This window comes from Rattus norvegicus, chromosome 2 (assembly GCF_021556685.1).
Source record: "Rattus norvegicus strain SHRSP/BbbUtx chromosome 2, alternate assembly SHRSP_T2T, whole genome shotgun sequence".
Lineage (NCBI taxonomy): Eukaryota > Metazoa > Chordata > Mammalia > Rodentia > Muridae > Rattus > Rattus norvegicus.
Window position 1 is genome coordinate 144,226,682 of NC_141535.1, and position 55,819 is coordinate 144,282,500.

General features: G+C 44.4%; 1 protein-coding gene across 1 annotated transcript; it reads right to left on the reverse strand.

The window, feature by feature from the left end:
* Positions 1 to 2,023: 2,023 nt before the first annotated feature.
* Positions 2,024 to 19,847, reverse strand: Siah2 (siah E3 ubiquitin protein ligase 2). Its single transcript, NM_134457.2, has 2 exons — positions 19,190 to 19,847; positions 2,024 to 3,474 (listed from the first exon to the last, which is right to left on the reverse strand). Exons 1-2 carry the CDS (start codon positions 19,607 to 19,609, stop codon positions 2,917 to 2,919), a joined length of 978 nt encoding a protein of 325 aa, NP_604452.1. The 5' UTR covers positions 19,610 to 19,847; the 3' UTR covers positions 2,024 to 2,916.
* Positions 19,848 to 55,819: the final 35,972 nt, after the last annotated feature.

Below are 55,819 nucleotides of genomic sequence, written 5' to 3' on the forward strand. Positions count from 1 at the left end.
CAAGTGATTTTCTGGGCATGCTACTGTAAGGGAGTCATGTGATGGTCACAGAACCCTGGCTCTAAGTCTGGACATCCTGCTTGGGCCTGAGGTGGTGTGAGAATCTAAGATAGCTGCTGCCTCAACAGCTTCTCTGACATTCTCTGTTAGTCCTACTGGGCATCTAGCTTCTAAGTCCTAAAGCCATGTTTTAGAGACACAAACCAAATCTTCCCCGATGATGATGACGACGACGACATTGGCGGGGAGCTCTGATCTCAGATTTGGTTTCTTTAAAAAAAAAAAAAAGACTATTTTCTTCTAGTGTCCTTTTGAGAAACTTTGTATAAATGGATGGGAGTGCCACAGGACACAGGCTGAATCCACCATTGTCCAATCATGTTTTAATCAATGGCAAAGGTCAAAGGAAATCTTACATTAAAAAAAATGGCAAATAGATCACATGCTGACGTCTTGACAATTACTCGTTACACCGTTTGAAACGGCACTGGCTTGTTGGGATTTGGTAAGAGTCAGTTCTGACTTGCGTCTTTCTCACTTCCTCTTGTGCTTCTATTATGATCTGGGGATTCTCAGCTTTCTTTTTCTGTTAGAAAATATAATTTCAGGAATTATAAAGGTCACGGCTGGTGATCTCCTCAGGTTGTGAGGCCTTCTAACTGGAAGAGCTCCGTTTCACTTTCCACAGCAAACTACTGACCTTTGTTAAGTCCTATTCTGAGGGGGCATGGGGAATTAGAGCACCTGGACTCCAGGGTCCCATGTCACTAGCTGCTGTGGTGGCGACCCCTCCTCAGCCCTTTTGTGTTGAAAATGCTGTTTCTACCATCTCCTCCTTTCAGGTCTTGTTTGTAGTTTTCTCTTTCCTGCTCATTGGCCTGATTTCAGCAGTAGCAAGAAGGGTTAGATAGAAGGCAAATGCTGACAGGCTCAGCTCACTCACAATCACACCGCCTGGGTATCGTAGGACCAAATGGGAGCAGATAGGTCCCTACCTGCTCGATGCTGGCTCACCTCCACCAACGTGAGGCGTGATGGAGTTAGCAACAGTGGCTATTCTTCCAAAATGCTTTGCTGTGTACTTCTGTACAGACCTTTTGACTCTTCATTTGAGGAATAGCCTATAATTTGCCTTAGCAATGGTTTTACTTACGGTTTCTATGACTTTGATAAAACACCATATATAAAAGCACCTCGAGGAGTAAAGGGCTCATCTTTCTTCTGTCCAGATCAGAGTCTGTAACTGATGGATTTCAGGGCAGAAATCCAAGCCTGGCAGAAACCTGAAGACATGGTGGGGCTGACAAAGAGGCCATGGAGGAATGCTGCTTATTGGTTTGCTCAGCCTCCTTAGGACACCAGGACCAGCAGCCCAGGGTGGGACTGCCCAGAGTGAGCTGGACCTCCCTACACCAATCATTCATAAAGAAAAGTGTCCACAGGCTAATCTGGTGGCTGCATTTTCTCAATTGAGGTTTCCCTCTTTCAAAATGGCTCCAGCTTGTGTCAAGCTGGCATAAAACGAGCCAGCGCAGCACTCCCTTACCTGTCAGAACGGTTACAAGCTTAACACGTGTCTCTCAGAGGACGACGGCAGCCCTTGAGCCATCACTTCCAACTGCTGCTGTTCGCTTCATCACCCCACCGAGGAGACACAGAATTCTGTAACAAACTTCAGGGATAATGTGAATTCTTTTGTGACTTGGGGCTTGCACCATGGCCACAAGAATTTCTGGCCCCAACACTAACCAGGCCTCTTCTTTGTAATTTTGGAAAATGGGAGGCGTGTTTTCTCACGTGACAGCTGGCAGTCAGACAGCAAATAGTCCTGGAGAGGAGCCGTGCATCACTAGTGACAACCCATACTCTGACTGGGTTTAGACACGAGGGCTGCCCCTAGCCTTGGACAAGGGACTTTGCTCCCAGGGCTATGCTGACTGTACCAGCTCCAGAGGTACCGGTAGAGACTTCTGCATCTGTCCACAGCAGATGCACAGTAGATACATAGGACTCAAGCATGACATTCAGTTTTTGAAAAAATTTTATTAAAAAATTAAAATGTATGTGTGTGTGTATGTGTATGTGTGTGTAAAGATAAAAACAAAAACAACAAAAACTAAAGCCACAAATCTGACACATGCCTTTAAAGTGGCAAGCATGTGATACTGGATATCAAGTTCTCCCAAGCACTGATCTAGTCTTTCACATCAGTTATAGTCAAGGGGGCTTCCAAGGGAAGCCATATGTAAACAGGCCATCAGTATTATGGTGAGCAACAACTATGTGAGAACTCTGAGAACCCAAGAGCAGGCAAGCCCCAGGAGTTGTGTCCCCGTGGACTTTTAGTTCTGCTCTCAGTGTGGTGTGTGGACTGTAGAGACCAACGGTGTCAGCAGAGGATGGCCTTAAAGCACCTTTAGATCCTGGACCCTTTCCACAATTCAAGCCAGTGATCCTCAAACTCTGAGAAGAGGAGGTTGTTCAACTTTGTTGATTCTCTGGCTGTGTTGGAGATGAGTACTACGGTCAGGTGATGGGGTATTAAAGCAATTGCTACCTCCTAGAAATAAAGGGGATCTCATGAATGTCACTGTGCTTTTGTTGGCTCAGGATGAGGCAGGGGGAGGCAGCCCTGAGGAATCTGTCAAGAGCTGTTCAGAAAGTAAACAGAATAGTTTTGATTTGAGGTCACAGAACCACCTCCGAATTACTAACAGGCCAACCCCACTTATCACAGTTCAGTAAACTTTGTTTCATCAGTGCCAGACAGGAAGCTGTTGTTTAAATAAAACACAGGACAGTTGTGGGTCCTGACTTGGGAAGACGTACTAAATAAAACATCTATTAAAAAACTTTATTAAACATAGAGCGCTATGCCCAAATAACTTCCCAGGGTTCGGAAAGCCTCCTGGAGCCTCACTGACAGCATGTAGATATTGTGACATTGATTCCAAGGTTCCCATTATCTGCAAAGAGATGTGCTATGGCTGTGTCAAAAACAAGGCAGTCACTGTTCATGATGGCTGCAGCCACACCATCATGAATGGACCGGGGTGTGGCCTCCCAGGTCAGTCTCCTCCGGTTCCCATTCAACTCCAGTCTGTAGGCAAAGTTCTCTGCTTGCTTGCGGGTGCCAATGAGGAGGACGATGGCAAAGAACTGCTGGTGACCTTCGTACTTCTCTTGCTTCTCGAGTACCAGCATGAAGTGGTGGCCAAAACAGGACTGCATCATCACCCAGTCCACAGCCCCTGGCAGGTTAATGTCTGTAGCTAGAAAGACTATGTCCTCTCCCTGAAGGGTAGTGATGCTCTTGTGGGCATGCATGAGATGGGACATCACAGCTTCTAGGGATCCTTGCCACTTGCAGGAGGCACCAGGACAGGGACAGGAATAAGGACGGTATTCACAGATGTCTTCATGCTCTGGTTTCTCTGTATGGTGTAGAGTCAGGGAACAGCCCGTGGTGGCATACTGCAGAGACAGAAAGCATTATGGGTCATGGCATCCTCCCAAAACTTCCTCGGTGCCAGCATCTATGCATACCTACCCACACAGGTTTCCTGGGCTCAATTTCTATCTTTATCTAAACTACTTTTGTTCAAGGAGAGTCGAGTCTCAGTTTCTTCTCATTGTCAATAGCATCATGCATAAAGTCAAGGACACTGGTTTCTAGAACCCCGTCCCAACAATGGTAAACGATGAGGATTAAGTGTTCTTCTACCAGACAAGCAAGACTACTGAGATAACATGGCCCCTTTCCTCACTTTTGATAAGCCCTGATTCCTTTAAAGAATTCAAGTACTTGGAAATGGGGTAGGCAAGGGAATACTGGATCATCTCTAGACTTCTGCTGAAAAATAGATGACTTTGAAGACAGCACAGTTTCTCTCCACTTCTTCCTAAGACTAATGGTAGGTCATCTAGTCAGTAGGCAAAGCTCCCTTGTGGTTCTGTGTTCTTGACTGCCAGCATGGCTAAGCCTGGGTGGAGGAGGGCCAGATCCTCTTTTGTTGTCTTGCTGTCACCTTTGTACTCACTGCCCTGAAAGGTGCTGTGCCTACAGGTTTTTGTTTTGCTTTTAAAGAATCACATTCAAACAAGGACACATGCTCCACTATGTGCATAGCAGCCTTATTTATAATAGCCAGAAGCTGGAAAGAACCCAGATGTCCCTCAACAGAGGAATGGATACAGAAAATGTGGTACATCTACACAATGGAATATTACTCAGCTATCAAGAACAATGACTTTATGAAATTCATAGGCAAATGGATGGAACTGGAAAATATCATCCTGAGTGAGGTAACCCAATAACAAAAGAACACACATGGTATGCACTCATTGATAAGTGGATATTAGCCAAAAAGCTCAGATTACCCAAGATACAATCCACAGACCACATGAAGCTCAAGGAAGAGGACAACCAAAGAAGGGGGAACAAAAAATACTCACAGGAGGAAATACGGAGACAAAGTATGGAGCAGAGACGGAAGGAATGGCCATTCAGAGCCTGCCCCGCCCAGGGATCCTACCCATATGCATACAGCTACCAAACCCAGACAATATTGCTGATGCCAAGAAGTGCATCTGACACAGCTGCTTCCTGAGGGACTCTGCCAGAGCCTGACAAATACACAGGCAAATGCTAGCAGCCAACCACTGAACTGAGAATGGGGTCCCACTGGAGAAGTTAGAGAAAGGACTGAAGGAGCTGAAGGGATTTGCAACCCCATAAGAACAATAATACCAACAAACCAGAGCTCCCAGGGACTAAACCACCATCCAAAGAGTACACATGGCTCCAGCTGCAAATGTAGCAGAGGATGGCCTTGTTGGGCACCTGAGGAAAGAGAAGTCTCTGGTCCTGCCAAGGCTGGATCCCCCTAGTACAGGGGAATGTCAGGGCAGGGAGGCGGGAAGGGGTGTGTGGGTGGGGGAACACCCTCACAGAAGAAGGGGGATGGGGATGGGATAGGGTTTATGGACAGGAAACCGGGAAAAGGGATAACATTTGAAATGTAAATAAAAAATTCAATAAAACAAAAGAATCATATCCAGGACTGGCACCTTAGCAGATGCTTTAAAGCCCACTAAGTTTTCTGAAAATGGCTTCCTCATGCTGATGAGGCCCTCGTTCCAGTCTGGGAAAGTGGGGGCTGGGTGAGAGTCTAAACAGTCTGCCCTTCACATGCTGCCTTACTAGGGTAGGAACAAAACCACTCTTCCTCCCCACTCTCAGGACACTTCAGTGGAAACACCTTGTCTGTCATGGCACAAGGCCACACGTAAAGAACAGAGGTTCTTCTGCTCTCAACCTTCACACGAATGACGATGATGGGAATTCTAATTACCAGAGGGAGGATCGATAGACCCACAAGCACATACTTACCCAGTGCTCTGCACTGTGGTCACAGAAAAAAATTAAGGTAAGAGGAGGAGTTAGCCTCCTCTCTCTGAAGCACAGCGTGACAGACAGACAGACAGACATTCAGACAGTCTAGCTTCCTGCACTTACTCTCCAGTCCTCCAAGCCTGCAGGCACCAAAGAAGGGACAGCACCAGGCCACCTTTCTAAGAGCTTAGGATAAAAAGCAGCTACCAAGCTCACAGCTGCCTTTGCTTTCCCCTACCCTGACTTACAACCCCCTTATAACACAGGTCAGGTTCCGATCCTTACAGAAGGTCTTTCTAGCCACCAGGAGGGCCTGAGTATCCTCCCTACACAGGACACCAAGCTGATGTCTCTGAGAGGGCAGAGAGGCCAAGACAACAACAGCTGCTCCCCACGGGGAACTCAAAGACACTACAGGAAACACAGATCGTGGCAGGGTCGGGGTGAAATGGAAGGTAGGGATAGGGATGGCAGGGGTGGCTAAGCGGGTGCCTGTCTGTTTGCCATTGTTCTGGAGGCTAAGATAGAAGGGCTGTGTGCTTCAGGCTCCTCCTGAATTATACAGAGCTCCTTTTCAAAAAACAAAGGAACAAGCAAACAAAAACCAGGCGAGCAAAGTGGCTCATGCCCCCGTCACGCTGGCTGAGGTATTTCTGTTACCTGACAGAACTGCTCGCTCGTGTTTCAGAACTGTACACTCATTTTTAAAGTTCAGGTAAAAAAAAAAGTCTTGGGCAGAAGGAGAAATAGATTTATCCATTTCTATTTACATTCTGTGTTCTCAACTTTTCAAAGCCTCACAAAGAAGTCCCTATGAACTGTTTTAAACCTGGGGTGTGGGCAGGACACAGAGCCTCCTGTGGACGGTGGGTGAGGCATTTCAGTCTGGAGTTTTTAAAGCACACATAAACACAACAAAAATAGCAAGAACATCTCAGAGTCTGGCTCAGTGTCTGGATCTGAAGATGGCTTAGAACGGGCAGTTGACCTTCGCTGCCAGGAAGCCCAAGAATGAGGCAGAGTGTGGCACAGCCAGTCCAGGATAGAACCCTCTGAGCCTCTCCCTGTAGCCCCAGACCACTCCCCCTCCCAGAGCCAACACCCACAGCAAGTGTTTATATCACCGGCATAGCTTGGCTTTCAGGAAGGATCATGCTACAGGCCCTACTAACTTAAACATATTTTAAAGCCTTGGGTATTTTTACTGATTCTTTTAAACCAGCTGAATTTCAACTCCACTCTATTGCGGTAATTCAGGACCATTGAGGCCATTTCTATGGTAACTGGATTAAAGGTGATCTCTGAAAGGAAAACATTCCAACTTTGTTTGTTTTTTTGGTGCCTGTGTAAGTCAACTCACCCATTTGTCTAGTTTATCCATGTTAAATATGCTATCCACTTGACACAGTCATGGCTCAATGATCTAGGGCCATTTGAAGCAAAGGATTCTCTTCCTGACATCTGGGCTGAGAGGGCTTTCCATTTACAGGCCTGGTTCTTTGCTGTACCCAAGTGTGGCTGAGGGGAGCCCCTGGGCTCCTTTGCAGAGAGGCGTATGTGTCCTGGGACACAGCCACAGCTATAAATGAGATTTCTCCTTTGGGAAAGATGTGCTCATTTTCCCCAAAGGGTGGAGGTTATTTCTAAGCCAACATCTCTAAAGAAGTAAGGAAAAAAGAAGAAAGGAAAGGGGGGGGGGCATAGGAGGACTAGCTCAAGGCTAAACAACGTGGGAAGGAGCAGAAGGAGAAAGAAATGTAGAATGTCACTGTAGGACGTCTTTTCAGCAGCCTGTCAGGTGCTGCCACACACACTGGTCCTGTGCAAACACGTCCTCGCTCTCCCTCGGAAAGGCTATGTGTAACCTGCAGCCTTTTGCTTAAGTCTTTGTGGAAAGCAGTAAATAGTTCCCATTCTTTCCCTGGCAGGAGGTTGAAAGGTTGTATTTAAGGTGGAATTTAGCAGGGTTTCCCTCTTTGGGTCACAGAAACCCTTTCATACACAAATACAAAACTTTCATACACAAATGTGTATAATGAGACATCACGGCATCTTGAACATTAGTCATTTATTTACCTAATAAACAGTAACGCTGTTTGTCTATAAAATGAGGCCATAAGCTAAATACTCTTCCCTCTGCAGATTGCTAGTGTATGTTATAGAAGGTTCAGACCAAGTCATGTAATCTGTTCCATTAAACTTGATTCTGTGTAATTCCAGAATGACACACTGAACACCAACAGTCAATCACCCTCTACAATGGAGGTTCCAGGAGCTCCATGGCAGACGATGTTCCTTTGGGGCATTATGAAGTAAACGCCCTGCCTCCATCTGCTTACCTCCAAGGAAATAGCTCAAACTCATTATTAGCAGGAGAGCTGCCAGAGTCTCAAAGGAGAATCTTTCCAAATAAAATAAAATAAAACCGATATTTTCTTGTTGGACGTGAATCAATTCCAAGAAATGACCTTTTCCAGAGTAAGCACAAGCAAACAGCACTTTGCTCCGACCTAAGTAAGCTGTAACGATCATAAAAGTCACAGTGATGGCTAACTACAACTCTGGCTCTGGCCGGGAAGCCTCCGCTCTGCAAAGGGCATTTCTAGGACAACCACCGAGTTCTCCATGTGCACCGAAGAGCAGAGCACAGTGTCTGTGCTGTGTCTTGCTTCCTGATTAGACGTCCTGGTTTTTAAGAGACACACAAAGAGAGATTTAGGGGTCAGGCAGAGTGCCTGCAGCTTACATCCAAATGCTTAACAATATAGGTCTGAGGTATAAAAGCAAAAGGAAAACACACAGGGAAGACACTGGCGAATCTGGACGAAAGCCATTTGGGATTTTTCTCTTGGACACTAATATTGCAACTGTTATTTATGCTTCAATCACATCAACACTAAAAATGTACAAAGGAACCCAGGGGAAATGGTGGCACATTTACATTTTAAAGGATAAAAGTTTCTTATAAAGAGTTGGTTGAATGAAATGAGCTGTCTCCTAGTGTTTTCCTTGCATAGGACATCTACATGGAAAGAAAGCAAAGCTATTCATTTCTCTTTTTCTCAAGGTACTGTGGGACTCATTTTAGTGAAGCAACACAGTTTTGCCATGAAGACATAACTGTTAGAAAAGCCAATGCTTCTGTGGTCCTCACAATAGTCAGTTTCTACAATGGTGTCACTATTGCCTACTGATCCTTCCAAGGTTGGAAGTCACTGCTGCTGTGTGGCCTGCTTTGCCATTTCTGACCACGTCAGTTGCACTGTCCACTGAGTAATAGGTTCACTGCATTCCAAGACACCATCTAAAAGGTGAGTTCCAGAAGGGAAATTAGCTCTACCCACCATTTTCTTAAATGGGTGCCAGAAATGGAGTGAAGTGTGAGGGTTCAGAAGGAGGGATGTGTGATGCATCACGGTCAGCAGATACCCAGTGAGCTACCTAGCTGCTGCCTCTCTTCTCTTCAGACGTGTTCGAATGGGAATTCAGGTGAACCTATGATAAACTCAGTAGGGCAAGACTTAGGTTTATCAAAATTAACCATTAACCAGTACTGAGGACTGGCCCTGTGACCTTGTGCATACAAGGCAAACCACACACTCTTGAACTACATGTCCAGCCTCGAAATAGCCTTAAAAAAACAACAGACTTCTAGGGCAGGAAGGATAATTCAGTGGTTAAGAGCATTGGTTACTCTTCCCAAAGACCCAGGTTCAATTTCCATCACCTATAGGGCATCTCACAACTGCCTGTAACTCCAGTGTTAGGGGATCTGGCACCACCACACAGACATATATGCAGGCGAAACACCAATATAAACAAAAAATACATAAAATAATATAATAAAGACAGCCTTCTAGCAGTTCAAACTAGCTTTTGTGTGTATGTGGTTAAAATGTTTATCTTTCCCCAGATACTGGCAAGTGATCATAGATTACTGCCCATTTTTATAGTCCTAATAATTTTGTTTAAGCTCTGAGTTACTGGTTCTATTACCTGCCCCTTGCCTACCTGGTACTTATGGACAAATGAATAAACATTAGGTTTATTTGCAGATGACAGTCTCACACCATGCTAATTTTACTTTAACTGGAAATCTTACTGAAGGTTTTAGGATCAAAGAGGGACTCAGTAGTTTCAGATCATGTAAGGAAAATGTTAATACTTTTAAATATTATAGGTTTCTTCTATCATTTTTTGGTAAGAATGATATTTCACATATTTCATTTATATAAACGACTAGAGCGGGGTGTTTACAACTTCTGAAATGTCCCACAGATTCGGCTGTCCTTTTGATGGCTGTATACATCCCTTGAAATAGATCTGCAACCATTTGTGAAATGTCTGTGTTTACGATGTCAGTCCTTGAGACCATCTGACCTTAAGCCACTAATACTATTAATAATGAAAGTGTGTGTACTTTTCAAGTTAACTTGAACAGCAGGATAAAGTCGCTCAGTCTGTATCTGGTTAAATCTTCCTCTAAACATTCCACTATATTTTCTTTTAACTCCGTTGTTAAATTCCTCACCTCCGCTCCCAAGGCAGAGGGGTGAAGACCTGATTATCAACCAGTAGGGCAAGACACTATTTATTATCCAGTCCCAGAACTGCCACACATAGTCATCAAACATTGCTGAGACTAATATGCTGTTAACATGACAGTTTGTTTAGAGAAGGCTGTTCTAATTAAAATCTTCGGTTCACAAATCCATCTTTTGTTCCTAAGACAAAGCAGATCACATACTACAGATAGTTTTCTTACTAAATGGAGTGTTGACGGAAAGCTTTGGGTGAGATCTGAGAACATTCTGTAATGGAGAGAGGGGACACGTGGCCTTGTAAACTCTTTGGGCTAGCAATAGTTTGTTTTCTAATCTTAGAGCAAAAGTTGATTTCTGACGATGTGTTTCTCATCTGTGCACAGGCAGTTAGCAAGCAGGTACACACTGTCACTGGTAACAAATTACCACAGAGTCAGGCTTCCTGCCACACTGCTAGCAACAGGCCTACCCCCTTTCAATATGTGCTTGCTTTAGTGCCCAGGTTCCCACCTGCACAAACACATTGACAACGCTGACCAGCCTTAAATAGCGATTCTCCCTTACTGGTCCTTTCGATTATATTCATCAAAAGAATTGGTAGGGTTGTCAGATAAACAAATAATATACAAGGCACCCAGTATATTTTCCAGATAGTTTTGAAATTATACTTATAGCTTCTTCCACAATTAATCTGTCGTCAAACTGAAGTTTGAATTTAACTAGGAACTGTGAGGCAACCTTAGCAGAGGATGCCTCTGATTTCACAGCCATTCCGCCCAGAGACAGTGCTTGAGTACCCAGCCTCTCGGCCCAGCAGAGAGAATGGAAGGAAAGAGATGGCTGTGAGAAGAAAGCCACTGCTTCAGACTGAAGCCTGTGTTGTCCGAACTGACAAACCAAGAGTGAGTATCTCTAATGAGGTACGCTAATGGAAAATTATCGCTTTCGCAAAGGGCTTAGGAGGATAATGGGAGGCATCACACCTGTCCGGCACCTAAAAGGAAGGAAGCAGCTTTCTCTGGCTGGCTTCCCTGGGGTCCACGTGATGACCTTCCACCCCTTCTTTCTTCAGGGGCAAAGTGCAGGCCCTTTGCTGTGACTCCCGTGCTCCTGTTTCAGGAAGGCATTGCTGTTCTGCTGGCCTATCTGGCTCTGCCATTGGAGTCGAGGAAGGGGAATAGGGACAAAGGCAGGTGAGGCAGAGAGGTGGGTAACTCAGAGGGAAGGGCCTGGGGCCATAGGAGAATGCCAGGCAGGACTGAGGTAGTTAAGTAGGTCACAGCAGCAATCAGCCCAGGCCTGAGTTTACAGCAGGGAGCACGGAATCATCAGTAACATGAAGGCTATAACATAAAGGCCAACACCCAGTGATGGGGACGCGGAGTAGAAATGGAACTGCAAAGAAGTCTCAAGGACTGGCTTTACCAACTAAGACCTGTCCCTCATTGTACTACAGAAACCCCAGAAACAGCATCCTGAGGAAATGGTCATCAGGATTCAGACTAGTAGTAAACAAAAGAAAATTACTGCAAGAAAGCAAAATTAAAAATGACTACTAAAAGGAACCAGACGGACTCGTTCTGGTGTTGTGGGGGAGCTTCAGTCCGGTCCAGCCAGTTAATGTGACCTCAAAGGATATTTATTAGTATAGAAAAGCAGCCACTATGTGCAAGATCTGAAAAACCAGGAAAACAGCATGAAAATTTGTATTTCTCATTTTTCTTGCTTTTTCGTGGTGGGAGAGGTGTGAGTTAACAAAACCATTATATTTCAGGTGTGTTTGCAAGGAAATTGACAAAAGGGTTTATGGGCATTTTGATTTTATATCATTTTTGGTTTATTTAAAAGGAATGAGCGGGGCTGGAGAGGTGGCTCAGTGGTTAAGAGCACTGACTGCTCTTCCAGAGGTCCTGAGTTCAATTCCCAGCAACCACATGGTGGCTCACAACCATCTGTAATGGGATCGGATGCCCTCTTCTGGTGTGTTTGAGTACAGTGTACTCATATACATGAAATAAAAAAAAAAAAGGAATGAGCATCGTGTTTCCCCTGAATAAAAATGTAAGTAAAGGTTATAACATAAAATGTATAGAATAAGATATGTAAAATAAAATATATATACTTAGATCCTCTGAACAGGGGCACATACCACCTCGGGAGACTGAGGCAAGAGGATCATGGGTTTGAGACAGCCTGGGCTACATAACAAGGCCTTATTTTGCTCAATTAAAAGAGGAAGGGAAGGGAAGAGGAAGTAAGGAAGGAAAGGAGGAGAGAAAAATAGATTACAAAAATGGAAAGAATGAAAAAAAAAGCCTTATCCCTGAAATACCAATGAACTAATGTCAGGGATGTATCCTCTGGCTCTAGAAAACTCAGGCATTCGGGAGAGAAACCCCTGAGAGAATTTTTGGAAGTGAGAACAATTCTCTTTTTCTTTCTCACCTTGATGCCTGCCTGCAGTGACAACACCCTTATCATTTGCTTCCTGTGAGTTTCTAACTAATTGTGCATTTATTTAGTGCCAGGACAGTGCTAGGCATTTTGCATGAATTCTTACTACCAAACCCAACATCACCCTGTTTTACAAACTGGGGCTTAGAGGAGCCAGCCACAGTGGGAACAGAGTGATCATGTAAACCAGAAGGTTTGACCAGGGCCTGCTCTTAAAACCATCACAGCCAGGGAGCCTACCAGTGAGAAGGACCAAAGACAGTGCCTTTGTCCACGCCCACATGTTTACCACAGGAATCCTGTCTGTTCTATCTCTATGGTAACTTCTGATCCCATAAATGCTACATAGTCTGCAGGGCCATTCCATAAAATCTTTACCAGAGTGGAAGTGAACGGTGAAATGATAGTTGGGTAACTGCCAAGGAACTAAAGGAAAAGGGCAGGGGATTGATGCGAAGGTAACAGAGCATGCCAGGTAGATTTCAGGAGCTCCAATAAGACTTGAAGGATGAAGACACATTTAACCAGGAAAACACCTTTTCTGGATGTGCAAACTGGAAACTCATTCTAATATTCGAGGTTTAATCATGCATCTCTAGCAGTACTGGGAAGGCATTCAGGTGATCAGATATATACCCAATCTTGTGCCTCTCTTGAGTGAAGCCTAACATGTTTGAGTAAGAAGTGCTACTTAGCCTGGCCTTCATACAATCACACCAAGACGATACACTGTATGGGGCTTACAAGAAAGCTGTAAGGAACAAAGGGACGCCAATTGAATCTCAGACTGGTACTTTCTAGGCCAGATTTGCCATACTTTTTAGCTGGCCTCCGGACTGGCTGTAGGAAGGATCAATTTGAGTGGCAGTTGAATCCAGTTCCAGATCGTGGTGACCAGGGGAAATCCTCTGATCAATTACATTAGAATCAACGTTCAACTTTAGCACTGCTTTGCAATTTTCTAGCCTTCAATTCCACTTGACATTCAAATGCTGTGCTGTCAATCTTGTTCTTTAAAGTACTGAATCTTGGAGTAATGGATGTGAGCTCTGATTCTTCGTGTACTATTCTAAGTCTCTGGGCCAATACGGTCAATTTCAGACATTTGTGAAGACCCCAGAGACAGCTTCCAAAGAAAATGACCCATGGGAGAGTTCCTGAGAGTAAGAAGAAATCTTTAAGAGTATTTTTGCTAGTGGGCTTCCCCGTCCCAGCACAGTACCACCAGCTGGCCTCCATTTGTACTGGTGAGGGAGGGCCTTCTATGGCTTTTAAATCTGATCTCAAGATATCCACCATGTAGGAAGTCTCTATTCATTATAATAGGTGAGCTAATTGGCTCAGGGAAGTTCATGCCTGGATCACAGCTAGGCCTTCTGAGAGCCTGGCTCTTCTGCTTTCTCTCTAGTGGCTTTGTTCCCATGACCACTTAGCAGATTCTAGAATGTTAGGGCAAGAAAACTCTCTGGTGTAATCATTTAGCTCTAGCCCTGCTTCCAAAGACCCCAAGTGCTAAAAATGAATCACTTTGTAAGAAGTCAACTATCTACTCGGATAATGGTTACATTCTATCACTGAGCAGTATGAGTGCCCCTAATATAAAGATCTAAAGAAAGTAAGTTACAAAATCACCTCCAGGGCTGTCTGTGGAGTTAGGTCCATTCTTTCTCCCAGCCCCATGCTCCCAGAAATAAGACTCAGATTTACAAATACCTTGGTCATATAGCAAGGCTCTACTCTGACTAGATCATAACTTACACAACCCAATTACTTTAAGCCTCACTCTGCCATGTGGCTGGTTACCTGTGCCCAGACACTATGTGTCCATCTCCTCACATCTTCTCAGGCAGATCTTCCACCTCACTCTGTTCCAAAACTCTCTTTCTGCCCGGATGGCCCACCTTCTATTTTCTGCCTCAGCTATAGGCCATATGCTTTTTAATTGACACGTGATGTGTCCATACACTCACTACACAAGATAATCTTTCTACAGCTGTCAGACTTCCAAACCAGGTATGCAGAGAATCTAGCTCAGTAAACACTGCCTAAAACAGAACCAACCAAAGGCTGTCCCAAAGCAGTAGGCATTTGGCATGTAGATATGGAAAGTTTGGCCTATTAGTGATGGCTTTATGTTTGAATTTTGCCAAAGGTGAGTGTATCAGGGAGGGATTAGGGGTTGAGATTTGACATCGAAGTCCAGTTTCTTGCCTTTCTCTCTCTCTCTCTTTTTTTTTCCTCCTATGAATGCCTGGCATGGCTGTCTCCAACTCCCAGCTCTTACACATGAGTAAAAGGTTGCCCTTTAGTTTGTTTTTGTGATAAGGAATCTGACTATACTGCCCTACATACTGTAGGAAATACTAAACCTCTCTAGTCTTCTTATATTAGTCTATGACATGTTTCCCATTTTTTATTTACCTGAAAGTTCCTGAAATGTGACTGCATAAGGTCACTCAATTTGAAAGCCTCAGCTAAATCTTTTCGGAGGTTAGATTGTAACAATGTTGCTTTGTTAAAAAAAAAAAAAAAAGACAACCTAGCTGACACTTTAAAGGAGTGGCCCTATATAATACAGTTGAGACAAACTATCTAAATACTCCCAGGGACTAGTGCGAGGAAGAAAGGTAACTGACACATATAGCCTCAGGCTGGGGACATCTCTTGTTTTTCTCAACCTTCCTAAAGCTGTGACCCTTTAATGACCCTTCAATTCTTTACTGTAGTGAACTCCCCCCAATAAAATTATTTAGTTGCTACTTTATAACTGTAATTTTGCTACTGTTATGAATTGTAATGTAAATACTGGTATTTTCCCTTGGTCTTAGGTGATGCTTGTGAAAAGGTCATTTGACCCTGGGTTGAGAATCACTATTCTGGAAGTAGAGAGACTGAGGAGCTCACGTCCCTACAGAGAGCTGCTCTAAACTGAGCTGGATCACCTGTGCAAGTACACAGCCCTGCCTTGTTTTCAACCCAACTCAGCCCGTAGTCCTTAACGTTCCTCATCTCCAATGAAGAGGTTTGGTTGCTGCAGTTAAGTTCACATCTAAATCTGGCTTTTTTTTTTTTAAATCAAATGGCTGAGCTGCCCTGCTTAAACAGTTTGGAATCCTGCTTAATCAAATGTAAGGGACACACACTCCAGTTTTATAAACATCATAAATATGCACACACAAAAGTAACCCTAAGACCTATTATAAGCTTGGTTCCTGGTCTACATGATGGCTTGGCCCAACTGCACTCTTATGGGCGTAGACTGAGAAAAGTACTCATACATGTACTCTTTATTTGAAGAGGATATGATTGTATATGTTAAGTAACCCAAAAAATTCCACAGGGAACTCCTACAGCTAATAAAGTTTCAGCAAAGTAGTTGGATACAAAATTAACTCACAGAAATCTATATATGAACGACAGACTGAGAAAGAAATCAGGGAAATGATATCTTTCACAATAGCATCAAATAATATAAAAATATCTTGGGGTAACTCTAACCAAGTAAGTGAAAGAGTTGTATGATAAGAACTTTAAGGTACCAAAGGAAGAAATTGAACAAAGGTATCAGAAGATGGAAAGATCTCCCATGCACGTGGATTGGTAGAATATCGTAAAAATGGCCATCTTATCAAAAAGCAATCTACAGATTTAAGCAATTTCCATCAACATTCCAATTCTTCACAGACCTTAAAAGGACAATTCTCAGCTTCATATGGAAGCGTGTGCGCGCACGCGCACGCACACACACACACACACACACACACACACACACACACACAGAGTAGCTAAAAAAATCCTAAACAATAAAAGAACTGCTGGAGGTCTCCTCATTCCCAATTCCAAGTTGTAGTACTGAGCTATCTGATAAAAACCACATGGCACTGGCATAAGAACAGAGACTGATTAATGGATGAAACTGAAAACCCAGATGTAAACACAGACCTATGGGCATTTAATCTTTGATAAAGAAATCAGAAGTCCACACTGGGAAAAAAAAGACAGCATCTTCAACAAATGGTGCTGTCCAACTGGATATGTGTGTATAAAAGACTCCAAATAGATCAACACTTATCACCCCACACAAAACTCAACTCTAGCTGTATCAAAAGACCTCAACACGAAACCAGACACACTGCATCTGATAGAAGAGAAAGTGGGGAATAACCTTGAATTCACTAGCACAGGAAAAGAATTTCTGAACAGAACACTGTTAGCATAGGCATCAACCCATGATACTGAAAAGCTTCTGTAAGGCAAAAAACACCCACAGTCATTCGGACAAAACAGCAGCCTACAGAATGGGAAAAGATTTCCACCAATTCCATACCCGACAGAGGGCTAATACCCCAAATCTATAAAGAACTCAAATAAACTAGGTGTCAACAAATCACATAATCCAATTTTTAAAAATTGGATACAGATCTAAACTGAAAATTCTCAACAGGGTAATCTTAAATGGCCGAGAAACACCTGAAGAAATGTTTGGCATCCTTAGTCATCAGGAAAATATAAGTCAAAATGACTTTGAGATTCTATTTAATGCCTGTCAGAATGGTTGAGTTCAGTAACACAAGTGACAGCCTCATGCTGGTGACGCCCAACCACTGCTGGGAGGAGTGCAAAGTTCTACAGCCACTGTGGAAATCAGTGTGGTGGTTCCTCAGGAAGATGGGAAATGATCTACCTCAAGACTCAGCTCTACCACTCTTGGTCATACAGCCAAAGGGTGCTTCATCCTCCCACAGAGACACCTGTTCAAACACACTCATTGTTTCTCTATTTATAATTACCATAAGTCAGAAACAGCCTAGATGGCTCTCTAAAGAATGGATAGAGAACACGTGGAACTTTTACTCGTTGGAGTATTACTCAGCCATTAAGAAGAATGCAGATGAACAGAACTAGAAAGAGTTCATCCTGAGTGACCCACAGTGATGGAGAACAGACCCTGACACACAGCCTGCACAGGGCCTGAAGGACCTCTGCAAGGGTCCTCTGGGTATAAATTATGACTTCCAGAATGTGAGAACAAGTGGGTCTCTGACTCCTTGTGCCTTTTCCTGGTCTTTATCTTATTTTTATCATCCCTTAGATGCTTGTTCTTTTTTAATGAGAGACAGAGAGGGAGTGGATCTGGATGGGAGGGGAGGTGGGAAGGAACTGGGAGGAGCAAGGGGGGCAGACCGACTGTAACCAGGTTGTATTATAGGAGGGGAAAAAATCTACTTTCAATAAAAGGAGGAGGCATGAAAATATTTAATTCAAATTGCACAGATGCTGCACTGAGTGAATTAATAAGCAGTACCGGGTGTGAGGCTAAAGGCAAGCAATTTAATAAGGTGACCCTATAGCCTAAACCCTCATTCAAACCCTTATTCAAATAAGCTACTTTAACTGTGCTTGTAGTTGGGCAGAAGACCAAAGTAACTCACTCATTTTACTGATTTGACTCGGAAGTCTAAAATGAAAATCTCCAGTGAGCTATTTTTAGTTTAAAACAGATCTTGCCCTAAAAACTAATCACCACTGAGGAGATAATGCAAGACAACTTAAACTGTCTCAGGTAGAACAATTACTTTCATTAAAAAAAATCTCAGAAATATTAACATTATTCCCACCTACAGCTTTAGAAAATGAACTCGTTGGTAGAGGTCTAGATTAGAGAGAGGCATATAAATGAGGTTGTAAGGCTTTTTTTTTTAAGGGCTTCAGTACTGGCAACAGTATAACCACACAAATGTAACCTATCATTTAAAATACAGAAGATCAAGTCAAGTTTCAGACATGAAACAGGTGAGGATATTAATTTGTAAAGCTGGTTGTAAAAGGGAAAAAACATTATCTCTGTGGGTACTTATAAAAAAGCTTTCAGAGGCAGACATTAACGATTCTATTAATTTAGCTGTGCGGGTGTAAATGTAGGCTCTAAACGAACAGGTGGAACAAGGGAATGAGAGCTTGCACTTTGGCTTGTGGTTTGCTTCTCCTCCCTACTCCCCAGGAGCACAGGTAACTCTTTAAATAAAATGCTGGCACTGAAGAGAACTAACAAAGCTCTTGAGTGTCCTCGATGAGTCCTCGTGGTCGCGCTTAGTTAATAAACAACAACCAGACCAAACCAAACCAAACCCCAAACAGCAGCCACAATTTCAGAGTTCTCCCCAAGTCTGGGAGGCTGCGAGAAGGCGTGGCTTGCAGGATTTTTTCCGCACTCGAGTGAAGCAGGCAGTATCCGCTTCCCCTGTGTAAGCGCACTCTCAAGAGAGCTCCCAGATCTTGGGCACTGGGTCCATTCCTAACCATGCTTGTTGCTGGAAACCGTCCGTGTCCTTCCTCCACAATCTACACGGCCAGCTTCCCAGTTTTAGTTAAGCTGTCCAGCCTTACAGAGCACACCCCTGCAGGGGACGCGGCGGCACTCGGTTGAAAGAGCTGGGATGCTTCTAACCCGCAGCAAGTGCCAACTTAATCTACAGTCAGTGCTCTGGCAAACATCAACCCTAGTTGCTAGTTCCCAAAATGGACAGGTGGGCGGTTAACAATAGGCACACACACACACACACACACACACACACACACACACACAGAGAGAGAGAGAGAGAGAGAGAGAGAGAGAGAGAGAGAGAGAGAGAGAGAGAGAGAGAGTGAGTGTTAGAGAGACAGACACATGGAGAAGGAGACAGAAAGAAGGAAAGCAGTGATATGCCATTCGCTTCTCAGGGCCTTCAAGTGCGCTGGAGGGCACTGGAACTCTGGAAGGTTCCTTGGCAGATTTGCGGATGGTGGTTGGACTTACCTTACAGGGAAACAGAACTGCCGAGGCGACCTTCTCCATAGCCAGGTTCCTGATGCTGGGCGTTAGGGCGCCCCTGCACGTCGGGCAGCAGCTCAACTTCTGGCGGCATTGGTTACACACCAGGTGCCCGGCCTGGCACTGCAGAATGGGGGGCAGGACATAGTCAAAACAGACCGGGCACTCGAAGAGCGAGGTCAGCTCGTGGTGCTGCGGGGACACTGGGCCGGCCCCGCCGCCGGCGCCGGGGCCTGAGATCACCGCTGCCGCGGCGGGCACCGCGGACGAGCCGGGGCCCGCAGCCGAGATGGTGGCGGCAGCCGGGGGCGCAGCCGGGGACGGGGCGTGCGGGGTCTGAGGCGGCGGCGGCTGCTTGCTGCAGGGTTTGTTAGCGCTGGGGCCGGTGGAGGACGGGCGGCTCATCGCGCTCCGAGCCCACCATGGACCTGCGGGCTTCTGCCTGCCGCGGGGCCGCCCGGGTTAAGGCGGTGCGCGCCCCGCGGGTGGCGGGCTCCGGGGTAACGCCACGGCGCCCAGTCCGGGGACCGGGCGCGGACCCGACCAGCACCGGGAGGGCGGGGACGCGACCGCGCCGATCCTCTCGGCGGCGCCCGGAGTGGTCGACGCTCTCGGGGATCGCGGCCGTGCGGTGCCCTCCTCCGGAGGCGTTCTGGTGCGCAAAGCCCTGGCCCACCCGCTTCAGGAGCGGCAGCTGACGCAAGCCCCGGGGGCGCGCGCGGACGTGACGCTAAGACACGTGTGCGGCCGACCCGGCACTCTGGGACTGGCAGAGCCACCCTGCGGCCCGCGCAGCTCCGCCCGGCCCAGCTGGCAGCGCCGGAGCGGTTTCCCGCTGGGAACACTTGACTCGGTCGGTCGCCGCCGCGCGGGGTCGCTTCTCGGCGGTGGCGGAAGCCAGCCGGCAGCGCAGGGAGAGGACGCAGCCCAAGTCTTCCGACTCTTCCCAGGGGACCTACACCGACGCGCACAGGACTCCAGCCAGAAGGGCAACTGCTGGCCCGGCGTGGGCGTGGACGGCGCGCGAGTGCGCCAGGGGTGGGGCGGGGCAGGGGCGGGGCTCGGAATCCCCACGTTTCTTTTAGGGTTGAGTCATTGACGCGCCGGAGAAGCTTGCGATCTTGCTGCTCAGCCCGTAGCTTGACACGCGGGGGCGGGACCCGGAGTCGGGCGGGAGCCGCGCGAAGGCCTCGGGTGTGGCCGGGCAGTTAGGTATGAGGGTAGACTCTCCAGTGGTCCTGCCCTTAAGGCTAGGAGGTAAACCCGCGGTTTTCCTTCAAAAGCCCACTGGCGAAAGCTTCTTGGAATTATTTGGCCGCCTCCGGTCCAAGAGAACCCGGACCTCTTGGAGATCTCTGGCTCGGTGGAGAATTAAAATCTCCAAGGAATACCATACACGTGGGTTGGGTTTGTGAGGCCCAAAATGACAGGAGACCCTCTACTATCTGAGTCCTTAATATCTAGTCCTGGTCCAAGCCTTAGGCTTTGAAGCTTACCTGGGGCTTTAAGAGGAAGGTAAAGGATTGTGAGTTCAACGTACCTGTTACCAACCCTCCTCAGCTTGACAGGATTGGTGCTGGATTCCTCCTGAGTCTTCTTTATACACCCCGACATGTGGACTGTCTCAGAGGTGTAAAGTAAGATGTAGACTTAGAGGTGTAGAATAAAGGGCACCTACAGGGGCTGGAGAGATGCCTCAACGTACTATTCTTAGAGGACCAAACTTTGGTTTCCAGAACCTACAATCGCCCGTAACCTCAGCTCCAGGGGATCTGATGCCGTTTGGCACCAGTACACATCGTATACACACATGCCCATAAATAAAAATTAAACCTTAAGGGGGTGTTGGGGTGGGGCAAGGGGCATCTACACCCCACCTTCCGATCAAGCAACAAGAGAATTCTACAAGGGTTCCCCTAGTCTCCAGGCAGTCACCATTCAGAACCCATCGAGGTCAGAGAGGAGCCAGAGAGCTTGGAGCGAGCCGTATTTTGATATAATGGATATATCCTGCTTGGACAAAAGTTTTGTGCTTGAACTGATGACACTGAAATTGGTAAAGCTTTACTCTTTGTAGGTAAAACAGATTAGTCAGGACAGGGTGAAACAGTGCCCTGTGACTTTCAGCAAAATTCTTTTAATCTTCTGATTTAGTTTGTAGGACTGTCTGTTTACACAGGTGGAGGTCAGAGGACAGGTTTGTGGGAGTCTGCTTTCTCAAGTTGGCTGGCTTGATGGCAGGCACCCCTACCCTCTAAGCCATCTTCTTGGCTCCAATCTCCTATCCTGTAAAAGTGAATTTAAACAATTCCATCGGGTTTCCTATATGCTATTCTTGTAGAACATTATCCACCATAACCACCTTGTAAATGATAGCCGTAGATTAAAAAAATACAGTGAATATTCATTATTAGTGAGAGTCAGTGACTAGAATCTGTCCATGATACATGCCACTCAAAAGAAAAAGTTAAATTTTTATAAAGAATCTAGAAAGACTTCATGAGTGAATGGGTTATCTAAAGCTGCAGAGACCTTACCAGGTATAAGTGCTATTTAGTAGCCTGCAAAAATTCCCTAGCATTTGCATATGCCAGCCACTGCTCAAGCTCTGAGAATGATACTCGGTTTACATTTTAGGAAGGAAACAGAAGTGATAAACCATTTAGGGAAAAGGGCTTCAGAGGTTTGGGAAGTACCCAGGCTGCAGGACTATAAACCCAGCATCTTGGGGTTGGAAGAATGCCAAATTCAAGGGCTACCTGAGTTACCGAGTGGCTTCAAGGCCAGCATAAACGACTTAGCAATACTGTCCCCAGTTGAAAGGCTAGGAGTGTAGCTTAGTGGTATGGTGCCTGTCTGCCTTATGCAAGGTCTTAGGTTCAATTCCCAGGAATGCCAAAAGGAAAAGAAGACAGTGGGTTCGTGGGTGGAAAGATGATGTGAAAGGTGAGGGTATTACAGATGGACTGGGGCTGGGTGTGTGTAGCAGGAGTGTTACACTAGCTGTGTATGTAACTAGCAGATGAACAGCCACTAAATGAAGAGAATAAGGCATCTGCCTCCGGATTCAGGAGTCACTGAGGAATTGTTTTCAGCCCTGTGACATACTGAACTTGAACCCGTTAGATTGGTGCTAGGGAGACTAAATAATTACTGAGTGCCCACACAGTAAATGGGTTTTTAGACTTTCAGGCACCTCATAGGGTGGATAACTGAGGTTCTAGTCAAGGAAACATGGACGTAGGGAGTTTAGTTTGCTCAGAGTCGTAGAGCTGAGAAGGCTGGAACCTGCTCCAGAGCCCTTATCTGACTCCTACTTTGCTAAGATGAGGTGATCAACCCACTCACTAGAGTCCGAAAGCAGCTCCAGGGACCGTAATGAAGTGCTGGCAGTCATCGTTGATTCTTAGCTGGTCTGAAAAGGAAAGGTGGTATTCTGTTTATTTCATGGTCACCTCTGTTGGGCACAAGAAAATGGTAGGATATAAAAGCACCCACAGTCTCATCTTTATTGAAATATATATATATATATATATGTATATATATATATATATATATTCCAATCAAGTTACAACCCTAGCAGTTGGAATTTATGACAGACTGCATTCCCTTGAGTCTGACCTCTGACCTCTGTCAGAGACTCCCCATTTTCAGAATGTGATAATGTTTGCTCCAGAAGTGGGGTCTTTGCCTTGGCTCTATTAACAAGTTCTGTCAGGCCCTGTTATTTCAAAATGAAGTATGGCTTCAGAGGCTGTTGAAAAAAGAAAGCCTTAAAACCAAAACCAAAACAAACAAACAAACAAAAAAACCCAGGAAAAACAATTCTTCGATAAGAGAACTTGGTTACTAAAACTACAACTCTTACCCTGGTAGATGAATCACCTGGTATAGAGAATCGTTTTCTTCTAAAGCACTCACTCCTGATTAAATCGACCAGGGTAGTTAAAAACAAGAGCAGATGAGAAGTACCTGGGCAGTTGCTGACAGTAAAGAGGACAGGCCTGGTGGCATATCAGTAACCTCCCATGCTGCTAGACTGGGCTTTCCAGCCTCACGGCTCCTCCCTAAGGGGCTTGGACAAGAGAGGTGGCCTTTCCACTTTGTGAGCCTGAACTACTCTCTTACTCAGAGAACATTTAGCTCAAAGCCTCTACTTAGTGAGTGTTCAGATGTACACTGTGTGAAGAATTGACTTCTTTTGAGATTTATTCGCCCTGGGGAATGTTGGTGTTCCTGGGCTCAGGCTTAATGGGTGACTTTTGGGCTTCAGGGAGATGGGGTGAGCCCTTTTGTAATCTCTTGATTCATGACTCATTTTCCACATCTGGATGAGAGGTTAACCTCCTCCCGCCCACCTACTGAATTTTAGATGGCCCGTCAAGCAGATGGCTCTCTTTACACACCCCCTGCTCTGTGCTTTTATTTACGATTAAAAGGAAACACACTTTTTTTATTTGCGTAGGTGTTTTTTGCTTGTATATATGTCCGTGTGTAGCTGATACCAGAAGAGGAGAGTATAGATGGCCTGGAACTGGGGTTACCGAGGCTTGAGAGTAGCCACGTGGCTGCTGGAAGCAAAACCCAGGTCCCCTGGAAGAGCAGCCAGTGCTCTGGATCACTCAGCCAACTGTGCAGTCCTCACGACTCCCTTTTAAAGTTGGGGATGTACTGAATGATCCTTGCCTTGAATTCTCAGAGCAAGTCTGTAACTGGCCTGGTAGGAATAGGGGTATTTGAGTTTGTGTCTCTCCTGTTGGCTTTCAAGACCATAGCCTCCAAGAAGTTAGAATTTTCCTGCGACTCCCACACTGTATAAAGAGAGCTGGAGCCTGGTGCCAGCCAAAGAAACCGGAAACTTTCACACAATTGGGACACCTTGTCAGATCACCCTTCAGGAGAGGCTGAAGCTGAGACAGTCATGGGCCAGCGACAGGCAGAGTCACACCTGGACAGCAACTACTTAGTTAAGCATTCCTCTGATCCTTTACTTAAACCTAAACCTCCTGTCAGGACCCCAAGATGGGCTTGGAGGTGGTGGGGTTCCTGGATCTCTTTGATATTCTTCTGTAATGTGGAGACTAAGTAAAACTCTTCCCCCTACCCCGCTTGCTTCCCACTGTTTTATCTTTTTAATTGGCTTATTGAAGGTAAGTGATCACGTGTCTGGTTAGGAATGCTAGGCTTGGACACTAGTAACCCTAGCAACAAATCTTATTTGGAAATAGCAACAACAACAACAACAGAAACAAAAACAACTTTCCTGAGTGAGCTCCTCCCTAAGCTTCCTTACCTGTCTGCTGAGCACAGTGAGAAATGTCACAGCAGGCAGACAAATGGGCCCTTATTTCTGTGACTTAAAAAAACCACCAGGTGTGGGTTTTGCAAATTGGGGGCCTTCTTCAGGCACATAATTTGCATTTGCAGAACAGAACTTGGGAGGTCTTTCCTGCTCAGGTCTAGAAATGACTCTGGTTTGTTTTAGAGCTTGACATTTTCTGATGAGGGGAAAGTTTAAGGGAAATTTGATGGTGACTAGGAGGCCTCCTGGTCACAATGTTGGCTTCATAAAGTGTTTCTCTTTCTGTGGGTAATTTCTACATGCACAGAATACTTCCAACTTCTTCTGAATGACCAAGGGTCATCTGGAATGTATCGTGAACAATCCATGTGGACTTACTTGTTTGAACTGGACAGTAATTTTTTGGTCTGCTTGCTTGCTTAGTTTGCCTCGGCCTAGGTAGGTAGCTCTGGAATTGGCAGTCTTCCTCACTGAGCCTCAAGGATTGGGATTACAGGTGTGAGCACTGTACTCCGTCACAGCTCTGAGGGTAAGGTTTCCCCAAGGGAAGCATTGCAGCTCTGAGGTGAAGGGTATCCTGAAGTAAGGAGCACAAAGTCACACCACCCAACAAACCTCACACAGCTTTATTGGGAAAGACACAAGAGAGTGGTTACCTCTGAGTGAAAGGAGCAAAGAATCGAGCTGGAGGCAGGCTTGATTTAGGGTTTCTTGGTGGTGAAGTTTTCGAGATTTTAAGTTCTGAGCTTAGGGAGAGCCCAGGGATTATTGGGGTTTCAAGCCTGAAAGTGAGCCAGGACCATCGACTCTCCAGGCACAAGTCTGGCTCTATGTCCATTGTTCCACCCCAATACTTATCTTCTGTTTCTTTAGCGCCCTTCCAAGGACTGCATACTTTAATTCTGTGATTCCTCACGCCAGTCTTCTATGAATTAGACATTCATAATGAGGCACACAGTTTACTTACAGGGAGTAGCCTTGGAGATGATCCCCGTTGATTCCCAATAGCCACTCCTCCTGGGAAAGTCTCTGTGTAATATTTTCCCTTTAGTTAAGACCAGCTTTGCCATAATGACTAGAGCAGCAATAAAATGTCACTTCTGAGACGATGTCACAAAAATGACCCAGTCCCTCAAAGGCAGCTTCACTGCTGTATTTCAAAATACTATAAATGAGGTGACATAAAAGAAAAAGCATTGATTTCTCACAGTTGTGCAGGACTGGGAAGGCCAAGATCAAGGCCCGAAGGTTAGGGTTCCAATGAAGTCTGGCAGTTCTCTCTCCTGTGTTTATGCTGAAAGATAGGAAGCGTGTTCTCTTGGCATTTTTCATTCATTAATCTCTGCTATGACCTCATCTAATACTGACATGCCATCATTTAGTGGGTAAAGTTTCAGAATGCTTTGGGGAGTATGCAAAAATTAGGTCCCCTCTATCCTCTGAGCCTTCTTTGTAGGTGTAACCAGCTATAGCCATCTTGTACATAGACTACCCAAAGATCCTCAAGGCCAGGAGCCAATGTGTGTGATCACCAGCCATTGAGTATCCCAGTGAACAGTGAGGAGTTTGTAGTGGATTCACAAGCTGAGGCTTGTGGTTACTGTAACTCTGACAGTTGATTACGTGTTTGAGACCAGGAGCCAAGAGCACAGCTGAGCTGAACTTGAGAAACAGACGAAAAGCCTATTTACCATTTCCAACCACTGTTCTCAGATAAACCGTGACACAGAAGTGAGTAATACACCTGCTTAAATTCACAGAATGTGTATGTAAAAATAATGATTTTTATTAGGTATGTAATTATGTAAGGGTTAATCTTTGATTATAATTTGAGGAACATTGTAATACAGTTATAAACACAGAAACTGACTACCAACAACACTAGAATTCTTTAAAAAAAAAAGATTTATTTTACTTACATGAGTACACTGTCACTGTTTTCAGACACACCAGAAGAGGGCATCAGATCCCGTTACAGATGCTTGTGAGCCACCATGTGGTTGCTGGGATTTGAACTCAGGACCTCTGGAAGAGCAGTCAGTTCTTTTAACCTCTGAGCCATCTCTCCAGCCCTCACACTAGAATCCTTTTATAGGAATAATTTTTAGAGTTTTATTTTTCTTTTAGGTGTATGAATGATTTAAATTATGTGTGTTACTTGTGTGCCTTGAATAGGATATCAGATTTTTCTGGAACTGGAGTTAGGGTCTTGTTAGTCACCATACGGGTGCTAGGAACTGAACCCAGGTCCTCTGTAAGAGCAGCAAGTGTTCATAATCACTGAGCCATCTCTCTAGTAATTACGTGGTAATTAAATGTGCTAAAAGTTGTGAATCGTTTAGATTGGAGACAGTTTCTATGTCTATGAATAGAAAACTGAACTAAAGAAAGGAAGAGAAAGCCATCCTATAAAATCTTGTGCTGTTTGTGAAAGGTTTCTAAAACTAACGGTTACATGAAGATAAATCCCCAGATGTTCCCAATTACGAAAAAGGAACCACGCAAAGGAACCATGCAAAGTGAAACTGCTATCTCATCAGGAAAGCATGGAACAGTCTGGAAGACGGTGAAGGACGGCGCAGAGGGGTGAATGAACAGTGGGCTTTCTACTTTGTCTCTGTGCTTCTGGGTTTTCTTTTTGTGCAATATAAATTTATGCACTTGTGTTTTTTATGTTCCTACAAAAAGATGATCCTGCTTTTCTAGAATCATGTAGCATAGGATTTGTTTAGCTATGGTTTATATTTATTTAGTTTTTATGGATTTATTTACCTACCATTATGGGCACCAAAATAGCAACACAAATAAGGTCAGCCGGTGAGAAGAGGGAGAACTTGCACTGCCATAGTCTTTGGCTGTAGAGGGGACTTGCTGAAATCTCTTGATTTAGTGTGTGCTATTTGGAGTGTGTGTGTTGTGCACAGACACTCATAGAGGTCAGGAGAGAATATCAGATCCCCTAGAACTAGAGTTCCATTTGACTGTGTACTGTCTAATATAGGTGCTGGGAAGTGAATTAGGGTCCTCTGGAAGAGCAGCAAGTGTTTTTAAATGCTCAGCCATCTCTCTAGTAACTAAAATTGGTGTGTTAACAAGAGTAATTCAAATTCAGGACAGGCTCAGTAGGTAAAACAGTTGTTAAACAAGTGTGAAAACCAGGGCTCAGTACCTAGAACCCTCTTAAAGGTGGAAGGAGAGAAATCAACCCATTAAATTCTCTGATCCTGAAGTTAAAGTTGAAAGAGAATGACAGAAGAACCTGGGACATTACACACACACACACACACACACACACACACACACACACACAGAGAGAGAGAGAGAGAGAGAGAGAGAGAGAGAGAGAGAGAGAGAACAAATTCCCTAAGCTCTAAGATGGAGGGCTTGGGGTCCAAGAAAGGCTTCCTGGGTCAAGCAGAAATTCAGCCCCAGGCAGAGGTGAGAGCAGAGCTATGAGTCAATTTGTGGCCATTGGTCAGATGAAAACCTGCAAAGATTATTCAGTTCGTGTCAAAGCTTGAGTTCTTAGGGAGATAATTGCTTAGGGAGGCAATATTAAAGATGGCTAACTTACACAGTTCACTCACCAGTGCACATTTAACCCCACTGAGAATGGTGTGTGCTATCATTTCGTTTTATGGTTAAATGAAGCAAGGATTTATGTTTAGTACTTCATAGCAGGTTACATAGCTGGAAAAGGGCAGAGTCCTGATCTGGATGGGGACTGTTCTAGTGCCAGTCTATACTTTAAGTATCTAGCTCTCTTGCTAGGAATGCTTTGGAAAATCTGATACAGTCTAGCAAATGCTTTCGTGAGAGTTGGGGAAGAGAGGAGGCAGAAACAGCACTTCCTGGACAAGCATGAGGAATAGAGCAGGGTTAGGAATAGGATGAGCAAGGATGGAATTAGAGGTACAGTACCTGGAGCTTGGGGGACTGTGCTCCCCCAAGCCATCTTCTTTGTGTGTGCACTCCGTGGGAGCACATGCCATATGTGCACATGTATAGACCATAGGAGGACACATATCTTCTTCCATTGCTCTCGGCCTTTCTCCCTTGAGGCAATCTCCAACTGTTTTGGCTAGCTAAGTGGTCAGTGAGCTCCTGAGATCTGCCTGTCTTCACATCCACCACTGTGGTAGTTGGAAGAGGTATCCCCCCCGCCCCCAATAGACTCATGGTTTGAATGCTTGGCCCTTGAGGAGTGGCACTATTAGGAGGCGTGACCTTGGAGAAAATATGTTCCCAAGAGTGTGGGTTTTGAGGTCTCCTGTGGTCAAGTTCTGCCCAATCTCCTCCTGGCTGCCTGTGGAACATAGTCTCACCTTAGATGCTTTCGCATCAAGATCTAGAACTCTTGGCTGCCCCGCACCATGCCTGCCTGAACACTGCCATCCTTCCTGCCCTGATGATAATGGAACTGTAAGCTAGCCACATTTAAATGCTGTCCTTTATAAGAGTTGCCTTAGTCATGGAGTCTCTTTTCAGCAGTGGAAATCCTAAAACTCCCACCCAATGGTGGAGTTACACAGACTCAGCCATACCTGGCTTTTTACATAGGTGCTGGGGTTCAAACATTGGTCCTTGTCCCTGTGCAGCAAATGTTCTTTTCTACTAAGCCAACTGCCTCCAAACTCTTGGAAGTGAGTTGCATGTCAGGCTAGATCTCCATCCTTAGGTAGCTTTGAAAAGGAAAGGAAGGCAGAGAGAAAGAGTACTATGCTATGTTTGATGTACGGTTCCCCAGTGGGCCCATTCATGTTGATGTGACTCACCAAGAATCAGCGAAAGCTGACATGATCTTGAGTTCTCCAGTAATACATGTTTCCTTTGGTACCAGTTTAAACACCTTACAAACCCAATTACAGGCTGGCTTAGTTAGAGTTTTAGTGCTGTGAGCAGACACCATGACCAAGGCAACTCTTAAAAGGACACCATTTAATCGGGGCTGGCTTACAGGGTCAGAGGTTCAGTTCATTGTCCAAATAGTGACACTTCCTGGGCTAAACATATACAAACCACCACACAGGCTGTCACCGAGTCATAAGGAAAGATGGCACTAATGGCACTAAAAGGGAGCCTTTAACTCCATACCAGATAGAAGGTTACTTTTACAGGTGGCTCCTCTGGGTATCCTTATTGGAGAAATTCATGACAGGTAGAGAAACTTGTGCGTGTATTTTTCTTTCAGAGTTTCCAGGTCCCCACAAACATACTGTCTTCTCCATAGTCTCAGATTTAGTGGATGGCCCAGTTATTGCCTCTATATTCCCCTGGGATTCTGGAATTGTCCCTTCTCCCTCCAGCCCAGTCTAGCCCTGCCTCCGTATCATGCTGAACATGTGGCACTGCTCACCATCCCTCTTGACTGGGCCTGCCTTTACCAGGCCCTTCCCACACAAGTAACTTGGATCTGCTTCCCACCACCTTCACTAGCCCTTTGCTGATTCCAGAACATACACACACACACACACACACACACACACACACACACACACACACACACACACACAACATGTGCATGTGTGAGAGCTGGGATACAGTTTGTCCCATCTAACACTCTGGTTGAAGATTGATTGTCACTACAGCAGTGTTAGTGGGGGTGGGGCTTTGTGGGGTGGTTGAGTCATTAAAAGGGATTGATAGTTTTCTCAGAGGGCTAAAGGCAGTTTCTGTAAAGTCTGCCCCCTGTGTATTTCCTCTTCACCAGAGTCTGCTGCCTTTCTCCTTTTCTGTGCATGAAGTCTTCTGCTGACGCTGAACAAATTCTCATACCAGGCTCTTCGATCCCCCAGTTTCCATACCTGTGAACCAAAATAAACCCTCATTCTTTATAGCCCACCTAGTCTGGGGAGCAATCTTCCTTTGGCATCTCTAGAAAATCGGTTTCAGGATACCCTAACCCCCAACCCCATACACAAATCTATGCTCAAGTCTCACGTATACTTGAGCAGAGTTTTCATATCACCCACATACCTCCGTGATATCAAGTCTGCGAATTACTTAAAATGCCTAATAGAGTGCAAGTGCTATGGTGTTCTGACAGTGTGGCTGTTATACTGTATTGCACAGGGAATGATGGCTACCAGTGAAAAAGTCTATGAGTATTTAGTATACATGCCTTTCTGCTCACAGTTGAATCCACAGATCAAGAATCTGTGAGTGCAGAAGGATGACTGTATTCTGTGTTAGTAATGTGTAACGAACTCTGCAACACAGCAGTGAGGGAGACACAAACATTTGCCAGATTGGAGCATTCGCCATGTGTAAAAGTTTTCTTGGTGCTGCTCTCGGGTAAGGTCTGCTGTATCTTCTTTTGTTTGCTCAATGTGAAACTTGTATCAGACAGATTTGAGATGTCTTGCTTGGAACACCAGGGAAGGTTAGGTATCAGCAGGCCTGTGAACCTAGACGCAGGTGCACGGAAGCTTCAGTAAGCAGGCAGCTAATGCTTTCCAATTCTTTCTCATGAATAATTTACTGGATCCTTTCTCTTTCTGCAAACCAGTTCTTGCTGCTTCCCAGAACACAGGGTCAAAAGCCAGCAGCAGCTTACAGATTTCACCTTACAGCTTCCTACAGCTCTCGACGGACAAGGCATCTTAGATCTTAGATTCCAGTTCAAGTCTCAGGAGAGACCATTGTTTTGGCCAGTCCAGGCCAAATGACTATTCCCAGTACAGTCAGCCAAGGCTGGGCAGAGAGGCTCTCTGGGCAAATACAACTACTGGTTCCATGTTGGTTAAAAAAAAATTCTAGTGAATGTAAGTCAGGGCTGGTCTGATGCTCCAAAGGTTTTCCTAAGTATTTTAAGAAAAGACGTTTTAAGAAAAGTTCCTTGTTCCTGTGGAAATTAAGTGGTGAGTCATGCTCATCATAGATAAATATGAAATATTAGGGGTTTTTTTTGTGGAAGTAATTTTGTAATTTAACATGGAAATATTCACCCTGACTTTAAAGAAACATTCAGTTTTGAGTTTTTGTCTTATCAACAGAATGAACGAGAGCAACGGGAAGTCACATGTACTTCAAATGAGAATAGAGAGGTTTTTAAAAAGGAGTGAAGGCAGTCAGGACTACTTGGGGTGTACATATCATTCTGCACGATGGGAACTGAGATTAGGTAGTTATATTGGTTACTTGCCATGCTGCTGTGACAAATGTCTGTCAAAAGACACTGAAGGAAGAAGAGGCTTATTCTGGCTCAGGGTTCTAAGAGAGCCCATCGAGGTGGGGATAGTATGGCACCAGGAGCAGGGGATGGGCGGGCCACCTCGTATCCTCAGTCAGGAAGTACCCTGTAGCCAGTTAGTGAACTTGGCTCTTTTTTATTGTCCTGGACCCCATAAAAGACTACTGCTCACATTTAGAGTAGACCTTCTTACCTCATGGATCCAAATCTAGGTATTTCTTCACAGATTTTCCTGGAGAGTTATTTCCGAGGTGATTCAAAATCGAATCTAGTTGACAATCAAGAGTAACCATCATGCTATTAAGGACGGACTTTCAATGGAAGGAAAGTAAACACAAAAGTAAACAAGTTTAGATTTGATCCACTAAAGGCAGGAAATTAAAATAGAAACTGGATGTGTTCTAGGGTCATATAGCTTTGGATCTTGTGGCTTATGACTGTCATTTGGAAATTGACAGCAAAAGAACTGGACTGTTTGCGCGTGCATGCATGTATAGCATCCAAGACTGATAAATGCTCTCAGGTGTCACTTTAGGGAACCACTCTGACTTCAGTAAGACTGACTTCATAGCTGGAAATCAGACACATCACCCAAACCAGGACCTCCCACATAACACCTGCATAAAGACATTTCCATCTGTCGGACATTGTGGCAGTTCATATACATGTCTATGACACCTATGATGTGAATGGGAGCTTCTTTGCATGTGATGGCTTGTGTACCACCCAAACTGCCCAATCAGGTAGAGCAGTCTACCTGGCACATATCAGGAAAGTTCCCCTACCAGGTAAATGGGAGGTAATCACACACACCACACACACACACACACACTGAGTTGACACAAAGGGAAAAAGAGCTAAGTGGAGAGGACCAACCCATGAAATTTGTGGAACTCTTGATGCAGCCAGGCCTGAAGGTATAGACTTTCCTTGGGGTTGTTTTTATCAATCATGCTATCCAACATTGTTGAGGAAGATAGTTTTCCATGGCTTCCGGTTGCTTTGTTCATGCCATGGGTAAGACAAGAACACAGGACCTCATTACTCTTTACTTGGGCAAGCAATTGTAAGAAATAAGAGGACATCTTCCTCCAGAACAAAAAGCAAACTTACTTTTTTGTTATGAAACACACTGATTTGTATATTTATGTTTTTATTTTTAATTTTTTGTTGAAAATAAAGTTATTTTGATACAATATGTTCTGATCATGGTTTCACCTCCCTCACCAGACCCTCCCCACCTAAACAAACTTTCTTATTGCTTGCTATACATATGAAATGAGATGGATTTTGTAAGCTAAGTGTGCCGCCGCCACCATGAAGACCTACTGTGTGAAAATATCCATCTGGGCCGTGTTACTTCATCTTGCAGGACTCAAGATGGCCCAAAGTGAAAGCAAGCTGATGCCAGGTTGCTTGTACCATGGGTAGCAAGGTGATTGGCTATTGATGAGTGTCTTCTGCCAGTACTATTAACATAGTTACAGACTCCCCTGTTAGCTTGTAATTATGTTGTAGTTAAGTACCAGATCTGCGAGCCTTTACTCATTTCTTTTTAAAGATTTATTCTGTTCACATGAGTGTTTTGCCTACATATATGTGTACCGAGTGTATGCCTGCTGCCTTTGAAAATTAGAATTAGGTGTCAGATATCTGGAACTGGAGTTACAGATAGCATGAGACATTTGTGGGTGCTGGGAACAGAAGTGGGGTTCTCTGCAAGAGCAACATGTACTCTTAATTGCTGAGCCAACATTTTAGTACTTTTTTTTTCAGACAGTGAAGAATTGAGGCTCTTTTGCTTACAATGGAGACATTCTAACAAATATCTCCCTTATCTACTGAGATAGTGCGTGTGAAACCATTCATGTTAAATTCTCAGCTGCATTTGATCCCATAATGAATTTTTTTATTAAATAGCTACATTGAGGTTTAACTGACATATAATTCCCTAGTCATATCTAAAATGTACAATTTTGCCAGTTTGAAACCAGTGACACAATCAAGATGATAAAGTAATTTCATTTTAATCTCAGTTATTTTAACTTTTTTTTTTTTTGGGACAGAGTCTCATCAGATCAGGCTAACCTCAAACTGAAACACCTGCCTCTGGTTCCTGGGTGCTGGGATTAGAGGTGTGTACCAATGCACCTGACGGTTAATATTTTATAATGGGATTGTACAAGCCCACAGAGTAGCAGAGGAAACTTAAGCGCCCACCCACCCTCCACCACATCAACATTCAGTCATTTTTCTTTCATTTACCACTTTTCTACATTTTAATTAAATTAAATGTAAGTAAATTCTGTTTTACGTGTAAATATTTCAGCCTATATCTTTAATAGATAAGTTTATTTTTTACTTCAATGTAACCACAGTAGTATTGCCATCTTCAAAACAAAGACAAAAAATGACCCCCTCAAAAAACCCCACAATAATGATTTTAAAGTATCATCTTAAAAAAAAAAGCAGTCTCTAGTACTGGCTCCCAAAAATGCCTTCCGTTTGTTTTATCACATCAAAGTCTACGGATTGTATGTGATCGCTAAGTCCCCTAAGATTCCTTTAATCAACTGCTGGAGGGGCGGTCCATTGGTTAGAGTTTTTGCTGCTGTCGTGGCAGACTCAGGCTTGGTTCTCAGCATGGGGGCTCATATTCATTCATAACTCAGTTCCTGGAAATCTAGTACCCTCTTCTGTCTTCTGAGGGCAAATGAAGGAAACACCATGTACACACATCCACATATTCTCAGCAGATCTTTTTTTAAAAAAGAAAATTTATAACATTTCCCCCTTAACTCTCCCTTACCATTCCCCACCTGGCACTGGGAGTTGAACTTAGGATCTTGACATGCCAGGCTGCACTGTACCTGTGAGATATATCCCCACCCCTTTTAATTAACTATTATTTTAAATAAAATGTTGCTATGTAACCCAGAATGACTTCAAACTCGCAATCCTTTCACTTTAATCCCATATGTCTTGGGATTATAGATGAGTGTTACCATCCCCACCCTCTCACACCTGTGAAAGACACTGAATCCTTTCTGTAGAATTTCAAAAATTCTACATGATGGAGACAGGCAGTTCTTTGTTTCTAATATTTCCATTAAATCAGGGATCAAGTCATCAATGGTGCTATCTGCCTGGCAGCTGCTAGCCACGTGACCCCACCAGCGTTTTAAATATGGCTGGTCTGAACTGAAACATACTGAAGGTAAAAATATATGCTGGAGACTAAAGACATACTCTGAGAAGGAATGCAGACTACTTTGTTACTAATTTAAGTGTTGATTACACATGAAATGATATCTCAGATATACTAGCTAAGATATATCTTAACATTAAGTTTGCTTCTTCATTTTTGCTTTTACAAAGTGGTCACTGATAAATCCAGATGTGACTTGTATTATAGTCCCTTCCTCTGTCCACTGTGTTCACTGGGTTTCTTCTTGGCGTAATGTGGACTTCTTGCATCGTTTCTGGAGGTGGATAGTACCTTGTTGCCCTCTGATTATGATAAGAGTGCTCACTGGTGCAGATGAAAAAAGCAGGGCCTTCTGGGAACTGGTCTGGCACTCCAGACAAAATATTGATGTTTCTGTATCGGCCAGCATCCTCTTCGAAGCACACCCACCATCATGCAAGGTTACTTTGTGTGTTTGATGGAGCAAGACACAAAGTAACTCTGAGCGCACTTGGGAAAGGTTATTCCAACTCTAAATCCCTACTGTGGCTCCAGTGAGTGGCTGCTACTTCTGAATAGACTTACCTCCATTTCTTCCCTTTTCCTTTCAGATGAGAGGATTAAAAATCGCACTGAGGTGTACACATTTAATCCCAGCACTCAGGAGGCAGAGGCAGGCAGATCTCAATGAGTTCAAGGGCAGCATACTCTACATATAGCAAGTTCGAGGACAGACACAGCTACATAGAGAGGGGGAAAATAATAAACAACTGCTCCCAAAACCCAATAGAAACAATAACAATAAAAACAAACAAGCAGGGGTTGGGGATTTAGCTCAGTGGTAGAGCGCTTGCCTAGCAAGCGCAAGGCCCTGGGTTCGGTCCCCAGCTCCGGAAAAAAAAAGAAAAAAAAAAAAAGAAAAAAAAACAAGCAACACCCCCAAACCCTCACTAAACAAATATATAAAAGTTCTGATGACAGGACCCTTCATTTTCTGATGGTGTCCACTTAAACACAGCTCCCATTCTTTGAACTCCAGCTCAAGCCTTGAGTCCTTTCTAGTGCCCCCAGAGCTTCCAAAGCTCCCTTGTTGAATGTTGTCCGTTTCCCAGTGCAATGGTACACTGCTCTGATTACAGGTGTTTCTCTGGAGGAGCAGCAGTGGCTCTGATCCACTATGTCTCAGCTCCCATTATACTGCCTATTACATAGATTTTAATGTAGGGATACAACTGCGTGTGATTAGGTAGAGGGAGAATTGAATAGCTGGTAGCCATTTCTGACCCTTATAAAAGTGGACATATGGTCTAAACACTTACTGAAGCCTCTTTACAACAGACCTAAACCCATGAGTTGTATCAATTTTCTAAGTGTGTTCTGAAGAGAAAAATATGCTACAAAGTGGAAGGTTTAAGCGGTAGTCTCTTAGTGACCCATTAGTTCTAGTTGTTAGAAGCCCAAGTTAGAGGTCATGTGTCTTTCTCCAACACCATCTCCAACAGTTTCTGATAGCTTAAAGTCTGCCTCTTGGTTTGCAGTAATTACTCTAATCCTTTTTCCACCTTAAGTTCACATGGCGCTATCGTATCTGCTTTCTGTTTCCCCTCTTATAAGAACACCAGTCATACTGGATTGAAACCTTCCCTAATGGCCTCATCAGAACTAGATTCGCTCTACAAAGATCCTATATTCAAATCCTACATTCTGAAGTACTTGTCAGGACTTCAACAAATGCCTTTAATGGGGAACATAATTCAACCCCTGATTTATAACCATTAGAATCTTTGTAGTTGACATCAGTAGGCACCACTCTCAGAGAAAAGTGATATTTCCTCTCTGTGTATAGATATTATATCTTTAAAATGACTCTTCAGTCAAATTTCTACACACATATAGACACTTCTAGTGTGCGAACTTCTCCTAGGGAGATGTGAACAAGTGTTTTTTCCCGTTGTAGGATAGTAACGACAAAGTAGTTATTCTACTCAAGTATAGCTTTGTAAATCAATGGGCTTATTGGTACCACTTACAGAAACATGGGTGAGGAATAGAACAGATGCATCACTAGTGTCCCACCCCACCCTGGATGACAACATCCTTACAGCTACAGAGAGGGAGTCTCCTCTTCAGGCTTACCCTGTGGCCCCAGTATACGCTAACACCTCTCAAGACCATACACAGATGGGGTAGAATACAGCTGAAAGAGAGCTACAGACACTCAGAGCTGGGCTTTGGGCAAGCATCTGATGACCTTCTCAATACCTCCTCTTGTGAGCGAATGTCAATTGGCTCCTGTTAGGGGCTTCTTGAAGGTAATCACAGCTGCTCTTTAAGATGACAATGGCTGTTTTGCTTGGAGAAGGACAAAATCCCTCAGCCTCTTAAATAAATGCGTGTTGACAAATAGGCTCAATTTGTAAGGATACTTCATAATTCTGAGACGAGGTAACAGCTTTCTTCTCTGTAGAGGATCTCACTCTGCCTGGAGGATTCCTCTGAGTTTGATGTCTTGGCTAGAGTACAGCATTCAATTAACTCCGCCTTAATATCAACCAACCTGAATCCTTGGAAGCAAGGCTGGACTGAGAATCTTCTCCAGCCAAACCCTGTGTGCCATCTCTATGTGTGTGTGTTGTTGGGGGGGGGGGCGTTCATAAATCTCCATAGGAACCTTCAGGCTTAAGGACCCTAAACACTGAGGTGTCGGGGGCAAGGACCAGGGGCGAGAAATGACGAAGACATAGCTGGGGACAGGATGCAGCACAGGTTCTTACAAACCAGACCTTGCCAAGTCTGCCCCTGGGCAAAGACATGGGACCAATTTTCCCTTTGTCCTTTCATGAGGGGTTCTGAGAAAGGTCAAGTTGCCTCTCAACAGTGCATCATGATGGTGACGGGTGGGATATCTGTAAAACAGAATAGTTCTAGCTTCACCAATGGCAGTCCATTTATAGTATCCATTATACTAAGTAACCACTCATTCATTTTTAAAAATCATTTTAAAGTAATTACCAATGAAGGCCTATTAATAATGCTTATTATGATTAGCGTTGCTTCTTGTGCTGATGGGAAGTAGCTGGAGCCTGTGTGGTGTTGTGATTAGACGTTAGCTTTGAATTCTTGATTAGGGTGACTTATTATCCCTAGAGCATAGATTAAGACTTAACAAGCTCACATATTTATATCACATTGTCAGAGATGAAGTGTTTAAAAGTAAATTGCAGAAGTTGTAACCAAGTCACGTATTTTCAGACAGTACTTGGAAGAGTATGTAGTAACTAGATGTGTATCAGAACACAAGGATCATGAATGGGGAGGCCGGTAGGTCTTTATCTGCCATTTTGTGACCTTGGACAAATCATTTACATTTTCTGGCTTTCAGCTTTGCTCTCTATAAAATAAAATCCTCAGTTTAATGTGTCTCTAAGCCCTTTCCATCACTTATAGAACTGGTATATTTGTTTGTATAAAATAACTCAAACCAATACATGATTGCATAAAGAAATGATGAGAGAAAGGCATTCTGAGAAGGTGAGGCAAAATGAATCCCTAGTGGATTATTTCATATTCTCTCTCTCTCTCTCTCTCTCTCTCTCTCTCTCTCTCTCTCTCTCTCTCTCTCTCTCTCTGTCTTCTGGGGATTTAAATATTATTTTTGGTGATTTTATTTTCTTTTAGGATTTGTGATTGGTGAGGAGGAGAAATGTTGGTTTTGCTTGCTTGAAGTTGACAGGTGTTACAATGTAGACCTATGTGTATGTGTTGGTTTCAAGTTCAAGTGTCCTAGTAGTATAGCTTTGTCCCTTTGCCAGTGAAAATTCTGTTAAAATGGCTATTTCCTAGAGTAAACTCTGAATAAAAGCAGTACGTTATTTTATGTTTAGATGGTGAAGAGAACGCATGCTTCCATATGGCGTGTGTTGACGTGACCCATGATCCACATAATCCAAATGGTGACTTTGGATGCAAAAAAGTCCCCATGGCCTCATGCACTTGAACACTTGGTCTTGGTCTTGGGAAGATTGTGGAATGTCCTACTGCATCCTGCCTCTCTGCTGGGGGTACCCAGGTGCTGAGGAACGCAGCTCGGAGGAGGCAGGGCCAAGTCTGAAACAGGGAGTCCACAGTGGTTCCTGGTCTCCACTCTGGGTACCTGGGTGCTGCCAGTGTATCACAGGGAAAGGAAGTCAGGAAACAGGGGTCGGAGGTCTACCTTTCTAGGGGCGTCTGTGCACCAGGTGGTGAGTGGGTGACAGAGCCCAGGATGGACTGACTCTGGTCTGAGTGGGAGAGAAGGCTGAGTATCCTGGAGATGCTGGAGGAGAGAAAGCCTTCCTCTGGAGTCTTAAGCAGGGCTCTTAAATTGAAGGCCTTTCCTGCAGTAATCCTTAATGAAGCAGCTCTCTGAGATGAACCTTACTTGTTCATACTGGTTTATTTGATGGTGGATGTAAATGTATACACTTTATTCATGGTGAGCCAGGGATTATATACTTCTTTTAGGAAGAAATACCCAGGAAGGGAAGCCATTGGCTGAAGGCTCAGGGCTATCTATATACCTCATTAGCATGGAGAGGAACTCCAGGTGTTATGCTACATGACTGAGAGCCCATGGTCCTCAGTAGGGTATCATGGTTACACATTCTAGAGCAGCTACAGAAACAGGTAGGGAATGATTCTACTCCTGCCATCAAATCTCTGAGATCCTGGGGTTTGAGCCTGTCTGTTAGCCTGGTCCCACATGCCCTACAGTGGAACCTTTGGGAGGTGAAACATTGCTTGAGGAAGTGGTCACTAGGGGTGGGCTTTGAGGCTGAATAGATCACTCCCACTTCCTGTTCACAGCTTCCTGCAATGTGACTAACCAGCCTCGTTCTTGTCAGCATGCCTTCCTCTCCATGATGGACTGTCCCCCCGCCCTGAGAAACTGTAAGCTAACACAAACCCTTATCCTTAAGTTGCTTTTGCAGGACATTTTATCACAGCAGTGATAAAGGTAATATCAAGACACTTTGATTGAAGTAGCATTCCAATCCTGAACACTGCCTAAAATACTATTTGGATGAACCCCAGAGGAAAATCCTCTGTGTTTCATTTAATAGTTACACTTCACTATAGTATCTGGACTTTATGCTAGAAAAGAGTGTAACCATTTTTTTGGGGGGGGTCTGGAATGACAGAGCATGCTGGGGAAAAGAGGTAGCGAAGCCAACTGAAATATTCCTAAATGCTAAGCAAGTGAAGTCAGCCATTGGCACAAGTCCATAGGACAGGAGAAGGAAAGCCTGCAGCCATTAGAGACACCAGTAGAGACCAACAACAGACACTCACTGAACCTTACAGTTTGTTTTCTTCTAACTCTGGACATCCAGGATTCTGTGTCAATTCATACTGAATATTTGTAATTAATTAGAACTTTCACCATACGATGAGCAAATCAATCTATCTGTTCAGTGTGGGCATTTGGATATCATCATCATCAATAATATCATCATCATCACCATCATCTTTATCATCATTAAAAAAGCCAAGGACATTAGGCACATCTGAGAACGAAAGCAAGGAAAACTGTAGCCAAGTGCCCGAGGGTTCTCCTGGTGACTACAGTACCATTGAATGCTCAATTATGTATTCTTCGTAGTTTTTTTAAAAGATGGCAGACACATCCTGGAGATGATTAATTCAAGGTCATAGTGCAGGTTGTGCGTAGTGATTTCTTGCAGATGGAAATATTTCCTCCCAGAAGAAGGAACACTTGTAAGACTTAGGAAGTAAGTAAAATGTACAGGACTCAGGAAGTTTGAGACAATAGTCACAAGTCTCTCTTCCCCAGTGTTATGTAATCAATAACTGCTTGGAAGAGGACACTCTCTGACCTGTGGAACTAGCTACAAGTCATGCAGGTGGTTCAGGGCGGTTCCAGGTAGTTACAGGGATGTAATGTTGGTGAGTCAGCACCACGTTGATGGTGCAGCTGACTGAGTCACCCTTGTTCCTGTAAGGAACCCTCACCCGTACTTGTGTAAGAAACTTTAATACTCCTGAGTTCACTAAGCTAGACTTGAGTGGAATTATTTCATTGGTCTGTTGTCATCGGCCTACCAGGTGTGAAGAGGCATCTCCCCAGGCAACGTCACATCCTGCAGCGTAAGTTTAGAAGGTTAAAATGGTGAACAGAGACACATCTAGGAAAGCTGAATTAGAAAGATGGCAGCAAGAACATTTGATGGACATGGTCATCTTTTCCTCAAAGGGTTTGGGCTGAACCTAAAGGAAAGGACACTTTGAAGCATCATTCATAAGGGAGATCATGAGCATTCTTGTTTCCCTTAGGTACCAGCAAAACCACTTGCGGGCCTGTCACATTGGATAGGTGTTTAAGACTTTAGGATCTTATTTCCCTTATAAATGAACAGATAAGGATATCTCCAACCATTCACTAGAAGTGTTGTATCAAGTGAGAAAAATGTTTTATAAGGTGTGCAAATACACTTGGCATTTAATGAAATAAGTGTAGTTTTTAACCTGTATTCTTTCCATGAAGCCTTCAAACCAGGATTCCCCCAGGCCAAATCCAGCCTACAAATCTTTTATGGCAGCCCTTGTCTAGAAGGTCAGCATTTGCCCTTGAGCTGAAGCCTGAGCTGCTCAGCTGGGCCTTGTCTTATCAGTCTGCTCTCTTCAGCCTTGCTTCCTGCCTGACCCCTGAGCCATCTACATTTATTAGGACAGGATACAGAAAATTCAATTGACCCTGGATACCATGTGCTGTGATTCCAATCTGTGTGCCAGGCTCTGTTCTGTAGTGAGAATGTGGTAACAGTGCTGGGTCTGGGGAGTTCACGGATGCATAGGCATATACCAGAAGGAGTGCAGTCAGACAGCAGGGCAGTGTGACTCACCCATCTCTGGCTGGTGCTGTCCATGATAATTAGGTAACCCACTGGACTTGCTTGTCTTGGAGATTCTGTTACACCAGTTTATGAACTCTTGTTTTTCCACTGTACCTTGCGTTACCACTGTGATATGAAAGTCTAGCAAACAGTGTCGACTCTGCCAAGCAGTAATGAGAAAGTTGTGTCTTGATGGCTCAAGGATACTTCTTCAAGAGATAACTGTGGGAAACGTTACTGTGGCTGTTGGTAGACAATGTGGAAATGAGTTAGATAACCATGAGGCTATGGACAAACACCAGATCATGGCTTTTGTAGGAATAAAATAGATACTTGGTAAACCTTTACATCTTCAAGTCCGAGAAACCGTTATCTCGAGAATTATAGGCAACTAATGTATCTTACTGTAGAACGTGCGATTTGTCTTTTGATTTAAAGAAGGGATGTGCATCTTGATTTACAGTTTTCTATGACTGCGAGCCATGGGAGTCAAAAGTAAAAACTGACACATGTTTCAAAAGATGTGGGATATAGTCATGAAGACATCTGCTGCAGTGCCGACCTTCCCACTACTCCAGAAGGCTTGCTTCTGCCACCTATCACTAACCAGCTCCAAGGCAACTATCTACTGTTTTGGTAAGAGGGCTCAAACAGATGTCAGATTGCTAGGAAACATGTGCACTTAAGAGATCGGGCAAGTGTCTGTCTCCTGTCTCCTCTTGTTCCAGGGACTCTCTCTCTCTCTCTCTCTCTCTCTCTCTCTCTCTCTCTCTCTCCCTCCCTCCCTCTCTCTCTCTCTCTCTCTCTCTCTCTCTCTCTCTCTCTAAGCAGTCTGTTATCTAACTGGTAAGAAGAGAGATTTTTCAAAGCTTTGACTAAGATTATTTTAACGATTAGGAGTAGATTTGAAGTACTTCTAGTGACTAGGAGTGACCCACATCTGCACTATTAAGGGGGGGGGAGAAATTCTTATTTTTAAGATTAGAAGAAGAACTGCATGTGTATCATCCAGTCTCCCCCTTACACTTTGGAAACCAGTTGGCAGGCAGGATGCTAAAGAGGATCTGACAATTTAATTAAAGTGTAGTCTCAGACTGCTGGAGGCTCCCAGGGCTCTTTCAGGGGTCAGCAAGATCAAAGCAATTTCCTCAATAATTCTGAAATGTCTTTTACCATTTTTTTTTACTGTTGACATTTACACGGATGATGCAAAGCCCACTAGTAAAATGACCCAAGACAGGCAGACACTTGTCTGCATGGTCCTCATGTGCTTTGTACTGCCATGAAGCCAGGAAGGAGCAAATACCAGGTGTTCCATTAACGCCCTTGCCAGGCTGGTCCATTCCTCTGGGCCCTCTGCTCTGTGTACTTCTGCTTTCCCCAGCAAAGCAGTGGCTCAGTGGACAAGCACTGGGTTCTTGCTTCAGTCCTGAGCCAAAAGTGATTTACCCTGCAGAACTTCATTTTACTGTCCACAACGACTGGCAAACTATGGTTGTTCAGATGTGAGCATTTGGTAGACGTTTTGTTGACTAAAGTGATTGGCACCTCAAGGGGAAGAGTTGACATTTGTTACTAAAGACAGAATTTATGCTTTTGAGCAAAATTCAGGATTTTGGAAAGCTTATGCCCACCTCATGGTTGGCACACCGTTTAAATGCATACTTTTCTGACTATGTTGGTGGAGGTAATAAAAAATGTAATTGTAGGGTAACTGCATAGTAAAGCCTGTTCATGTTTGGAAATTCTGCTTACGTCGGTTTGGTTTAAACCCAAACCTACATAATTTATGGCATGATGTTATGGTATCTATTCATGCTCTAAGGCAGAAGGTTTTTAATGTAGCAGAGTTTTAAGAATTCACCAATGTGGTACAAGTAGCAGTAGTTGAGTTTGGGTTTAGTATGTGAGTAAAATATCCAGTGGTCTCTCAGTATTAAATACCACTGTCCTCTCCAGTGTGTGTTTGTCAGGGGCTGAGTTTCCTTCATCTACTTCAACCAAAACAACATGCCGTAAGACCACTCGGTTAAACCAACCAGCTAGTGTATGAAGATACGAAACAGCCATACTCCTTCAAACATTTGGAGAATGTAGTTTATATTTCGATAGCTATACCATTTATGTTAATACCTAAAGATCAGAACTCAAATATCAAACATTGAATCAGTCCATGTCAACAGCCATCATTGTTAACTCAGATTAAAAAAAAACTTTGGAATCTTCCATTTTAGTTTTTGAGACAGGGGATCATGATATAGCCCAGGCTGACCTCAAACCCATTATGTAGCCCAGGTTAGTATCAAACCTACAATCTTCCTGCTTCAGCCTCCCGAGTACTGGGATTCCAAGTAATCTCACAATGCCCAACAGGAACCTGAATAATTTTTAAGAGTTTAAGGGGTTCGGCCACCAAAAAGATTGGTGATTGCTATCTAGCAAAATTCTTTGAGATAAAGAGAAAATTGGCAAAAGAGGAAAATAGATTTCTCTCCAGAACAAGCTTATCTTAGGATCTGTTCTGGAAGATATCACTGGCTGACAGTGGGAGACATTCGCACCCAATATTTTTATTCTGGACTTGTATGTAGGAGAAAGCCATGTGATATAGTTCAGACATTTTTGTTGGCCAGCCTAGCTGCCCAGTTAATTAAATCATCTCCCAGCCTTTGTGACTTGACATAAGCAAAAGGAAACTTCACAGCTTTGAAATGACTGATCAGCTCTGCCAATCCCAGCATACCCAAGAGCCAATGACTGACTGGCAAATCTCCTGATCACAGTAGAAACTGGGCTTATGGGTTAAGCTGAGGAGAAATTTCAGCCAAACTTGTGTGTTTGCTCACCTTCAACAAATACAAGTCTTTCCTTTCTGGGAAGGGCCAATGGGAAAATTCCACCACAAACCTCTGAGCACAAAGACCCCCTCCCTTCCAGGAGGAGTAGAGCCAGCTTAGTTCCTAGAACAACTGCAAGCCAACTGTCAGACAAAGCCACCTGTGACTCCCAACTGACCACCTTGGAAAGTCCCAGATGCTCCACTGACCACGAGTCAGTTTGAGGGTCACTTTGACCCACCGATAGTAACTGTGTAGTTACTATTGTTTGAATTCTGCCTTTATCAAAGGTATATAGCTCCCTGATAAGAACCTGCTCGGGGTCATCTCCCTCTCAAAGCAGGGTAACCCCAACGCACTAGAATAATAAAAACTCTTGCTTTTGCATTGATCACCACCTCCATGAGTCTCATTCAAGGGGTTCTGGTAGAGGTCCAGCTTGAACCACATTGTGAGAAGTCAGATATGGAAGCACACTCTTGTAATCTCAACATTTAAGAGGTTGAGGCAGGAAGATCTTCAATTTGAGGCCAGCCTGCTGTGCTACATAGCAAGACTTTGTCTCAAAAGGGGGTGGGAAGAGTGGCACTTAGAGTTCAGTGGTTAAGGGCATTTGCTGTTCTTGTAGAGAGTTCAGATTTGGTTCCCAGCACCACCATGGTGGCTCACAACTACTGTTTTAGGGGATCTGATCCCATATTTTGGCATTTCCAGGCACTGCATACATATACATTTCTAAGCAAACATAAAAAATTATTAAATTTTTTTGAAAAATATATATTGTTATGCCCAGACTGAGAGGTTCCCACAGACCAACAGAAACCAACAGGAGTCCAACTCATATGCAAAAGCAGAGTCTTTATTTAAGCTTGAACTCAGACCCTCCAACCTCTCCAGCACAGTGGAAGATGTAGAAGCTGTACAAGCCTTGCCTATTTATCATGGTAGTAGGGTGAGGGACTTTCCAACTTGGCAGTTACATGATAGCTGGCATTTGCTTGGTACACTTCTACTGGCTATTAATAATTTCATCTTGGTGTGAACAATGGTTGCCAGCTTAATCGATCTACTTTAGGTACTTTCCCTTTAAGGACTGATTGGTTGTTGCTAGGGGTAGAGTGTTATTTGCCCAGGGGAATTGTGATTGTTACCAGGGTGACATGGCTCCTGGAACAAGTTGGGGTTTTTCAGGTAGCTGAGTTCACTTAGAGAACAAGTTAATCACAAAATAGAGTCTGATCATATTCTTTTTCTTCTGCAGTTCCTCCCAGTCTTCACAACCTCCCTGCCCACCCAACTTTGTGTTTGTTTTCTGTCTCCAAAAAACCCCAACCAAAACAACAATCAAACAAAATAATAAAAATAGACAAAAAAGACACACAAACCATTAAGTGCATTCTATGTTGGCCAACTAATCAAGGTCACGGAACCAGTCCTAGATGGTGATTGATAGGTATACCCAGTGTCACCCCATTTGAGAAAACTGATTTCCCCTTTCCTAGCAGGTTCAATTGCAAATAGCTTTTTGGCTAGGCATGGTAGCTCAAGTCTACTTCCCCCTCTCAATGCTGGGTCCTGGTCTGGCTCGAACCTGTGCAGGTCCTGTGCATGCTGCCATTTTCTGTGAGTTCAGATGTGTGCCAGTACTGTTGTGTCTGGAAGATGTGACTTCCTGGCAGTCATTCACAACTTCAGGCTTCCAAATTCTTCCTGCCCTTCTCTTCCAAATAGATTCTTGACTCTGGAGAGGAGGGGTCCATAAAGACATCCCACTTAGGGCTAAGTGCTCCAAAGCCTCTCACTCTCTGTATGTTGACCTTTGAAAACAGGAGGTGATGGGAAAAACGTACAGTGGCATCTCTCCTACCCATATTCTTCTTTTAAACATAAATGTGATATCTGAAGCTAGAACTCCCATCTTGTAACCAAAAGACAGAAAACAAGATGGTTAAGAGAGTCTGAGAACCAGCACTAGCAGCTTCTAGTTGGATCTTTTTTTGTCTATGGAAGTCATTTTGCCAGACTGTGTATTATTTGGGGCAGAACACATGTTGTTTGATACAGTTGCCAGAATATAGAGTCTACTGCTTTCAGGTAGGCAAAAGTGGCCATTTCTTTCCAAGTGAATTTTCCTGGTTGGAGTTTATAGAAGCCAAATGAGGCAACATAAAAACTGTTTTCATTACTTCAAGGTTAGTTCTTTCTGAGCCTCTTATACATCTGATCCTGCCTAGGGAGAGGGAGAAATAAAATGGGAAGTAGTTGGGTTTTACCTGCCTCATACATCTCAACATTGGCTGTGTGTTAGAAGACTGGTCCAGCTCATTGCTTTCATGTCTCCCTAATAGCTCAAGAAAAAAAAAATTCACATTACATTAAAGTGCATTGTTATTTAAGGCTAATCTTGTCCAGCCTTTTGGGGTTATCACAAGGGTGCCAGTATCATCCCAAAGTAAAAGAGTTGCATTGAATAGCTTGAGAGCCAGGAACAGTGGTCCGTTGTTTGGGCGTTGATCCTTTGTACTTATCACAGCATCTCTTTGTGTCAGGGCACTGTTCCTGTTTTGTGCATCTTATTATCTGTGAAAATAAAGCTTGTCTTTGGAGTAGTGAAACTCCTGGTGACAGGAACACATTGTTTGTAACATGCTGAACACACCAGGTTTATTTGCTGTTGAATAATGCAATTCTGCTGAATTTAGCAATGGCTCATGGCATACGCACTGTGTGCTCAGCATGATGGGACCCGGGAGAGAGGGTTCAGTTACAGCTTCCTTTTCTAAGGCCCAGGTCTATGGAGTGGCAGGTCCATCTGGGATCGCTTTTTAAATTTTTGGAATAAACACAGCTTTTGCTTTATTTATTTTAAAATTTATTTTTGTTTATTTTGTTATAGTCTTTATTTTTTTGGAGTGCTGAGTGTAGAGCTCAGAGTCTCATGCATGCTAAGCAAACAGCCCTGACCTCAGTCTCTGTATGCCAGTGGTACAGGGTTAATGTTATAATAACGATGGTAGGCAAGTTCTACTGGACTTTTGAGGAAAGAAGTTTGGATTGATTTCAACTTGGGAGTCTAAGGATAGTGTCACGGTGACAGCGAACAAAGGGCCACTGTTTGTATTTGTTATTTTCTTCTACCCAGTCATACCATATGAATGTTAAGTCCTTCTGTGTGGACTTACACAATCCTTGCAAGTATCATGGGAGAGGCACACCATAGAAACATACATAGAGGTAAGCTGACATTGAAGAAGCCACAGGTTTTTATTTTTCAAAAGGAATTGTGGATGTCTCAGTTTAGAGAGGCAACAGAGGGAGAGAGAGAGAACCAGGTGGAGCAGTGGAGTGGGAGGCTGCCTTCAGTCCTGGCTTTCCTTGAGTTTTGCAGAGAATTGTTTGCATAACCCTTTTGATTTAGAAGTCTTCTAGTGTCAGCCAGTAATCTTTTATTACTTGTCTTCGAACGGTCTTTCCAGGCCTCGTCCATCTCCATCCATCTGTTGGCACTCTGTTGGAATCAGTAGCAGGAGGAGCGCTCTCCCTTTCATGTGCAAGCATGGGATAGTCTATCTGGGATCAAAGGTGAAGAGTTATAGTGGTGTAGGACGAAAAGATGAGATTCTAGCTCCATCTTATTTCGTCTTGGCCTGGAGACTCTGTGATGTAGAGGCAGAGATGAGATGAGAGCATCTCATAAGAGACTGTTTTACTGGCCCGTGTTTTATGATTGAGCCTTTCCTTCTTTCTGCCAGTATTTATTATTAGACATATTGCAAGGCACTTTGGGGAGGAGCAACACAGAGATGAAGCCTGTTATTATGATGCATAGTGGAAGGGATGCCCCTCAAGCAACAATGCAGTTTAAGGTGAGACACCCAATGTTGGTCCTGGTCCCATAGCCCTCTCCCCTTAAAACAGGCCAGGCCACTAAAATGGTGGCAGACTGTGCCTCCTTTCCTGAATGCACCTGACAACCCTTTCCTGCCTTTCTAAAACACACCTGAGTGTGCCTGCTTGCCTTCTTAGAATACACCTGAGCGTACCTCCTTCCGTCCCAGAATGCAGCTGAGTTCCTTTCCGGCCATTCCCAAAGTGCACCTGGGTACACATTCCAGCCATGACAATTCTCCTGGCCAATTGAATCCTGCCACCTAGGTCCTCCCAGACCCCTTCCTATCTCCCCTCTTTGGATACATAAAATGGTAGCACCCACACTGGCCACTGATGTCTCTGTCCAATCTTAGAGGCAGCCTGCTTATCCTGCCAGGGTCTTCTTTGTGCTGAGTACACAGTCACTGTCTTCAGACACACCAGAAGAGAGCATTAGATCCCATTACAGATGGTTGTGAACCACCATGTAGTTGCCAGGGATTGAACTCAGGACCTCTTTAAGAGCAGTCAGTGCTCTTAACTGCTGAGCCATCTCAGCCCCACTGAGGTCTTTATTAGTGCCACGACTCAGATTGGACAACTACACGACCCTCACCCCATCCCCACCCCACCCTGCCTTTCACACTTTGACCATCCAGCACTTCTTCTGTTCATCAACAGTGGCTAATTAGTGAGTTTCCCCTTACTAGGCATCCTCAGCACTGCCCAGGATGCTGGGAGAGCCCGTTTGTATGGTATCTCGGCTCAGTCTTGTGGAACTCGCAACAACGAACTCCTCCAGATGGTCTTTTTTGGCATAGTAGATTTGGGCTGGGGTTTGTAAGTGGGTGGTTTGTAAGTGTTACAGCTCCTGCAGGTGGAAGGTTTCTCCAGTGCAAATGTAACGACTCTACTCCAGGGGAAGATTTCCCGAGTGCAAGTGTTACAGTTCTGCTGGGAAAGGTATCCTGGCAATACAGAGCCAAGGGATACCCAGAAGAGTGCCTGCCTCTGCTTAGGTTAGAAGCTGCAGGAAATGAGAAGGTAGGGTTTATATAGGGCTTCTTGTCGGGGTATGTGTGTGGGGGCAGGGGTGGGGTGGAGCTTTCTAAGGGGGCCTGGGATTGGAGGGATTATATGGCCCTTTCTTCAGGCAAGCTCAAGGATTGGTGGTTTTTATCTTGTCCTCTCTCTGGCTTGGGGTCAAGTCAGGGTCAGGGTGTTTTTCTTTGGCCCTTTGACCCCACAGGATTCCTTCCAGGACCATCTTGATTAATCCTGAAATCCCAGTCAGTCCTGTTCACAGGCACTGGATTTTCCCTGTGCAGTTTGTCCTCCTCCTGCTGAAAGAGTTGCGGGGATGCCCTCTCTTCATTACTTCCTCCTTGGGGTCCAGGACACCCTTCCTTGGGACCACTTGACTGTCTCAGGAACACACATTTGACTTCAAACTTGGTCCCTGATTGACACTATCCAGGGGAACTGCCTCCTCCATCCCAACCAGTTCACCTTTGGGATGTCTCCTAAAGAGTCTCGAGTGAATTCAACTCACAGCCGACATTAACCGCTCTAGACTGCTTGATCTTAGCACTCAAGAATGGCCTTATACCCGCTAGATATCAAACCAAATGGCCACCTAGCAGCTACTATCCCAACGTTATTCGAGCCCTTTATAATTTCTGTGAGTGCACAGAAGATGGGAAGGAGATGGCCTTTGTCTCTGTCTCCTATCTTCACTCCAAGATTTCTCTTGGCACTTTCTGCTCGCTGCCTCATGTCTAGCTGGCTAACAAGCCCTCCACCTCCACATACCCCAAACCTTCCACCTTAGATAGCACTGATGAACCCTCTCCCTACTCCATTCTTTTTCTCAACAGGCACCTTCCCTCCAATCCCCTGCTTCCCCAACTCTCCTCTCTCCCCCATTAGCCTGGAGTTCACCAGGATTGGAAGGATTGGCTTACACATCCTTCCCCTTCCCCTCCTCTTCTGCTCAATGTAGTCTACCCCTTGAAAGCCCCCTCCCCTACACACTCTGGGAGACTGAATTGATGTTAGTAATTAAGACGGGAATTAAAACAGTTGTGTTTGGCTTTGTCAGACTATGACTACTATCAGTGAAACCTCTGTACCTTGTGGATTTATCGTTACACAATAAATTCTAATGTAGAGAGACACAAACATGTTGTTTATGTTTGTAGCATAAACATATTCATGACAGAGAGCAAGAGAAGGCATCTTGGAGAGTCATTGATACAGAACACTGGCATCTCTTTTTCTCCATATAAAGTTGAGCTGTGGGAGGGACGTCCTATGACAGATTTGTTGAGTGTGGTCTCTCTCCACAAGTACCGCATGCTGTGGAAGGAATGCAGACTCTGCCACAAGCCAGGTCATTGTCCAACTGAAAATCTGATGATTAAAATGGTCTTACAGCAGAGGAATCTGGGGAGTACAAAGCAGTCAAGATTCAGCATGAAGCCCCAGGCAAGACTGACATCTAGAATCCTTAAAGCTTTAACCCTTTGACCCCAACACACTGCCCTCCTGGACTTGGATTGGATCGAGCTATGATGCCTTAGGCAAGTTAATAATTTGTCCATCCTTCAGAGCTATAGGGTTTAAATTTTATTTTTGGTTTGTTTGGGGAAGGGGTTGAGCTCAGCCTTGAAGGGAAAGAGTAAAAAGGACCTCTCAGTCTCAAATCTGCAGTCATCCAAGCACACCCAGAGACCTAAGGCTCATGACACCCTCCTTCTGGAGAAGCAGGTGCATAGTAAACAGTATCTCTGCAGAAACCAGTCTGAGGGTGGATTGGGAGGGGTATCTTCACACCTTCCTTGTTTGAAAAGAAGCTTGAAAACCATTTCTGGGTAAAGCCAACCAGACACACCTTGGAGAGCTACTGCCACACTGCCAGAGAGAAGACTTTCATTTGAGGTTGTTCTTTTCTGTGATTCAGAAATATTTGGAGGTGAGTGGCATTTACAGATTGGCCAGGAACTTTACAGTCACCTCCTAAGTAAGTTATAGAAAGTTCTGGTTTTTGGTTTTTGGTTTTTTCTCTCTCTCTCTGCTGTGCTTCCTTGGAAGTTTTAGTGCCTCTGTGGTGGTCTAGCTTCATAGGTAAGAATCCTGAAAAGTTGTGTCTGGCTGAATCACCTCCAAGTCAGGTCTGGTCACATTGTGTCTTAGTTTCCCAGAGGGTATCAAATGTTAGACCTGGCTTGTTTGATGAATGTGGGTGAGTCACAACTAAAATTGTGCAACGCTTCACTCTCTAAGGGTCCATCATAGCTTCCATAATTGTACTTCCATAAGTGACTCATGATTTGTCAAATCTCAGCACTTTAATCATGGGAAATACTGAAGATATGTCAGCAAAATTAGATGAATGCATGAATGGGGATTAATTTAAAAAATAGAAATAAATAGGTGATTTAAAAGTATAACAAAAAGTATTACTAATGGGGCAGTAAAGTGAGAAAATAATAAATTTGGGGGAAGGGGAAATGAAATAAAAAGATGAAGCTTGAGGGTAGTTTTCTTCTGCAACTTTAAGAACTAGAGACTGCTGGGGTTGGGGCTCAGCTGATCCTGTAACTCTGGTTCTTCCAATTGTTTATGCTGGGACTTCTTTTGTTTCCTACAAGTGTCCAATTCTACGTGGACTGTCTTCACCTTCAAAGCTTCATGTACCTTACATCCGTGGCCTGTGATGGGCACATCAGCATTGCAGTCTGTGGGCTGAGACTCCAGATTGTACCCTCTATCTGCGACAGATGTGTTGGGGGTACAGAACACAGTGGTGGTGCTGACATCTGGAAAGCTGGAGGACTGTCCTTGTTCTCTTAGACCCTCTAGGTATTAATCACTGTGCTGGAGGTAGGTAGCTGTGGATATCCAGGGCAGTTTCCCAGTTCCTAGTCTTCATAGCAGTGAAAGGCAGATGGGTGGCTCCAGAGGCTGATCCACACCCTGGCCTCCTGTCAAGGCATTCATAGCAGATCCCAGAGTTATTCTCAGCAGATGCATCTGCTCCTAAGCACCAAGGGTAGGGCCATCTTTCCTGTAACTTCCCTAATGGAGCCCCTGTAACTTGCATCTAGCCTTTCTGCTCTCTCTCTCTAATGGCATCCTATGGATGGATATCCCTCACTTTGAGGCTATAGCAGGCTAAATTCAGGCTGCTGGACTCATGGTGGCTATGCTCAAGACCCAGAGCAGTTCGGTTTTAAATTACAGCTTCCACCGTGTCATCTAACCCTGCACCTGGCTCTGAGGCTGGGAGGGCCCTGGACTTGTCCCAAGGTAAAGACAGCCATACTGTTTTAAGCAGGGTCACCTGCTTTGCAGTTTAGAAGAAGCTTTGCTCACTGGCCCCCAGAGGGTGCAGGCTGGAGCTGTGCTGGCTTTACTTCCCTTCAATGTATTGTCGTGCTTTTTTGGTCATTTTCAGGTGTCTTCTCACCATTTTTGTGACTTTTCAGAGCCCTTACCCTTTCTCTCTTTGGAAAAGTCTTTACACCAATTTCTTCTTCTCAACTGGGTCCCATGGAGACAGTCCTGTCAGTTCTCTTAACTGATTTATTTATTCAATTATGTATTTATATCCACATGGCCTCATGGATGTTTAGTGCTTTATTGGAGTCAAAGTAAAATACTGCTTTATTATTTTACTGGGCCACAATTCCTTGTGACAAATTATGTACAAGATTTTTATATATGCACACACACACACACACACACACACACACACACACACATTCTATGTATATATGAAAAAGTGGTTTTTCAGGCTTTGACTTGACCTGAGAGACTCCATTTTACAAGCAGCTTTTGACTCAATATTTTGAGTGCAAACATAGACGTGGGATGATGGGATGACTGTACCATGTTGGGCACATAAGCAAGCCATCTGCTCAGCACTTCCCGCATGACATAGACAGAAAGATTTATTCCTAAAACAAAGGTGCCTCCTATACCCTTAATCAGGGTGAGCTGTGATAACACAAACATTCCAGTGTATTGAAACCATATCAGAAAACAGAACCCTTGAACTTACTGAATACACCAGACTGAGCAAAGGGTACACAGTTCCACCTGGACCCATTACGGAGGAGGAGGAGGAGGAGGAGGAGGAGGAGGGGGAGGAGGAGGAAGAAGAAGAGGAGGAGGAGGAGGAGGGGGAGGAGGAGGACACCCAACACTGTGGTTGTGATGGTCTCTATCCATCTCTTGACCCAGTATGTGCATAAAGGTATCATTTCCACTCTTGATGTGGCCAACTTGAGTTGCTGTCTGTTTACCTACCAACCATCCTCCAGACCTGGTCTTGCCCTTCTACAGCTTTCATAGATCAGCCCCTCACTTCTATAACTGACTCCACCCTGATTCTTCAGTGGGCCTGCAGCAGACCTCCAAGGGGTTCATTACCCAGCTCCTGCAGAGATGACCTTTGGATTTTTATTAGGTTTCTGCTTGCCCAGTTTGGTCTCTCTGGAATTCAGATGCCTTCTCTTTAACCCATTGTAGCCATTCTGAGCCATCATCTGAATCTCTGATACAGCACACTCTTGACAATGGATAATTGCCATCCGCCTGTTCCCTTCAATTTGCTCTCTGTTCATATTGTCCTCATTTAAAAACCGGGAGTCACCCTACTTTGGAAGTCAATCTGAGTCTTAAGGTCAGTTTGGGGCATGTGTGTGGAGTAGGGAATCTGGAAAGCCCAGTGCTGGCTCTTTTCAATAGTTCTTTCCTGGGAAGCTCAGTTCCCCTAGCTCCTGAGTCACCTCTGATTGGGGCAGGATGGGAACTGGAAGCAGCCTCTGGAGTAGACGTAGGTGTGGTTCACCCAGAACCATGTGTGCCTTTCCATCTCTTGCCTCAAGCTTCATGAAATAAAGTAGGCACCAAAATATCAGCAGCCGTGCTTTCTAATTGCCTGGTTCATTTAGATGGCACCAGCCACAGGCTTATGAACCTCATTAGTTCAGCGAGTTCATTCTGGTTTCAAGATTCATATAATTTTACAAAAACTGGAGCAAGGAAGGCTTTGGATTGTGAGTATGTAGACACTTCCTTGACAGCAGTGACACTATATTAGCTGCAGTGTTTGATTTTTAGTTTTTATTTATGTGCATGCTTGTATGTTGTGTGTGTGTGTGTGTGTGTGTGTGTGTGTGTGTGTGTGTGTGTGTAGTGCAAAAAGAGGGTGTTGGATCACCTGAACTCTTGTCCCCTGCAAGAGCAGGAAGGTCTCTTAACTGCTAAGCCACCTCTCCAGTCATCGCCTCCCTTTCTGTACAGAGCTCAAGGATTTGGAACCCAAGTTTCTGATCCCAGGAGAAAACTGTTTGGGGGTGGGGGAAGCCTTGTTGTCCTGTCACGTGACACAGGCATGCTTACATCCTTTGTGCTGACTTTCCTGTTCATTTCTCCCGTTGATCTTCTTGAAGCGCATCTGAAAGCAGAGGCGCGTTCTTCGCCTCGATAGCCTACTCACGTCAGCCATCAAGTGTTCTGACAACCCCTGAGATCTAAGAAGTCTCAGCTGGCGCCACCCAAGGCAGTGCTACCACTAGGGGGCAGGCTGCGTCCTGACAAAGGAGGGACTGCCATTGGAGAAATGAGGGGCAGAGATGGTTACCATTCTTGCCTGGAGCACGGACTGGACTGAGGCAGGCATCCTAAGGTTTCTATATTTACTTTTATTTTTCTGGCTTAAATGCTAGTTCTCCAAATTGAATCAGAGCCCGTCATTTGTGTCGCAACTCTCTGCTGATTTGAGCTCTCTTTAATCTCTATCAGCCATGATGTCTGGTCTTTCATAGCGGATAGAGGATGGAGAGACCTCTGTCTTATCCCCATATCCCACACTGTTTTTATTCATATGCGTCTTGGATAAGATGAAACAGGGTCAAAGAAGAGGAGGACTGGAGGGGAAGGGAAGGAGGAAGAGAAAGAAGGCCCTGTACCCTCACCCTGAGAAGGAGAAATATGGAGGGACTTCCCGTTTTCATGTCATATCGAATAGCCCTGACACCTCCTCGGAGCCTTGCCTGAAGCTTTTCCCTATCCAGTTTTGAAGAAACCTCAGGTTCTACCTGGGCCATGGCTCCTCAGGCCCTTGTGCCCATGACTACTACATTAGCCAATATCTCTCTTTCCTCTTGAGCCGTCAGTGGTCATAGGGCTCCTCAACCCAGACTAAAAACAGTCACCATCAGTTTACCACCGGTTCCAGATTAGGAATGCTTAGCTGTCAAACCCAGTCATGCTGAACTGGACAGCGACCTTTCCTGCTTCTGTGGCAGTGTTAACGATCTGTA

Excerpts from the sequence above, each read along its gene's own strand:
- Siah2 (NM_134457.2), bottom strand. The coding sequence starts at position 19,609 with ATGAGCCGCCCGTCCTCCACCGGCCCCAGCGCTAACAAACCCTGCAGC. Across the intron at positions 3,475-19,189 it reads CAGTTCTGTTTCCCTGTAAG|TATGCCACCACGGGCTGTTC; the intron begins GTAAGTCCAACC and ends CTGTCTCTGCAG.